The sequence below is a fragment of the Haliotis rufescens genome, unplaced genomic scaffold (assembly GCF_023055435.1).
Source record: "Haliotis rufescens isolate VD_foot unplaced genomic scaffold, xgHalRufe1.0.p SCAF_50, whole genome shotgun sequence".
Lineage (NCBI taxonomy): Eukaryota > Metazoa > Mollusca > Gastropoda > Lepetellida > Haliotidae > Haliotis > Haliotis rufescens.
In genome coordinates, this window is record NW_025964224.1 from 1508996 (window position 1) to 1581084 (window position 72089).

Below are 72089 nucleotides of genomic sequence, written 5' to 3' on the forward strand. Positions count from 1 at the left end.
CTATGTCACAAATTAGGTCATGATCACAGTTGCCGTAACTGCCTTCGAGTATATAATTTGACGCTTTTAAGCAATACACAATACACTTCATGTATAACATATGCTTACTTTGAAGCAATACACAATACATATGTATAACATGTGCTAACTTTGAAGCAATACACAATACATATGTATAACATGTGCTAACTTTTAAGCAATACACAATACATATGTATAACATGTACTAACTTTGAAGCAATACACAATACATATGTATAACATGTGCTAACTTTGAAGCAATACACAATACATATGTATAGCATGTGCTAACTTTTAAGCAATACACAATACATATGTATAACATATGCTAACTTTGAAGCAATACACAATACACATGTATAACATGTACTAACTTTTAAGCAATACACAATACATATGTATAACATATGCTAACTTTGAAGCAATACACAATACATATGTATAACATGTGCTAACTTTGAAGCAATACACAATACACATGTATAACATGTGCTAACTTTTAAGCAATACACAATACATATGTATAACATGTACTAACTTTTAAGCAATACACAATACACATGTATAGCATGTGCTAACTTTTAAGCAATACACAATACACATGCACAACGTATGCTAACTTGAGAACACAGACTGAGAAGCATAGTAAATTATTCCTCTATTGATTTTATCATAGCTTTGATATCTTAGATCAGCGATATTATATTCAAATGATGATCTGTACTGGCGCTTCGTCAGCACTCAGAGGATATTTTTAAAAATATAATTTGATTTAAAACATAAAAACTTCACAAAAATCGCATACCACACAACTGCTGATGAATATCTTAGACAGGAAATCAGAAAACTTGCTTTTTCGGCAGAAATTGACAACATTTCAAACATGGTACAGGGTCATGGGTTGCAGATTCATTTCTTACCCTAGAACTAATTTATTTTCACACGAAATTACCCAGCCCCAGATTATATTTTACGAACTGTTGCAGGAATGAGTGATGGTTAGATAGATATAATCAAACTGAGCAACACTTCGCTCAATTTTCAACTACATAAAAAGCTAAGTCGGTAAACATTTTTTGCCCCTCAGTTCAATTTTAGAGAAATAGAGTTCCGACTCATTACATTACTCCCTCAGAGACTACGCGCAGTTATGCACGTACAGCAGTCCGCCTGGACATCCACATGCGTGCATTATTAATTGATTATGACAATGACACATGAAGCACGACACGGGGAGTAATGACGCGCGCTTTATTCTTACAGTTTTAATGTCAGGGAAGGGTTATAAATATCATTTAACCTTTACTTTTAACTTGACCCTCGGGAAGTCCATGCATGTACACCGGAAGGTCAAGTTTCATGCATTGCGCACAGGTGGCGTAAACGAGAAGCCAGTCAAACACGGCCAGGTTACTTTAATGCATGCATTGAATGACATGGACAAACCGCTTGACAATACACAGTCATGCGTCCGTCCTCTATAAAATTTAGTTTACTTATTCCGAGTGACGGTGTTGAAGGCGTGGTCGATATCGCGTAGGGGGATTTAAGGCATGACTTGTCTCAGAGTATTGCTGGGTGCGGCGTTTGGCAAGAAATGCACTTTTTATGCATATGGCGGGTTCTGTCGGTGGAACGGGACGGGGTTACCCATTTTCGCGCACACTCGGTGTCATCACTGATTTTCCCTATTTTGACTTGTACCATATGTTCCCGTGTTTTGTCAGGGGACAAAATTGTCTTGCCTTTGCATGTCTTTGTGACGGGTACAACCGGTAGGCAGTATACGCTCACCTTTTCGCAAACACCTGGTATGATCGCTATTTGATAATGATTCTTAAAAACACATGTTCATGACATAGTCAGAATCGTACTATCGACTGGTGTACAGAGTTGTGTTGGGAAACCGAGGCGAGTTTGAATCCTAGATTCATCTCAATAGTATCCGTGGTATCTGAACTCAATACCACTGTCGCTACTCACAAAAAGGAACGGCCGGTAGTCTTGACAACAGGTTACTGGTTGCGGGATTCTGAAGTCCTTGTACACAACACTTACACATCCAGGCTAAATAACGAACACCTTTGTGAAACCAATTTACGCTGGAGTTAGCAATAGTCGAGTAGCCACAACAAGGCGGTAGATGGACAGATCGCACATTCATCTTTGATTAACGACTTTAGGTACTCGTTACGAGGACATGGGCATATGATTATTTACCCAACGTTCTGCTTTTATATATGTAGATTGATCGAACACGTACACTTAAACGAATCTCAATTCTATTACATCCAGTGAAATCGCATCATCTGTTACATATTTAGGTATAAGGATAGAGCCTTTAGTGACACTAGACTTTCGACAAGACTGTACGAAAAGAGGAATGGGGACGCCTTCTCCATAGTCAACTTTCTCTTTTTGTCCAGCAATATTCAAGGATCTCCAGCCTTGGGTGTCTACATTTCACAACTTTTGAAGTTTAATCGAGCATGCTCCTTCTTCGAAGACTATGAAGAGTGTCACTCTTGCTCATAGGTTGTTTGAGCAATGTTCCAGATATTGATACTCATCTTTTAGCGGGCATTTCTTATGATTTTGGAAAGGGTTTTGCAGTCTTTGTTCATGTGGTCGTGATATGACAAGTAGAACCCAATTGTAGGCTGTGTGTCGTTGGTTGCGTAGAGCCCTGATGTAGGCTGTGTGTCGTTGATTGCGTAGAACCCTGATGTAGGCTGTGTGTCGTTGGTTGCGTAGAACCCTGATGTAGGCTGTGTGTCGTTGATTGCGTAGAACCCTGATGTAGGCTGTGTGTCGTTGATTGCGTAGAACCCTGATGTAGGCTGTGTGTCGTTGGTTGCGTAGAACCCTGATGTAGGCTGTGTGTCGTTGATTGCGTAGAACCCTGATGTAGGCTGTGTGTCGTTGGTTGCGTAGAGCCCTGATGTAGGCTGTGTGTCGTTGGTTGCGTAGAGCCCTGATGTAGGATGTGTGTCGTTGGTTGCGTAGAACCCTGATGTAGGATGTGTGTCGTTGGTTGCGTAGAGCCCTGATGTAGGCTGTGTGTCGTTGATTGCGTAGAACCCTGATGTAGGCTGTGTGTCGTTGGTTGCGTAGAGCCCTGATGTAGGCTGTGTGTCGTTGGTTGCGTAGAACCCTGATGTAGGATGTGTGTCGTTGGTTGCGTAGAGCCCTGATGTAGGCTGTGTGTCGTTGATTGCGTAGAACCCTGATGTAGGCTGTGTGTCGTTGGTTGCGTAGAGCCCTGATGTAGGCTGTGTGTCGTTGGTTGCGTAGAGCCCTGATGTAGGATGTGTGTCGTTGGTTGCGTAGAACCCTGATGTAGGATGTGTGTCGTTGGTTGCGTAGAGCCCTGATGTAGGATGTGTGTCGTTGGTTGCGTAGAACCCTGATGTAGGATGTGTGTCGTTGGTTGCGTAGAATCCTATTGTAGGCAGTGTGTCGATTGATACGTAGAACCCAATTGTAGGCAGTGTGTCGTCGGATACGTAGTACCCAATTGTAGGCAGTGTGTCGATTGATACGTAGAACCCAATTGTAGGCAGTGTGTCGTCGGATACGTAGAACCCAATTGTAGGCAGTGTGTCATTTAATACGTAGTACCCAATTGTAGGCAGTGTTTCGTCGGATACGTAGTACCCAATTGTAGGCAGTGTGTCGATTGATACGTAACACCCAATTTTAGGCAGTGAGTCGATTGATACCTAGAACCAAATTGTAGGCAGTGTGCCGATTGATACTTAGAACCCAATTGTAGGCAGTGTGTCGATTGAAACGTAAAACCCAATTGTAGGCAGTGTGTCATTTGATACGTAGAACCCAATTGTAGGCAGTGTGTCGATGGATACGTAGTACCCAATTTTAGGCAGTGTGTAAATGGATACGTAGTACCCAATTGTAGGCGGAGTGTCGACTGATACGTAGAAACTAATTGTAGGCAGTGTGTCGTCGGATACGGAGAACCCTGATGTAGACAGTGTGTCATTGGATACGTAGGAGACTGATGTAGATGTGCCGGTGAACAAGCAGTTCTTATCATCATTGACGCAATTTTAATTAAATTGTCTTTCAAAATATTACAAGATCCCTTAAATGGCTGGATCAGATCAATCAATAGAGCCGTAGAGGCTAGATCTTGGATATATGTGTCATATTAAAAAACAATCATTATCTCAAATTTCTATGTTTTCATTATTGTCTGTTTAGAGTTTCTGTTCCAATAGGAAATATGCCTTGGATTCCTGATCCGCAATTATCACATTGTGACTTAACACAATCAATATCTTTTGTTCATAATTAACGAGATAACGCGACTGGTAATAAAAGTATAATATTGACATGCCCCCTACCTCATTAAACCATCCACCTACAGCAAGATCAATGCCACCGCACCAATCCTCATTACACAAAATATCATAAACGACACAAAAGGCATCTCAGCTTGTTAACCCTCTAACAAGTTACAGAGCAACAACTGTTACCGAGTCTCCAGTTGATGGCCCCACACACGCGACAACTGTTGTCTTCCAACACAAGCGATCGACAAATCATTCCGAGGACGAATTCCCCGGACAGCTGCCGTACCGCAACGCCGTGGACAAACCTGCTATGTTGTAGACTAATGAAAAACCATTACACCGACCGTTTCCATTGAAAGATCCTGAAAAACCAGTAACCCAACCCCGATTGTGTCCTAAACGAAACTGCAGTGAAAGAAAGCCCCGACAATTACATTCATTAATCGGTACCTGTTCTGTCTCACCAACCATCCAAACCAGTGCCATTATGTTCCGAAAATGAACACATTATTAAAGTATTATGAACCAATACACGATGCTTTCAGCCTCTCTGCTAGGCAGAGTCTATTATGACAGTGGCGTACTCGCTTTGAGTCGTCCAAAGAAGAGCTTGCTGAACATGGGACGGTGCCTTTCTCTATGACGCGCTGTCACGTGATCAGACCATTAGCATTTGTTTCCGAGTCTTACGCCTCCAAGGGTTGAGGAAAGTTTTATAAACCACGGGTAAGATCGTGCCTCGTCCATTCCCTCCTCAGACCGACACCAACACACATCAGGTAGGAGACGTTTCTTCCATGCAAAAGTCGCTTAGCTCCAGGGTAGCGCTGGCGCAGACATACCTTACTCTTGTTTGTTAGTATATCAAATGGCTTTTGCAGGATTTTATGTCTCAGGTGAAATCGGGTAGGTTTATTGTCAGCGATGTGTCTGAGTTAAGTCTAGTTAGAAATTGCCTCATTTTAGGATGTAAGGGTAAGGTCTTAATATGACAGTACTGAATATTTTTTTTCATATAATCTGAGAGCATTTCTAAGTATTTGAGGATAGTCAAACAAGAAGCGCATCAGGTTTCGTTTAGGATGTGGCAGAACCTCATTATTAATCTCTGTGCCATGATGAAGAACAATCTTTAAGTTCCGGAATATGGGTCACGGATTACGATTTGTGAAGGCTGATTTTCTAAAACTACAATGTATGATATATTAACGAAAGGTAAGTCTACGATTGATGGAAATATAAACTAATTTGGACTTTTCTATCATAACTTCGGGTTTTCGTTCATATTGTAAGGATTAAATATCAAAGGAAGACGATAGGGAACATGATATGTAAGTCTCTCTTCTGTGGTTCTACCGTCTGCGATTACAATTAGAATTTAATTTGAATATCATTTTTGATTGTTTCATGGTCGTTTATTTTCAAAAGAAAATGATTTATGCTCTTAATGGCCTCTGTATATCAAATTATATTTGAATGAAACTTTTTGGTTCAAACATTAATATTATTCTGTATTCAAAAGACGTTTATGTCTAATGGTAGCCTGTTAGTTTGCGTGAGTAGGGTCCAGGGATGGATTAGCTTGTTGGATTGGACTTAGTGGCCATGATGGGGGCTTTGCGACGGAAATCCACATTTCGTTTATACAGCCGCTTCGTGTTTTGATACTTTCCTCGAGAACGAGTGTAAATTGCCACAGTGACTTAAGTCCTGGTCCGCTGCATCCTCATAATGAGTACTTTAAAGGGGTTACAAACTTAAGTTAAGCCTTCAACATGATGTAAATATATTCAGTTCAGAACCTAGTCTACAAAACACGTAGCTGTCAGTATACGACAAGTTCAAAAGAACAGCACTATCAATTACGAGGGATGAGAGTTCTCTGTAGACCAACAATGCCCTGATACACATTTCCGTAGCTAACGTAACGACTATGGAAGGCCAAATTGGTCATGATCTTCGAATAATCGTGGGCATGTGAGACTGACAGAAATAATGTTCAGTGTCTGCAAGTGACTGGTGTGGATTACCGTGTTTCATTGTGTGGCATGAACTTCAATTTGAGAACACATATTGCTGGCTGCTTTTAGCACATGTACATTTGGGGCGTTTATGTTCAAGCATTCAGAATGACGCACGGCATATTCAACCCTTATGTCAGAACTGTAGCAAATAATAATTTAGTATTTCAGAGTTTGTAGTTGAGTATCTACCTAAGGAAACACGAAAATATGGCACTGGTGTAGGCCTGTTAGCTGTATCACTAAAGACACGAATCACGCTGGTTAAGTTGTTGCAGAAGCATTAAGGACAATGTAAATCATAGAGTATATGAATAATCGTTTAACTGTAAGAAATTTAAAGACTTTCCCCGTAGTTTGATGCCAGGAACGTTTGACGTCTATGTCCACTTCACGCCCGTTACATGCATCTTGCACTGCCACCATCACGCTTGGCCTGTAGGGACTGAAGTTGAGCAGTTGTCAGTGTCATATTGATTTCATTGTGTGAGACAATCACCCCAGTAGAGCCGAGGATTAGCGCGGTAAACTGTTAAACATGGTTACAGCAACTGAGCATGTTTCAAAATTATCTTCGATGGCAAGTCTTCGCGCACTTAATGAGCTGATTTTAATTTACCAACTGGCCGGCGGGCCACTGTTTGCCAGATGGTGTTTAAAACGGGAAGCGTACAGACCTACTGTCTTCGTTCTTCACACGCTACCCCATAAAACAAACAACTTATATGTACAAGCATTAGAAACTTATTATTCAAAGAAAGAAATGTCTATATCGTCGTATTTGAAAGAGCAATATATGTAACCTTTTTAAAAAAACTCACACATGCAATTAATTCTGTCATCAAACGCCCGACTCGTGAAGATCTTCAAAAGATGTTCTTTATTCTTAATAGTATTTCATGTAAAATGCCCAGTAAATCCCTCGATGGCCTTATTTCTATATATATAGGACATGGGGATTCGATAGAGGATCTCTAGTGATTATACACCATTCCTGTTTCTGATGTGTGTTTGATGTCCATGTGCTGGCGGTGTCTTCAAGACGCAGCATCACGCACGTCCTTACCAACTGGAACAATGCTGGAGATCCCATTGGTTTGCAACTCAATTTCTACATTTCAGCGACATTGTGCGTTCACGAGGGTAGCATTTTTTCAATTATTCATGCTGAGGTCTGAAGGCATGTCTCCTTTCATCCGTAAATGTAACGGTAATGCTTGCCGATGTTCATAAATAAGCTAGTTCGTGTGTGCTTATTGTGCAACATACTTTTGAAAACATACGATCTCGTGACAGTGAGTGACGTTCATTGATATTCCACTGACATGGGAAACAGAAACATGGATTTCATCGAGGAGGAAGGTGTCAGTATTGGTTTCGTTCCAATCTTGGAAGCTTTTATCACTGTCTACAAACATTTATATATTTTCACCCTACCCCCGCCAAACCAACCGACCTCTAACCGTCCCCCCAATGGTACATGTACCTTGGGTTCTTACTTTGTATGAGATTTCACAACCCTTATCTTCTCCTGCCCTGTATGGCGTTGGCTGATTTGGGCCTGGTTCTGACTGTTGCCTCCAAACAACGTCATTCTATTTCTCTTATCCAGATAGTTTCCAATGTGCTTATTTTTGCCCCTGTCGCTGTTCTTCATTGGAAAATACCCCCCCCCCCCCCCACCCACCCACACACACACACACACACCCATCCCTTGCGACTGTCTCTTGACCCTATTGTTTCCCTGTCCCTAACCCCGATTGCCCCTGTCTTTATTGTCGCCTCGTCCCCACCCCCGCGATTGTCCATGTTTTCTATTGTGCCTCGTCCCCACCCCCGCTATTGTGCATGACTCTATTGTGCCTCGTCCCCACCCCCGCGATTGTCCATGACTCTATTGTGTCTCGTTCCCACCCCCGCGATTGTCAATGACTCCGTTCTGCCTCGTCCCCACCCCATCGATTGACCATGACTCTATTGTGTCCGTCCCCACCCCCGCGATTGTCCATGACTCTATTGTGCCTCGTTCCCACCCCCGCGATTGTCAATGACTCTATTGTGCCTCGTCCCCACCCCCGCGATTGACCATGAGTCTATTGTGTTCGTCCCCACCCCCTCGATTGACTATGACTCTATTGTCGCCTTTTCCCACCCCCGCGATTTTCCACGTCTCTTTTGTGCCTTGTTCCCCCTCCCCCCCCCCCCCCCCCCCCCCACACACACACACACACACACACCCCACCCCACCCTTCACTGCGATTGTCCATGTCTCCATTGTCGCCTTTTTCCCACCCCACGATAACATTATGTCTCTGTAGATGTCTCTTCCCCACCCGGGTTTCATATCTTTATTGTCTCCCCGACCCTACACCTGCAATAGCGTCTCGTGTCTGTCGTTGTCCCGTGTCTCCCACCGCAGTCACTCTTATCATTATCGCCCGTGATTTCTTGCTGTTATTCTCTTACGACAAACACGTGTTGCCCGTAATCTTATTCTTCCTCTCATATTTGATGTCACAGACAATAACATTAATCACCCATTTCCCTTCCGCATCACGGTGGTACTCTTCACCACCCTCTTCCTCTTCTCCTTCTCCCTCTCCGAGACCGCCTCCGTCTTTACCGGAAGAGCGTAAGGTGGTTGGTTCCATCCAGTGGCCTGATCACACCAGAAGACGTTAGGAGCAGGTACTTGTTGTTTCCCAGCCTGATGCTCGGCATTAATGGAATGGATCAAGGACTGGTCGGCTAGGAGTCAGTATACTGTGTCTGAGTGGGGTTTTCATGATAAATCGTACGCTGTAAAAATAAAATCCTAAAAACAAACCTAAAGACGATATGTGGAAATGTGTTTAACACCTAAATGTGTTCAGGGTCTAAGTGTGGGAAAGATCCTTTATCCCACAAATCCCTCCCTCCCCTTGAAATTCATTGCAGATGATTTAAAAAAGCTCGCTTTTTATGTGTTTTAGCCTTTAATGGGGATGCAGAGGTAGGGGGAGGGGGTAACTAAAGAGGTTAAAGGTCTATCGTCACAATCAGATATACTTTATATGACAGCTTCCGTTTCCTGTATGAGAGAAGTACTTTTAGTCTTACAGCAACGTCCCATTTATGAATACAACGCTAATTAAAAAGTCGGCGGTACGAACCTGCAACCTCGTTATTTCTAGTCCTTCACGCTACCACCTGTGCTACGGAGACAATTATCCTAGTCATCATTAACTTAGCTTGGTTGATTTGTGAATGTGTACGTTGATATTGCACCAAGTTCGCTGTTAATCCCGGTGGTGTGTGTGTTATGCAAGTGCCTGTGAATCTGATTTGCGCATCTAATTTCAATATGTATTATACCTCTCATCCATATTTGACTTCATGCCTAATGATATGCACTTTCTTTAAAATCATGTTGAGATTATTAGGATAACAGACAGTGATATGCATTTTGTCGTTAACATGTTAGACACTAAACATGTGTAAATTCTAAACATGTTTAAACGGCAAAAATGTGCAATGGTCTTAAGGGGAGGTGAAATGGGTTTAACGCCGCGTTCGTGGCTTCTTGTACTAGTCCGGACTGATGCCGATTTATAGTGCTAGCTCACTGAGATACCATGCCGCAGTTTAACATGTATACAGTATACTGACTCCGAGCCGACCAGTCCTTGTTTTATCCCCTTAATGCCGAGCGCCAGACAGGGTAACAACAAGTACCATCTTTAAACGTCATTTGGTATGACGAGGCCGGGGATCGAACCTCGGACCTTCCGCTCGCAATGATCTAGAAAGCGAGGTTAAGCCCGAACTCGCTTCCCTGGAAGATAATGTAACCTAAAAGCACATTCTTCCTCCAAGCCTTGTCTCTGGTCTCCAAGTAGACTGCTTCACTACCCCTTCCTCTGACCCGCCCCCCTGAAGGCTGGGGCATGGCTAGCGTATAATGTACTGTTACAGTTCCTTTGTTCGCTTAAACACTTATTCCACTTATCAAACACAGACCAAACACAAGAAGGTCCGTACATTTATATCACAAAGATATCCCTACCACCTTCTGGACCTGACGTATTTCACGCGTAGAACAATTAGATCATTAAAAAAACTAAAACCCTAAAAACAAGCAAAAGGCAAGAATATCAAACCAACTTGTTAAAGACAACATTATGGTAGTCGGGTCAGGCTGTAAACCAACCACTGATCATGCAAACGAAAGAACAAAATATAGTCTTTTGTTTTTTATTTTTGTAAAGATTTCTAAGTGTAAGCACTTGCTTTATGTGTTACATAGTAGCTACTTATTTTCGCCATGCAGACACACGCCAAGGGACCCTTCCTGTAGATATTTTATCACATCACATTATCGGTCCATGAAAGCTTACCAATATATCAGTCCACCCTAACAAGCCGACCCATCAAGCACGGGGATTTTAAATGGCAGTACCATCCCTCTTGTCGGATCATTATATAGCTATAAGGAGATAAGTGCAACAGATGACATCATTAAGGGGATTTCAAAGATGCAGGCTTTACTGTGATCCCTCGTAACATTCACTCAACATCCAGTGTTCTAAGTAAGCAAGGTTCAACATTGAATAGTTTCGCTGTTATTTATAGAAGACACGAAACATTCTATACAACACCCTCTGTAAAGAGATGAAACTCCTAGAAGCGCATCTCGATGTTGTGCAGCCGTACGATTACTGTCCGCAGTTCCTGCGTCGGTATAAAACCAAACATTTGCGGAGGAGATTATATTGTACGAAACATTTGTGGGGGAGATTATATTGTACGAAACATTTGTGGAGGAGATTATATTGTACGAAACATTTTTGGAGGAGATTATATTGTACGAAACATTTGTGTAGGAGATTATATTATATGAAACATTTGTGGAGGAGATTATATTATATGAAACATTTGTGGAGGAGATTATATTATATGAAACATTTGTGGAGGAATTATATTTGTACGGAATATTTGTGGAGGAATTTTATTGTACGAATCATTTGTTGAGGAGATTATATTGTACGAATCATTTGTGGAGGAATTATATTGTACAAATCTTTTCTGGAGGAATTATATTGAACGAAGCATTTGTTGAGGAGATTATGTTGTACGAATCATTTGTGGAAGAGATTATATTGTACGAATCATTTGTGGAGGAGATTATATGTACGAAACATTTGTTGGGGAGATTATATTGTACGAAACATTTGTGGAGGAGGTTATATTGTACGAATCATTTGTAGGGGAGATTATATTGTACGAATCATTTGTGGAGGAGATTATATTGTATGCAACATTTTGGTGAGATTATATTGTACGAATCATTTGTGGAGGTAGAGTAACCAAGTAGTTAAAGCGTTCGCTCGTCGCGCCGAAGGCCCGGGTTCGATTCCCGACATATTCCGCCGTGATGTTGCTCGAATATTAAAAAAAAACCCGGCGCAAAACCCAGCTTACCATAGGTAAATGTTGTTTACTCGGTTGATATTTCCCATATTAAAAACATAAGTCGTGATGAATCATCTATGTGTGTATTATGGACTAAAGTATATTATACCTTGGAGATAGTATGTTATAACATGAAAATAGTATGTTATAACATGGAGATAGTAATGTTTATAACATGGTGATAGTGTGTTATAACATAGTATGTTATAGAAACCATTTGTCTGGCAAGTTGCTATGTTTTATCCTTAACCTGGAGCGAATGCGGATGATTCATCTCTGTAGGAGGTCGGCAGATGCACGACAGACTTACACTTGTCTCTGTTAACGGATACAAGGATTAGTTGAACTCACTACTGAATCATCGATTACTTATTCGAAACATACATGACACATTAAAACATTTCCATGAAATAGGAGTTTTGCAAAACATTACGAATGTAAGATGCTGCATATATTGTGCTGTGCATCTTTAGGAAATGAATACCTATATAATCCTTGGCCTTTTTCATTTCGGGTAACAGATCAATTAAGAACGTAGTCATTAAACATTTACCATTCACGTCTTCTGTCTTAATGTTATAGGTTGAGCTGGGTGGTTTTAGGGCGATTGAATACCACTGACTCTTATCTTATTCAGTAAGCGGTATGTTTCTGCATGATTAAATTGCTTTTAAATTTCTACAATGAACTCGACCTTTATTAAGTGAGGGAGTATGAGAACTTTCAGTAGGACGTACACATTATATATGACGTGTGCGGGTGTATGCATGTCCTAGCTAGTAAAAGGGCCTTGAGTAGCCTTGTGGTTATGCCGATAACTGATTTCAGCTCACATCTGCACCCCCCCCCCCCCCCCCCCCCCCCCCCCCCAAACCCCTAACCCCACCCCGACTTGGCCAGAATAATACTAAAAGCGACGTAGGACATTTGGGGTTCACATATCGCACTGATGTCGGCTGTCAGGGTTTCAGCGTGACGGGGATTTGACCTCAAGAACATTCATTAACTTGAAGATCGACGCGCATTATGCCAATCACTGGATCGTCTGGTTCAGACTCCATTATTTACATACCGCCGTCATATAACGACTATTGCCGAGAGCAGCGTTAAACAATAAACAAATAAATCATTGGAATCGTTTGACCTGAAACTACCCAAAGTTTGAGACAATCGTAATGCCGACCACTGTACCGTCATGACGCTGCAAAGACAATAATGTTGAACCATAAGACCATACGAGTTAAACACAGGAAGTTTCACTGTTTTATAATCCAATTTAAACTGGGATCATTTTACATCTCCTTTGTTCTTTGAAAGATTATCCCTTAGTTATCTACGGAGTTATCTACGGTGATCAAGTTTCAAACACAGACAGAGCCTGCTTGAATATTGAGGAGGTTAATTGATTTGATGGAGATATGTCTTCTAGCACTGATCTCAGGATATGCAGCGTTCCCCAAATCGATTTACATTTCGCTAGAGGTTCGTGTATTTTAATCTCCTAGGATCATACATTGATTCAACACCAAAACGATTCCATTTTATTGGCTCCACAATTGGATTATTACCCCACTCGTGCTTCACATTTGTTCCAACATTAAAAAATCAAAATGTTCTTTGATTGTTAACTGTTGAGCACGTGGTTCATAAAAAATGAAAACTTGAGACAATATATTTAAATATTGCAAAGCATGCCGGAAGAATATCACATGGAACACCTTGGAATAAACTGAGTGTAAATATCAGGAATTTAAAGTATTTACTGCATTAAAAATAGATATAACATTTGCGTTTCTCTTACGCAAAAACATTTTGTGCTGAATCAAAATATATGTTTGTACGTCACGTGTATTTTTACGTTGGAGTCAATTTTAAGGTTTAAAGGAACTTTTCCTTCTCAACCAATAACATTTAATTGAGCGGACGTGCTGAATAGTTCTTTTCCTGCAGAAAATATGCAGGTTGCATGAATGTTCACTTCATTCTCAAACTTTGTTTGTTTGTTGTTCAACGCCACACTCAGCAATATTTTAGCTTTATAACTGCAGTCTGTAAATAATCGAGACTGGACCAGACAGTCCAGTGATTGACATCATGAGGATTGATCCGAGCAATTGGGATACGATGACATGCATCAACCAAGTCAGCGAGCCTGACCACCCGATCCCGTTAGTCGCCTCTTACGATAAGCATAGTCGCCTTTTACGGCAAGTATGGGTTGCTGAAGACCTATTCTTCCCCGGATCTTCACGGGTCCAGTCACGAACTAACCCAGTTGGAGCACTAGATTATACGGACTGATTTCATAGACTCGGTGACATTTATTCATTTTTAATAAGTAGACATATTTCGCATACTAATATGAAGTTAGATTCGTTTTCACGGATTAAACGCTGGAGAAAATAGCAAGTTAAGCTGTATCTATTATTGACCTTATCTCCTTGCAAACTTAAATCAAAGCCGTGCACGCCTGTCTTTCATTGAATCGTTTGAGAGACTGTCAGTGTTTCCCCTGTTGCGACAGAGTAGCCTTCTGGTTAAAGCGTTCGCTCTGAACGCCCCTGACCCATGTTTGATTCCCTCAATGGTGACGATATGTATAGGTCTTGTTGATGTCCTCCGTCTGTCGTGATGTAGTAGGGATATCGCCATCGCGGAATACGTGGCCACTGAGTCACTCCTGTAATGAAGAACGTGTTGAAAGGGATCTTCACAGAAAGTATTTTTACAAAGTGCTAAGGTGACTCAATGTTTGTAAGGCGACGTATTTCGCTGGGGTTTGTTGCGTGTCGAGCAAGACTCCGCCAGTCGGGGTCAAATCCAGATTGGGCCATATAATGATCCTTGATTGGACTCCATCCGCGGAAAGAACCAGGGCCCCGTTCCACAAAGCGATATTAACTCTACGATTGTGGTAAGGGGGTTACGATCGACCTGGCGCTAAGATCACTTTGTGGAACGGGGCCCGGCACGGTAAGCGAATAAGACTTGCATCACTTTATACTTCCCTTCCACATCAAACTGACCCAATGAAATACTGATATAAATGAAATACTATTGAAAGCGGTGTTTAAATCTTCAACACAAGTAATTAGAGCTTTAAAACGCTTTAGCAATTTTTCAGCCATATCACGGTAGGCCACAACAAAGATGGGGTGTCTGAAGTTCGGATTCCAGCGTGACGAACCAGCACTTTACCTACTAGGCTTACCCGACGGTCGTTATTGATGGTAATAGACAGGTGGCCTTTGTACATCCCGCTGCGTTGTGAGATGCCCCGATTCACTCTGCGTATTTTGAGGGTGAGCCCTAGTGCGTTGTGAGATGCCCTGATTCACTCTGCGTATTTTGAGGGTAAGCCCTAGTGCGTTCTGAGATGGCCCGATTCAACCTGCGTATTTTGAGGGTAAGCTCTAGTGCGTTGTGAGATGCCCCGATTCACTCTGCGTATTTTGAGGGTGAGCCCTAGTGCGTTGTGAGATGCCCCGATTCACTCTGCGTATTTTGAGGGTAAGCCGTAGTACGTTGTGAGATGCCCCGATACACTCTGCGTATTTTGAGGGTAAGCTCTAGTGCGTTGTGAGATGCCCCGATTCAGGCTGCGTATTTTGAGGGTAAGCTCTAGCGCGTTGTGAGATGCCCCGATTCAGGCTGCGTATTTTGAGGGTAAGCCCTAGTGCGTTCTGAGATGCCCCGACTAGGCTGTGTATTTTGTGCAGGCCCACAGTCCCTACACAACTGCTTCGAGTAATCCGTCAACATCTATCAATAATTAACCACAATTGCAAGGGGAACAGTTGTATCTCGTGGCAAGTTTACGCTCACTGATTATTGCCCGGTTTGATTCAATTGATTAACACAATTGTGGAAATTCATATGGTCAGTGTGCAATGAGGAGCAGATAGCCGTCGGGTTCTGTCTCTGTTTTACCTCCACAACATTAATTGTCCCCCGTCCTGCTGCAGGGCAAGACTTAATTGTTTTACTGAATGGTATGATATTGATTACTATCATATTCATATTGGTTCTGGATTATGTGCTAACGAGATGTGTTCATATGTTGGCATTAATGTTACAGCACCCAAGGGTTGCCGCTTGATGCTTGTATCCCTGCATCAGAAGCAGCCATTTAACCCAAGCATTCTCAGCAAGCTCCAATGCGTCATGCACCTGAATGGAATCGTTGAAGCGATAATTGTAAAGTTGCACCACACGCATTTGAAATTGAATCATTTGCACAATAATAACTCTTGAACGCAAATATGTTCAACAATATGGCCTTACGTTACGTTTTTCAAGTCAGCTGGACATTATATTAAATAACTGGAGGGAATGAGAGGGACGTGGTCTATCAACCACAACCGGAAACAGCTGATGGGTTTCAAGAAACCTGCAGCAGTACATATAAGTTGAGATGTCTACCAGTAAATAGCAATATCAAGACAACCATCTCGGTTTTTTTCATACCACTGTGTGAGATGAGAACAATGGGAAATAGTGCGATCAGGAGAGATGGGGTTTAACGTCGCGTTTAAGATTGTTTCTCTAATATGGCAACGTGCATGTACGTGTGTGTGGCTGCTTGTACTAAGCCGAAGTTGCGGAGGTTTTATAGTGCTGAGACACAACGCCGAAATGTAACATGGATGCCCCACTAAGACACAGTATATTGGCTGACCAGTCCTTGTTTTATACCCATTATGCCGAGCGCCAGGCAGGGTAACAACATACCCATTATGCCGAGCGCCAGGCAGGGTAACAACAATTACTATCTTTTATATTCAATTAACGACACAGTAAGCGAATAGAACCGCCGACTTCCGTTCTCAAGGCAGACACTATCCACTAGACTCCGGAGGCGGTCAGTGGGGCATGGACTACATAGGATCGCCACGACTTCAGAGCGTCTTCATGAATAATAAACATGAGGATAAATATAACATGTGGGTTTCCATTTTATCAAAATCAGTGATTTGTATCTGCAATCCATATGACTAAATGATGTATGCCATCAATATATTTGTGACTATCTAGTGCTTACTGGTTTCCAAAATCTGGAACAGCTTCAACAGTTACACGTATTCGATATTGTTGCTAAGCAATGGTGTAGAGTAATAAAATATTTAAACATTATACGCAACTCGATACTTTCGGAAACGTGACATTTCGTTAATTTCTATTAAACTCGTCAGCACACACGGTGCGTGATATCACAGAAACAAAATAGGCACAAGTACCATTGCATAGTTGCATTGTGTGGAACACTTAGGGTAGATATTGGGACCATTGCACAGGTGCATTGTGTGAACACTTAGGGTAGACATTGGGACCATTGCATAGGTGCATTGTGTGGTACACTTAGGGTAGACATTGGGACCATTGCATAGGTACATTGTGTGGAACACTTAGGGTAAACATTTGGACCATTGCACAGGTGCATTGTGTGGAACACTTAGGGTAGACATTGGGACCATTGCATAGGTGCATTGTGTGGAACACTTAGGGTAGACATTGGGACCGTATTATAGTTGCATTGTGGTGGGTAGACTTAAAGTAGACATTGGGACCATTGTATCGTTGCATTGTGTGGTACACTCAAGTAGACATCCGGATCATTTGGTAGTTGCACAGTGAAGGTTCACACTGAAACACACATAACGGGAAAGGGCTTGTAGACACTTGATTCCTACATATTCAAAAGCCACATTGCAGTAGTGATCGAATGTTTAGATTGTCGTTCATCTCGTTATCATGTCGCCATTGGTCGCTCCTGGTTCCGAAGACGCCGCCAATACCTCACTCACGTACGTGTCGACTCACATGGGATCGGGTGATCCTGCGACTAGGCTGATTTTGGATAATCGTACTTATGTGACGTGGGCTAATTGTTGCACATTTTTTCAATGACTGGTTGCTTTGCCTGGTGAAGATTCGATTGCTTACAGGCCACTGTGACTTAGAATACTGCTGGCTGCGGCGTTAGACACAAGATATTCATTTACTCCTCCGATTAAACATGGTAACTGATTTTATAAAAAAAACACACTGAGAACTAATGATGTTGAAAACATGTCTCGTGAGAAAGAGAAATGGAGTTTTAGAAGTGTTAGATGATACAATGCATGGGCTAACAAAGGAAATTCGTACCGAACGCGATAAATCACTTAACGAAAACACTGCACATCAGTCTGCAAGTGACACTCTTGCAACACCTTCATCAGAATGAGCAAGGAACGCCACAAGAGTGGGAACTGCTACTGGGTATTTGCAAGGCTGTTGCTGCAATGTCTTAGAACATGCGTTCTAGAGAATACTCGATGTAATTCCCACACAAAAAAATGAATGAAATCAAGTTAATCAAAACTGTATTATAAGCAGAATCAGTAACAGTGACAGAAATAATGGTCCATTAATCGACCTTCCTTGAAAGTGACGAAATCGCGTGTTTAGCGCTACTGCGTGAGGCACGTGCAAACAATAGGATGTGTTTTGGTGTTAAGTTTTACTGACAACAACGTTCTTGCATAGGATGTTTGTCGTCGACACATTTATATTTCATGATCACTAACTATTGTTTAAGAGTATATAATCAGTCCTTGACTTAAGTGAACTGCAAGGAGCCCATGGCGGCTGTGATCACCCCCAGGATCGTGATGTGAGAGGAACAATTTCCTTTCATTTAAGTCACAATTAAACTGTTAATGTCCGTCGACTTAATAATTAATTAATGCCAAATACAAAATCTACATATTTGTCGAAATACTTTTGTAACGATTAATATGTTGGACTTAACCATCTGTTTATTCTCTTCTTTAGTTCTAGCTTGTAAAAAGGAACTTATTTTGATTACCTATATAGATCAGGGCTTTTATTTGATTATTAGGGTTTATTATTAGAATGTTTGTTTTCTTTGCACAGACAACTTATGGAATACTTGGCAACACAAAGGCCTAATTGGCGTTCTTCTGAAGGTTTTGATCAAATAAAATGCTATCGAACAAATGTAACAAGAAAGAAACTACCTGCTATTACAACAATCAACAAAGCATCATAAAAGCAGATGTTTTTTAAAAGCAGATATGCGTCTTTGAACCTCCTAGCCGTCTGTCTGTAGGCACAGCACGTGCAAAAAGTGCACGGTTGAGTTGGCGTGAACTGTTCAGGAAATGTTCGTGGACGTGGAACTTCCTGTCCCGCTGAAACACGCCTTGTGGTATAATGAGGCACGCGGGCCTTAGCAGGAAGCAATTATCAGCACATGGTGTTAATCATGCAATTCCTCCCCGTAGTCGTGCGTTACCCTCCACTCACAGGCTGTTGTTTTCTCATTACCTCAGTCTGGGTACTTATTCGCGTACCATTTATCATGTTCTTTTTCTCAATTTGTTTCTGTCCGGATTTTTTCGCTAACGACACTAATTACAGGCAGATGTATTTGATGTAGGACAACTCCTTGAGCAATGTAGGCAATCTAATTTGTGATTAAGGTTTGAGAAATAGCCTTATTCTCTGAAACCAAAACTATACTAGGTCTAGATTGACGGAGGCGGTAAATAAAACGTGGCCATGTACGTCGTCAATCTTAGAGATAAAATATATCGCCTGTAGTTATAACGCTCCCTCCATGCAAGCTGCACTGAAAGTTGGTGTCATTGTGAAACCATTTCGAACAAATGATACTCTTCATTGACTATGACTGTCTGATAAATACAAAATAAATACAGTATAAAACTGCGCGATCTGTAATATTGCAGAGTTGAAGATGAATAGGAACGTCAGATGAGGTGAGGTGAAATGGGGTTTAACGTCGCGTCCAAGATTTTTGCACTTGTATAGCGACGTGCATGTACATGTTTGTGTGGCTGCTTGTACTAGTCCGGATAAATGCCGATTTATAGTGCTAGCTCACTGAGATACCATGCTGCAGTTTAACATGAATATCCCACTCAGACACAGTATACTCCGAGCCGACCAGTCCTTGTTTAAGCCGCATAATGCCGAGCGCCAGACAGGATAACAACAAGTACCATCTTTTAACGTCTTTTGATATGACGCGGCCAGGGATCGAACCCCGGACCTTCCGCTCTCCGGGCGGACGCTCTACCATTAGACCACGGAGGCGGTCTAGGGAACGTCAGTAATAAGGTGAATTACCTGGATACAAATGGCAGATTTATAATATCATTGTCGTTGTAGTTTAGTCAGAATTTGTAACGTGAAACGTCATCATTTGCAAAGTTTTGCTTGAGGGTCACGTGACATGAGCTTGGTACAGATCAATGTAGCATCTGCTGAAGCAGCACATCACAGACGTCACATCTATGTACAAAGAGGTATACACGCAAAAACATAGAGACCGCTTCTTTGTAAATTGCAAATTACATTCCATACATGTTCATTTCGGATTGGATCTAGTTGAAACGTTTACTGTATTGCAGATTCTATTAACGCGTACATTCAAATCTTAAAGTGGATTATGTTACGTATCTAATCCACTACAGAATGAGATCCTGCGGTTTAAGACTTTAAGGACATATGGCAGCGTGTCATCATCATCTCCCAGGCCCATCCACACATAATGACTTCTCATGCTACATATGTATCATTACGAAAATCTCGTAAATGTACTATATGGGAAAAACTATCACCCTCCGTAATCACTCCTCGCCTTTAACAACGATATCTTTGAAGCTCATAGTTAAACTTTGCCTGGGCGCAGAGGAAAATGCCATTTGGCTGCCCCCAACTGATGCTGGTTGGTATGGCTTCATTAGACAGGGAACCACTGTTGTCAATTTCCGATAAAACCAGGAAGCGAGTCCAAGAAAACTATTGACTGGTGTGTTGAAATAGTTGCCAGTCGTTGTAATTATCACTGTGTGGATTGCATACTGAGTTCGACAGGACAATGACAAGGCTGATGCAAATCTCAAGGAGGATGCGTAATGGTAATTCCAACATCTCCCGAGACAGTGGTATTACCACAGTCATAGATTACGTTTAATCCAGTTGAAAAATATTGTTAACGTGATCAGGTGAAACTGTAATGTCACATCGACAGTATTTCAGATAGTAAAACTAATTTGTAATATACGTAGAAATTGTTTTAAGATTAGATATAATTCCAAAATGACACAACATTGACGGTTATTTGACGCGAGTTTGTTGTCGGTGTAAAGAATCAAACAGTGGCAAAGACGAATTCTAGGATCGCCATCTGCATACAGCAAAACTGACTGACGAAAACATTTTTTTTTTTGTAATTATTTTTTTATTCAGGGTTCAGAATACATTGTACACGATATAATGCATATTAATACATTAACTGTTTGCACATCATTTGTAATGTGATGATTGATATTACAAGTGATAATAAATGATTTAATACATAATATATATGTATCACATGATGGAATCCCCTTTTTTTATCATAAAAACAACAGCCATTCACACTTCTCATGCAAACACCATTTACACGCTTTCACACAGGGACGCCAAAAGCACTCTCATACACACACACACACACACACACATTATATTCTCAAAGAGAGATCTCAAATCTCGACGAAAACAAATTTGTGAACATGTCATAATCAGGGCATACCTAACCAGACCGTCGTCGTATTTGGTCTAATTCAGTTGTTTGAGTATAGTATGAAGTTTATACAATAGTGGAACGCAGCTCGCCTTATGCCAAATATTGCCGAGATTACAGAACGTACACATTAGCTATTTAGGGTTTTGGCTAAAAAATTCGCTAATCAGAGTTGCGTCACTCAGTTGTGCCTGGAACCGATGATCGTGGTTTCAAATCCCAAATGTCTGCAGATCCTGATCACTCGTTTGTCCACACCATGTGCCAATTCCTCCCATATTGTGCGGGGTTGCTGCGATAATAAAAACTACTGATCAAAGTGGCGCTACTCAGTCAGAACATCTCAAGCTTGTTGCCTGGACAGCAACATCTGTGTGATAAATTCTTGGAACAGGAAACAAAAGATAACGAGCGAGAGAAAAAAACAACAGGCGACAATTGGAAACATTTAATTCTCTTGATATTCTGGTGTGTGTGTGTGTGTGTGTGTGTGTGTGTGTGTGTGTGTGTGTGTGTGTGTGTGGTGTGTGTGTGTGTGTGTGTGTGTGTGTGTGTGTGTGTGTGTGTGTGAGAGAGAGAGAGGGAGGAAGAAATGACAGCATACACTTCACATTATGGTCTATAGATGTGTTTGCGAAGTTGGCATGCGTATTTTGATAACATAATTGTTTAAAGTAATAGATGCCTTCCCTAAGACCCTCCATCCAATTGTGAGGTAAAGAGAACACGCTTTTATACATACTTCCAGAGTGCATCACCATCTGGACAGTTGCTAAACCAGCCCAGCTTGTCGTCTCTAGTACTAAAAGCACAAAATCCCCAGTGCGTGATTATGATAATGATACAGACTTAACAACGATCAGATATTCACATTGGGCTATCCTTTTCCATAATCCCCAACAAGACATGTTCCTCTTGTGGTCTTTGTTTGGCCTCATTTTGCTATTTTGATTTCATTACGGCTTTATTACTGTCATTGAATCCAATCATGACCAACGAGTGACCATTCTGTCGCGGTAATTTCTACCAGACGGCATATCACGTTATTGGCTGCATCAGCTTCACTGACCAGGGGACATATATCTGTGTATGACACATATTGATGACAAGGCAAAGGTTCTGTCAAGCACCGTGGCAGATGTGACATCGCCAGCAATGGTCGTTTAGTATGTCAGGTGGTTTGCTGACCTGGGCTCAGATTGGATTGACAAGGGTCACTGTACACATTCCGGTCAATATTCTAAGTGGCCAAACACCAATCTGACCTTAAAAGCAATAAACGACAGAAATGGAAGGAATTGGATAAAAGTGTTCCCGATGTCAGTCTTGCACTCAGTTATGTATTAAATCATCTCCATAAACTCACACTCACCAGATTGTATTGAAGACTATAGGTGGTAGTTCCGCCACAAAACATGTTAATAATTAGAGAACATATGTCAGTTTTACTGTGTACATTAAGTGTTTCGTGTTTTACACACTCTATTCATTGTTTGACGACCAAAGTTATTTTCCTTTTACGAAAATACCAACTTTTTAAACTAGAGTTAATTATCAATTTAAATACGTCCACGCGCTCCAGCACTGTCAATGATATCTACGTGTGTGACAAAAGTGGGGGAATCCAAATGGCCGATGAATGTTTCACCGTCAACTGGATTTAGAACCGTGTTTACTGGACCATCTGTGGCTGAAATATGTGTTCATACTTGGGGTCAATGTTTCTGTAAACAACAACAGTTGTCGTCATCAACAATGTGTTGTTTCAGACACATGCATACCAATCAGAATCAACCACCATTGCACTTCATCATTTGATGCAGAACTTTTCCACAGTTGAAGACTACTCTCTACACAATATCGTCACGATATGGCTGAAATATTGCCGATGTGACGTAAAGCATTAACTCACTCACTCACTCTACACAATATCTTGCGGGTGGTCCAGTTGTCTAAGGCAATGCGAATTGCTGTGTAGACTTGCGTCCTTTAAGCGTCCCAGAATCCTATTTTCGTTTTTAATATTCGGATCCCAGTTATTCTTATTTGATTGTCATCACCGCACCCGTACATGTGGTAAACATCTTAGACCTACGTCACTTCCGGAGTTTATCTGTCAGTTCAGATACGCCGTTAACTGAGATACCTAGCGGGGTTTGAACCTATTTACGCACTCATTTTCAATATCTGACCAATAACCGCTAATATATGAGATCATCATGATCCACAACGACTTTGTTCCAACATTCTCACATCCCATGGCGTGATGATGATGGCTGTATACGCCTCTACTATTTAGGTGTCCTTTCACAAAGTTGGTCAACGAGCAAGTTTTTCCAAGGGCCAAGAAGCTGCGCTTTTAATTTTCTAATGTGTCAATATATATTGTAGAATATCAATACGTCAGCCCGTCAAAGACAATCTTGTATTTTATATGTTCTTTATTACACAAACGATGGCACGAGATTGCCTACTTTCCCAACGCATCCGAGATACCAGGAAGCTTTGTTGATAAACCACGACTTTACACTATTGATATCAGGTAACGCGACGTGATCTAAAGATATTTTTTCCCTTCCTTTTGATGAAACGTGGTGTATAAAATTGACTTTGTGTGTCAAAGTAGGGAAATTTAGCCTAAAGTACTGAAATCTTTCCAGCGCTAAAGATCAGTTAACAGAATCAAACTGAAATCTTTGTTTGACCTTTCTGTATTCTGTGATCGTAATCGCCTCCTGCGCAATGACTAAACGCACAACGAATCTCATTACACCAGACTCTTGGTATTCCGACGTTGTGTGGAAAATGGCACAACAATTATATCCCCCAGATGACACTATATTATCCTTTACAAGTTTAACTCTGATTAAACCGAACTTTGTCTAATCCAACATGAATGATTCTATTGAATGTTAGTCTAGCCGATGTTCATTGTATTTGGACTTATGATTTTCGGTCTTTTAAAAACTGTTTTACTGTACATTGAAATAACACAACATCAGAAACTTGTTATTGATGATCTCCACAATACAACAGATTATCTAAATGAGTCATTTGTGTTGGTGATTGCGATTGTTACACCTGTTTAACCATCTTCCCGAGGCTAGGGAATTACCTGACTGTAAACGTCCACTGAACTTATATAGTCAGTTAACTCCCTTGCCTCGGGAAGATGCTGTATAACTAGCTATAGCTGCCAACATTCATATGTCAACCTCTTTCGAGACTTTTTGATGATATAGAAACTACAAAATGATTTTTGAATATGATATTAATTACACGTTATATTGAACTACCCGCTAGCGTATCCAATTCAACAGTTTTAATATTATTTGCGCTGTGAAGGTGACGGCTGTTACACCGAAACATTCTTGATTTACGCTGATCAGTCACATATAGTTACGGGCGTATTTCTAAAACTCTTTTAATGAGTAAAGTGGCCCTGTTGCTGCAGTCGACGTTCCAAGCCCCAGGTGCACTGGGAGACATATTAACGATATAGTATTAGACCTTGTACCGACACCTGACCTCACGTCGTTCGTTGGGCTGAAATTGAAACATGGCTATCAGTAGCGTACGGTATAAAATGTCTCGTACAGACCTGTCATCTCCCATTGCTACTGCTTGTGCATGTTAGGGTATTAAACACGGCGTGATATAACACCGTCAGTTTGCAATGAAAACGTTGAAACAGTATCTGTTTACGGCAACGTAGCAGGCAACATGCTCCACGTTGCAATGTACACGCTGTGTATCGTGTTAATGACAGTGGGGACAGACATTGAAGTATTGGGGGGGTCCGTTACCGCCGGGTAAAGGACCTAACAGCTATAAAGGTTTATGATGAATGCAATGAACACTACTAATCGCACGTTTTATTGAACTCACCGAAATATCACACTACCGCCATTAAATCAGAAGACTCACATGTTGTATGAGAAAATTGCTCTATTTCTTAAGGGAACGGTAAAGTTTTATTTTTTTCGTTAGGGATCAAATTGCATTTTATCGGAATCTGTTTGGCTTCGATCTAAAAGAACACCATTAGAGCTGTCGACAGGCAGAGCAGTGATGGCCTACAAGCACTCGGTACGGCTGGCACGTCTCGCTTACGTATTGGTCTCCGATTCCCCTTACTGAAGTGCTGACTGGCGTCACACTACGTTCACTCACACTCTCTGTGTGAAACAGTTATGTTATAGAACTCTCCATCTCTAAGAATTACCCAAAGGCTATTGTATATTGGTACATTTTTTTTCTGTGAGGTGAGGTGAAATGGGGTTAATTTCGCGTCCACGATTATTGCACTTAAAAAGCGACGTGCATGCGCGCGTGCGTGCGTGCGTGCGTGTGTGTGTGTGTGTGTGTGTCTGATTGTACTAGTCCGGACTGATGCCGATTTATAGTGCTAGCCCACTGAAATAGTGCCGCAGTTTAACATGAATACCCCACTTAGACACAGTATACTGACTCCGAGCCGACCAGTCCTTGTTTTTATCCCCTTAATGCTGAGGGCCAGACAGGGTAACAACAATACCACCTTTTAACGTCTTTTGGTATGACGCGGCCGGGGATCGAACCCCGGACCTTCCGCTCCCCGGGCGGACGCTCAACCACGGAGTAGGTCGTTTTCTGTAGGTAAGGTACAGTGGACTGTGAAGTAATGGATAGTGGATTGTAGCAGTAACAAATATTGGATTGTGCAGTAACAGATGGTGGATTGTGTAGTGACCGATAGTGGATTGTGCAGTGACAGATAGTGGATTGTGTAGTAACAGATAGTGGACTGTGCGGTAACAGATAGTGGATTGTGCCGTAACAGAAAGTGAATTGTGCAGTAACAGATAGTGTTTAAACGGAGACATATCCTTGTAATTAATGTAAATAATTATAATAATAAAGAACCTAGTATAAAATAGAAATAGTGTTTTGTGTATGTGTCGAATTTCTGAACATACATATATTTGATGAAAAACAGAGAAGTGTAAATTTCATTTATCAGGACGAAAACAACGTTCTGATGTTAGACAGACAGTATAAGATGTTAACACTATACTGGGATAAGTGACAGTGAGTCACTGCGTTACAATATATAAGAAGACAAGCACACAGTACAAGGACAAGACATTTCAACACTTTAGCATAGAATAGCAAGATACATACATTGTGTTTCAGTGGAAATCATTCTTTGTGGTTCAAATTAACCACATTTATTTATCGTATCATTGAAATTTATTAATGAGAAAAATAGGCCTAAATGAAGATAATCCAATAACGTTCCCCCATTTTGAAAACCACTTTCAAAACGCCAACTCGAATTGTTCGTTAATTCTGCAAAAGATGGCAGACAGTTGTCATGGTGATAATAAACTCATGGAGTGAAGGACCTTTTCCCTGTCAAACTAAAGATTGATACAATAGCATGCCGTTTGTTGGTCTAACCTTTACACGGGTTTGTTCTTTATTGTCGATACTGTGTGTACGGTACATCATATCATTTAGTGAAGCCTGTCTTCGAGGGGGTATACATTCCATATGCACGATATGCACTTTGGTTGCCATGGCCGATATTTCCAGATAGGTTACCAATTAATTAAGTACAAAGACCGATTCTTGAAACTACATGTTTGGTTATATCTACTACTGCATGTTTGGTTATATCTATCTACTACTCAATGGTTGGTTATATCTATCTACTACTCCATGTTTGGTTATATCTATCTACTACTCCATGTTTGGTTATATCTATCTACTACTGCATGTCTGGTTATATCTATCTACTACTTCATGTTTGGTTATATCTATCTACTACTGCATGTCTGGTTATATCTATCTACTACTTCATGTTTGGTTATATCTATCTACTACTGCATGTCTGGTTATATCTATCTACTGCTCCATGTTTGGTTATCTCTATCTACTACTCCATGTTTGGTTATATCTTTCTACTACTCCATGTTTGGTTATATCTATCTACTACTGCATGTTTGGTTATATCTTTCTACTACTCCATGTTTGGTTATATCTATCTACTACTCCATGTTTGGTTATATCTATCTACTACTCCATGTTTGGTTATATCTATCTACTACTACATGTTTGGTTACATCTATCTACTACTCCATGTTTGGTTATATCTATCTACTACTGCATGTTTGGTTATATCTATCTACTACTGCATGTTTGGTTATATCTATCTACTACTCCATGTTTATTTATATCTATCTACTACTGCATGTTTGGTTATATCTATCTACTACTACATGTTTGGTTATATCTATTTACTACTGCATGTTTGGTTATATCGGACCGACCTTATGCTTTTTCACACGTATAAATTCTGACAACGGCTTCAATATATTGCATGTACATGATCTGACCCTGACCATATTCTATATATACACCGTCGTCATTATATCGCAAGTCCATTGCAAACGCTGCTTACAAGGGACACAAGTCGTGGACTTCCAAGCTTGTGGTTAATTAGTGGCGATATCATATTGCGAACGGACGTATACGCTGTATAACGGGACAATAGGTGACACTGTATTTGATATCCCCGTCCATCTTCACTGTAAGGCTCCCAACACACCTCAGGGAATCACACGCATTGATAACCTAAGCATGAAAACTCAATTATCTCGTTTCATTAACAGAGGTCACATATATGTCAGATTTCGAACAAAGCCATCAGTTAACACATTTCCTAGGGGACGGCCATGATATACCAATTGTCACATACACATTCACGTTAAAGTGTTGATACCTCTGAATAAAGGCTGATTCGCTTTAACCCTTTATTCAGAGATCATGTAGCAATGAGAGGAAATCTAATCGAGTTGGCACCTGGACCTAACACCGCGCTCTTGCTACAGCAGTAGATCAAGTGTAAGTGTGGACGGTGATTGCAACCGGACGGAAGCTGGACAAAGTGTGTGATTAACGTGTATGCAATACGTTTCATTAGTGTGTCGCAAACATTGGTAATGGCTGCTGACGCAAATTGTCAGGCGATAACTGTTTATGCGCACTAAATTAGAAGATACATCCGTCGGTTACTAGGTTGAGATATACCAACTTGTTACTGTTTTTGAAGGTCCTTGATGCATAGTAAGGCAAGAGAAATATTCGCCTGTTATTCTGTCAGATGAAGATTTATGTATTAGACTGTTGTTATGTTGGATTCATTGGACTGTTGTTATGTTAGGACACGTTAGTCCGTTGTTATGTTAGGACACGTTAGCCCGTTGTTATCTTATGATACATAAGCCTACTGTTGCGTAAGAATACGTTCGTCCGTTTCTATCTTGGGATACATTAGCCTGTTGTTATGCTGGGATACATTAGCCTGTTGTTATGCTGGGATACATTAGCCTGTTGTTATGCTGGGATACATTAGCCTGTTGTTATGCTTGGATACATTAGCCTGTTGTTATGCTGGGATACATTAGCCTGTTGTTATGCCGGAATACATTAGCCTGTTGTTATGCTGGGATACATTAGCCTGTTGTTATGCTGGGATACATTAGCCTGTTGTTATGCTGCAATACATTAGCCTTTTGCTATGCTGGGATACATTAGCCTGTTGTTATGCTGGGATACATGAGCCTGTTATTGTGTTTTGTCACCCTGTCTGCGACTAGGCATTATGGGGCTAAAACAAGGACTGGTCGGCTCGGAATCAGTATACTGTGTTTGAGTGGTACATTCATGTTAAACTGCGGCATGGTATCTCAGTGAGCTAGCACTATAAATCGGCATCAGTCCGGACTAGTACCTGCAGCCACACACACACGAGCACACACGTCGCTATATAGGTATAACAATCTTGGACGCGACGTTAAACCCCATTTCACCTCACCTATTGTGTTTTGTGAAGACTGTTGATGCATACCAGATATAGATATGCTGGTTATTTTAAAGTATGTAGTTTCACATTTACCTTTTAATTACAGACAGGTTATCGGGTTCAGTGGCATTTAACCCACGATGTGAAAATAATTAATGACTTACTTAGTTTAAGCATAACTGTACGTTTTGTTTCCACACAATCTATTTCAACAATACCAAAGGTAAAATTCAATTTAAATTAGGATGGGTTAAAATAAGATGGCTGGTTTAATCCATAATGTAACGGTTTCGATTGTCAGCGATTGGCAGGTTGCCATGGAGAATTATTTATTGGTGGAGTTACACAATGAACATTTTTGAAGTCTTTGGAGTTTAATAGTGGCATTCAAAAACAGTATTGGAATAATGTGGTATGTTGTCCCTTGAGAAGAACGGACGTAGAATGTGTTTCGTGTTGAGAATCACTGCACAACAAATCACTGTTTGAATGCCCTTCGAATTATGTCAAACTTTTACAAAAAACAAGAGTGTTACTTTTTATATAGTCAGTTGAACTTAAAACAAAAAAGCCACTTTTATGATGGAGAACTCTGGGCGAAATATGTTCAATTAAGCACATTAGAGAAGAATGGATTTCAACAAGAAACACCCTCAGGAGGGTAATGATATCAGAATGGGAAATCACCGCATAACAAGGGATAGTGCAACCGCTGAGTGTTCTTATATGAAGGAGAACATAACCCTTACTCAGATTGTCAGTCAACACCGAATCCGATTTCGTGTTATTTATCCTTTGGGAGAAGTTGATTCAATTCAGACTGAATTGTTTTACTGCCAAATTAGTCGCCAGTTAACTCGCGAGAGTCTGTCGAGACCAGAACGAGAACGCGCTTGTGCCCAGCAAGGCTCTTTGTCGTCATAGGCACAGCACAGCTCCTTGTCCAAACGTATGTCGAATTTGCCGTTGACGACTTTGAATTTCCCTACTTGTTGGGGGAAATACCCCTGTGAAAACTCATCACACTATCACGCGAAGTAGCGTGCTTCGGTTAGAGCTGTCTTGATTTAGAGTGTGAACGGGATATGGGAATCTCAACGACTTCAGCGTTGATTTGTTGCTGAAAGAAGCACTGATTAATACCAAGTATAAATGTCTTCTTTTTCTGTTTCGAATTCATGTTCCGGTTAAAAAGGAAAAGAGCCTCGTTCAACAGAGCATTGAATAATTATGATTTGGGGTTAACGAGCGTGACGCCTTATTGAATAAATTCTTAAATAATGTCGATCTTTTCTCACACATAATGATTTTAGAATTTACATTATGAAATATTAACAGACAGCACGCCGACTGGTTCGATTTGCCAGCGTATTAAAATGACCCCTTGCACAAGACGATTCATAGTCGCATAGTTTATTGCAACGCCTATAACTTTAAGCAGTTTATTGCTGATCATTCGGATATCTCGGCACGTTAATATCTTTAAAGAGATTCATTGACACTTGAGTTCTATAACTGAGATCCTGTCTGTGACATTGATTTAATCCCAGACACAAGCTGAATATTATATCTTCATAAAGAAAATTTATTTTGTGCCCTTAAGTTTGTCTGGATGATTATGATAAAACCAAGGATATAGTATAAACCATTACATTAGAAAACAGGTTGAATAAACGTAGTATATCAAACAGTGTGTCTGTCCCGTGAATGCATAAAGGATTTCGTGAGTGAGTGAGTGTGGTTCTACGCCACTTTAAGCAATATTTCAGCAATATCACGTCTGGGGACATTGAACCTAAGTGAGGAATCGAACCAGGACATTCGGCGTGATGAGCGTACACGTTAACCACTCGGCTACCACACCACTCCATATGATTTAGAGACAACACACCCAGGCAAAACCATAGGTCGTGCAACCAGCTTAAACTGGTGTTGTAAAATGGCATCATACAGAAGGTTTATTAAATCAATCGACGTTATGTGGATCCCATATTATTGATGTAAAGTACTTCCCAATATAACACCTAATTTTAAGAAGAACGGACCAAAGTGGCACAACTGGACTGCAAATCCTGATTTTAAGGAACCATTATGTGTGAAATGTCAATTGCTACGGCATCATGATTTTGCATTACGGGACATTGGAAAGATTAAGCAGAACATCAGTTTACGGATAGAACATGTTTATTTCCATAACTCCTACATCGACATATTGTACTGTCAACACAACTTCATTTGTATTGACACGGCCGCTGCTGACGCACTCGGGCTGAAACAAGCTACACAAGTTGCTCTTTGGAGTCGATGTTTCTTGTTCGCGACAAACAGATCAGTAAATATCAACACAGGGAGTAAGTGATGTGTAAACGCATTAAGAAGATCTCAAGTAGACATCGCTGACCCATAAACGCCATTATAGTACACAAGTGCAGACAACTATTGATTGTTAAATCAGACAACGACACAATACTTCAGAGACAAATGTACGGACGCTTACGTATCACAGAGACATCACGTCCTGAAGAAAGCTTGGGTGATGTTAAGGAAATAGATTTTACCTTTCAAGTGCTAAAATGCTTTTCCTTGCGAAAAAAATACAGACTGTGTGTTGATATTTCAAGTGATGGGATAGTAGATTTTTCAACGTCACTATTGATTCTTACGTGTAAAATATATCTTATTGGACTTAAAAAACCCAAGTTTTTTAGCCCTCTGTTCGCTTCTGGCTATTTATTACAATCCTACTTCACACAGATTGTGTTCTGCAATCTTTTGTTTACGCCGTATAACCCAGGGACATGTAACGTCAAGTACACTGCAAACACGTTTAAATTTGTTTTTCATTAATATGACTAGTTGTTAAACAGCATGCCGATCAATTATTGACACTACATATCATGTGCATACAGAGTAGCATTACATTAGAAGAAAAAATATTATTCTTCTGACTGCTTTGCTGGAAATGCAAGTGTATTTGTAATAGAAACAATGGACACGCTCCTGAAACGCCGAGAACGGGACATTAAGCAAACACAACTGAGCAATGGGACAAATCACATGAAGTAAGAAATCACATGCTGAATAGAAAAAAGTATGAAATGTTTTAACGATTTGACGAAAACGTTCAAAAAATAATAAAATGCCTTTATAAATTCAGAATGCGATTCATATCTAATGTTTGTCTTCACACACATAGTACAACGTTTGACTTTAAAACCTTAAGACATGTCCATTCCACGTTTGTACTGGATTACAAAGATCCATAAAAATCCATACAAAGAGATGTACTGGTGGTCCAGCAAATGTATCACGGAATCCCTGTCTCAAAGATTAAACCTAATCATTAATACAACAAAGAAATGACCTTCTTTATATTATATGAAACAAGTGGAATTAATGTATGTGAATTATCAAAAACTCAAACGATTTATTTGTATCTTTGCAATCTTAGACAAGAACAAAGTTCAGTTATGTCAAACCATTTCTTTTAAACTTGGAACGTGACTATCCCACATGAAAAACTATAGGAACTATTTTAATTCCTTCAACCATGGGGCATTTGACACTAAACCACAAGTGTAGTTACATTTGTATCTTCAAAGGTTCAGGACAATTTGTTAAAAATGAAAGAAAGTAAATGTTATCTGAAGTTTACTGAGAAAACAATATGTGTAATGCTGGATTATGGATTTGGGGATAGTCCATTCAGAGAAAAAGTAGGCATCCTCATGGGCACCAATTGTGCTCTCCTTTCTTTTCATCTGTTTCTTTACGCAGAATTTATGCTCGAATTGGCAAAATTAAAACAAGGGAATTTATGCAAGAAATTTAACTTAAACTTTGAGTATTTGATGATCTCATATCGTTCAATAATGGTCAAATAGCTAATTCCTTTTTCTTGATTCAGACTGACAAATATTTCCCACAGGACCGTACGAAAGTGATGACTTAAGCTTTCCATAAGTCAGCGTTTCGTTCATGTCGAACAATAGTCCAGTAGTTTAGACTGAAGTAGGTTTCGTCGCTGTTATTTTGGAATGTCAACTCTCTGTTTTCAGACCACCGATTGACAGAGCCGAATCACCACACTATGTCGCCCATCGTGGAGTATCTATGGAAAGTCAGCCTCGCCATATTATTTATACACACTGTTTTCGTCACAGGTAAGCTTGGATCTCTTTGATAATTAAGCGAGTTAGTTAGTTGTATGTCTTTCTTTTTCTACCTTATCTAAGACGTAGAACATGTCTGTTTTGTTTTAAATCCATGTTGACAGATGAAAATTGAATCAAAAATAAAACCTAGGCCTCTCCAAGAGCAATTTTCGTACACCTGTGTTCGTTTTCACATGAATTACTTAACATGACAAATGGAACCGAGGTGGGTGTCTCTATGTCTAGTGTTGTTTGCACTTTTAGATTCAGGTTTAGAAATACAAGAATTATAACCATTCAGAGATCTTCATTTTCACCTTTCAATTACTTCATTTTCAAAAAGGTCCGCATGGTCCCGAATACGATGGGCAATTCCAGATCCACATTTGGTAGATGGGAATCATAGGGGGAAATAAAAGTAAATACTTTTCGGCCGCTTCCTACATTCCAGCTCATATTGTATCGATACTCTGGGTCGAACTGAAGTCATCGGCAAAACGATTGAACACTCTATCCACTGGGCTAGAACTGGAACTGAAACGTTCGTGAGCACCCCTTTACACAACAGGTGCACCTCCACAGCAGGAAAGGTCCACAGAGCCTCCTGTTTAGCGTGCCTTTGTGATTGTGTCTCAGGTCGCTGCTCATGCTGTGGTCTAAACTAACATTCATTTACTCACTTGACGTTGGAAAGACAGTGATAATGAAGAGATTCGATTAAAAAATGGTGTAGTCAACAAAAGACCCGTGAAGATCCGGGGTAGAATAGGTCTTCAGCAACCCATGTTTGCTGTAAAAGGCGACTCTACTCGTCGTAAGAGGCAACAAACTGGATCGGGTGGTCAGGCTCGCTGACTTGGTTGATGCATGTCATCGATCCCAATTGCGAGGATCGATACGCATGAGGTAAATCAATGGATTGTCTGGTCCAGACTCGAATATTTACAGACCTCCGTCATATAGCTGGAATATTCCTGAGTGCGGCGTTAAACAACAAACAAAACTAATCAATAAAATATGTAGACAAACAAAACCAGGATAAAGAAGGTAGACGATTTGAAACGTGAATGGTGCCAAGCTTGACAGCAATATTGAGACACGTCTCTTGTCGACACGTCTGACCATGCAATCTCCTACTATGACCTTTACATGAATTGTTAAGTCCTCCATGCTCGCTGACACCTCCTTTCTGTCATGACAAACGTGTGAGTGGCGGACGCTACTGGCACAGCACGAAATGCTAACCATTTTCGCGAACATTTGGTGTGATCACTGATTTCAGTGTTCCATTCATATAATTTTCATCGCTGTTTTGCCTTCACGCCCCGTGGGATCTGTTTCGGGAGGTATTCGAGTCTGTTTATTCTCTGATCCTTTTCTACCGGGATGAAGACATTTATCACTGTTCTATATGACCCTGCATTAGAAACCATAGTCAAGACATATATAAATATAGCACCAGTAGGTAGCATCTCTAAAACCCGATTATCGATAAACCAGAAACACAGTTGCCAAGGTAATGAGAATGCATGTGCTAATGCGTCTTGGGGGATGTTATGTTATCAAGGGTAAATTAATGAAATCGGCCGCGATGACGTCACCACGACGTAACTAATAGCAGTGGGATCCGGATGAGCAGCTGTATTTAACCGAATTATGTCGCCTACATCTTCCGTAATAACGTTACCGGATTGCCTTCAATTTACGTGTCCAATAACCCGTAGACAGAGTCTATGACTGGGCCGTATACATGTCATTAAGGCTGCGTAAGTGGTGATCATGGTGTGTCTCGTTATTCCATGTCACAGAGCGTTCCCCAACACTTTCATCTCATCAAGTCTTGGCGAATATTCTATTTCTCTCAATTAATGTTAACGAAACATACAAAACATATACAGTAAAGTACGGTTATAACGAACTCAAGGGGACTACTAATTTTAGTTCGTTATAACAGTAGTTCGTTATATGCATATATACAGCATAACTACAGCTAATAGTCGGGATAAAAAAAGTAAGTTCGTTATATCCGCCAGTTCGTTATAAGCGTGTTCGTTATAACCGTAGTTGACTGTAGTTGAATCAAATCTAAGTTTTCACAGATATGTTTTCCATTTCGAATATATTTTTAAGCAGTAAACATTTTAGACAACAAAACGAAATAAAAACACCCAGTCGACTCTATGTATATTAAACGGAGATATGTTTCCAACTTGCTATGTTACAATTTGACAGCTATTCGCAAACAGATGCTTACAAAATAGTCGATATCAATGGATTTTTCTCTCAGTAAATATTTCCTATGATTATTGAAATTCTTTGTGTCGCTATCTATTTATTTGATGCGGATATATCACTGCTGTCGGAGGGTTTGTATTCTATTGAAACGGCTTGCGTTGTTTTTTTCTTAACCGAAATCACCACGACGATCCTCCGTGTCCATAGTGAACGTGGCCAGGACTATATCCTTACATTAAGACCATGCTCCTTGGGGCCTTGACCGCATCACGTTGTGGCCAAACTACCAGGAATCTTCCTGACATACTCGCCCTCTTCATGACCCGGGGAAGTGGATCTATGATGCGTAAATGGAGGACAATTTGGTATATTAGCGAACATAATTGCACTGATTTGTTTCCGACGTTGATCAGACAGTCTGTACGGACAATATTGAGCCGCTTCGCCCAAAGTGTTTGGTGATCATTACACAATCCAGACATACTACAAATCAATTTATTCATTTTACCCGCGAATTATCCATGATCACAAGATTTGTCACGATATTTGACTATTCGACTTGCCGTCCTTGCACGTGTTTCTTGCATCAACTGCAGAATTTCTGCTTAGCTTACGTCGGCGAAGTTACAATATCTGCCTCTCCAGCAACAGCGAACGTTGACACAGCTCCATCTCAACTCCTGGCAGATTGCCTCGTGAGTTTCTTTGAAATGGATGCAAGTGGTATGCTGGTTTCGTAGTTCATAATGGCGTAATTTGAGTGAAGTACGCAAGTGTTACATGGGGTCGTATCTGTTTTCGTGAAGTCAAGAGTTTTTTTAAAGAGTCGTGAAATCACGCCCGCTAATAGAACATACCACTACATCTCCATGTCGACATGAACACCATGCTCTGGAAAGTACATATCTAAAGGAATTATCTTGTGCATCCGGTTGATATGGGACATGACTCATCCAGCAACAATAACGCGGAAGCGGGGATACATATTGACCTATTCTGTCAGCATAAACTGTTGAGAATATTAATAAAGTAATCATGAAATGGACCGAATCATATCCTGAGGACATTGGTGGCAAAGTAATAAGAGGTACAAAAATAATTAGATCATGCTATTTTCTGTGTTGCTATTGTTCCCACGCACTACCCTAATTGAAGACTGATAATTCATCATGATGATTTAATTATTGATATTGTACGTTAGTAGGTACTCAAAGATAATACTAAATGTACATTGTGTATCTTAATGACTTTCTATTTGAACCTAAGAACATATTCGTCCCTTTGATAGAACGTCTATCTCAAATACATATTTAATAATCTGTTTTGGAGAAAATAGTTCTTTGATATGGTCATTAGGCGTGTTTCAACAGAACCAGACTGACAGATGCATTCGTGCCTTCAAGGCTAAACCGTGTTGGAGTCCTTGTGGATGAGTTTTTCGGTATCTCAAGAAAGTTTTGTGTTTTAAAACGTATAATACCAGATTGCATCTGAAGCCTTGGGGACTGGCGACAGTCACTTGTTCAATACAATCAGTCATGTTTTGCAGTTATTACCTGTCCAAGTCATTCAAATTCCCATTTTGGCATATTCTCTATCTAATATAATATTCTTTTTTTATTGACGTCACGTGGATATGATACAGGTTAACGAGTTTATCCTCCGACAGAAAAAAATGTGTAATTTTGCCCACAGACTTATGTGTTTTTTTCTGATTTTAATACCAAAGTTTAATATTGACCCAACCGGGAACGGGGAATAACAAGAGTTATATGAATAGATGTATGCCTTCAGGGACGTGTCAAAATATTGGAGTTTTTAGATTATACAATATCCCCTTTTCATCTCTGGCGTGAACGTTTCATTGACAGTGTTTTTGTTAGTGATAGGGAGGAAATTAACGTCAATAAAAACTGGGACAAATACAGTTGAAAACCAAACACTGTTTTTACTTCATCGCGGGGTTTTCGACAGCTTGTTAAAGCTGCACGTAGTGAAATGAGGGGAAAAAATGCATGATGTCTATTTGATGGAGAACGTGATTATTGCCAGCGTTTTTATGAAAACTGAATTGTATACACATGACAAGGGTCGCGGTGAAAATCCGTGACATGTTTGTTTTCAAATTAACGTTCTATCTGAAGTGTTGTTTATCGTTGACATTAAACGTCAACACCAGAGAATACCCAGTCTCGATTATCTGCCGAAATTGATTCCATTGAGCGAAAGAGGCAAAATAGTGGTGGTAATTATATGAATGGACCACTGAAAAATCAGTGATGACACAGTCGCCATGTGACCAACGTGAACGTGAATAACAATAATGTGAATGTCATGTGAATAGGGGCTTAGGGTGATGCCAGGAGACAAGGCAATGTCAATTCCCTTATGACCTCCGCCTCATCTCTTCTTCACAGTTTCTGTTGACTTTACAATAATTGGAACTGCGTCTCTACACCGCCATGTCTCAAACAGTCAATTGTACAGGCGTCTCAAGCCGAAGATGAACCGAATCCTTAGGACACATTTCTGAAGTATTTGCACATACTAATTTCTTGTAATGATTCAGATGCAAGTTTGCCATGGGTTAAAATAGTCCAACAAAAGAACTTAATCATTTCGACTGTGAAAATGCGGAGAAGCTATCCCTTCTGACACGTGTGTTATTGCGAATCCCCAAACATTGTCAGCTGGTTTGATTTGTCTAGTGATTGGAGAGAACTGGTAAGAGGGGCAAACAGCTACAGCTTTCCTTAAGTCTACTTTCGCCAGTCATCCCGAAAAATATTTACGTTAAATTTGCTCCGTTTGACAGAAATCATTCATGAAGATCCTTTTTGTTAGAGGTGCTGACCCAGTGGAGTCCGTCGGGATTTGAACCCAGACATTCAACCTCCGCCCAAGATTGTTATCCCGAGTATAGCATTGTGCGGAATCTGCATATTAACAAAACCCGCTCAAGGGCATACAAGACTATTTTTATCTCAAACAATAGCAAATGCAATGAATTATTCAAATCTATGATAGGCCAAGTTCTCGTGTTTCGCAGCGAACTAAACTGGACTCATTGTTTGAAACATTAAACACCATATGGTATTTTTAGAACTGTGTTCTGTATTTTATTAAACATTCCCATTTGAGTAACTTTGTATGGTATCAACTTTATGTTATTATTCCAATTTGGTCGGCAATAAGAATTTGAGATCGATTTCGACAAATGGACAATAGAGCTCTAATGCATATACTTACATAGCGTTACAACAACTGAAGACGAGTAGACGCAAAATGGATGGCCGCCAATCATGTACAGATATATGGTTTTATATTATCAGAGCACATAGAAATATTGACTCGCTTGTTATGTTGTGTGGTTACGTAAACAATGGTTCGAAGCAGCTACCTCTTATCATCAGTGGTTTGTTTTGTAAAAGTGTTCACTGGTGTGAGAAATAGACGAGAATCCGACTGCTGTTTTTCCACATGAAATATTCGTTTGTTAAATGTAGCTGGCAATTTCCCTGTCAACTATGCTGGGTACAAAACAGAACTTGTACTGCGAACGGAACTTGACAACAGTCGATGCTTGTGTTTTAAAGTTCAAGGTGTCTTCTACTTTAAAAAGATATGAAAGTGGTTAGTATACATCGATATGTTAAATATACTCATCACCAAAAGAAACGCGAACCATAGAAACATATAGAGAAGTATGTACGCTAAGAGGAGACGTTTCCAATGTGTACCAATTAATGACAAAACTAACAAACTGTCGAGTGTGACCACATAGTGTCTTTATTCTTATCACGATATGCTGCACGTGTTTTCCAAACTTTACACGCTAATCCTATACAAGCCAAATGGTGCATCTCGAGTGATGGATCTTTGACGTCACCTGTGATGGGTTCATGAGCGTCGGTTCACACCATTACAGAATGTTCGTTGAGTATTTCTATATAAAATATTCATCACTTTCCGACTATTTTCATATTATCCTACCTCGCCTAAACAAGTTTTCTCGGTGTCTCGTCCCTGGAGGTTTGGTCATTTTTGTCTCTGTAACACTGCTGATGTTAAACTCCTTTTAATGACGAATGCAGAGATCATAACAAGAGACGGCTAACAACATCAGCATGGAGCCGTAGGGACCTGTGTATAAGTCATTACTTCTTAATTAATGCCAATACCAAGATCTCCCTCGGAGCCATCAGTGTAATCACTTATGTTTGTAAGTACGTCACGCTGAGGAGTCTGTCTTTTATGCACACAATACTAAATACACGAATGTAAGGCAAGAGCCGTATATCCATCATTCATCCAAAGCCGCTTCGGAGCTACAAGACAATTGGAACCATCTTTGTATGAAACCAGATTATTCTTTGGTGGTTTTGGGACTACTCTGAGGCTGTAGATATTGATTTATCAAACATATCCAAGGAAAGCTATATTATTATTCAGCAAACAATCCGTATTAACTAAACAATTCCTGTTGCTGACGGTAGGTATATTCATATATTCACAAAGCACGAACCAAATATCAACCATTGCAGGACGAGCTCACAATAAGGTTAATATTTTAGTTCTGAGGAAAGATGTTCTTTTATATTGGAATAACACCCAAACATGTCTGAGTCAACAAATAACAAAAGGGTATATACGAGGTTTTATGGCGCTCTGGTTTTCAATATGAAAATAATAATAATAATAAAAATAATAATAATAATAATAATAATAATGCGACAAAAACCTTTCCTTATCCAATAGAAATATCAGCACGAGGGAGAGTCGACTGTACGATTCCGACTATATCATGAAAATGTGTTTATGAATCACTAACAAATAGTAATAATACCAGGTGTCCGCGAAAAGCCGAGCGTATCCTGCCCCACCCGTGGCACACGTCACAAATACATGCAAAGGCAAGTCAATTGTTAACCCGAAAACCCACGGGAACATATGGTACAAGTCAAAATAGGGAAATGTATCGGACATCATTTTTGTCACTGATGCGTCAAATTTGGAAATGTCCTCGACATGTCTATAAACGTTTCTTACGTGTATCCTAAATCGTGACAGAAGTGTCACATATGCCGATCTCCTTATCCGCTGAGAAATAATCTGGTTTCCTTCATTATTTTGCCATCGTTTTCTAATTAGTTTCAACGTTACTCCTTTGAAATAAAATGAAATCCCCTTAAGTGAAAGTCCAATGCACAGAACGTCCTTGTAAGGCCATTTGGTCTCGATAGATAATGCAAATGGCATGAATACAATCTCTTGGAATGACTTACTTGGATAGTGTAGCACTCAATCTTAACTATCTCCGCCGTGAACGCAAGACAAACGACAAACTGATTAGCTTCTCTGCCACAGACGCAGACCTTGATGGTAATTGTCTTAGTAAAAGCCATGAAAAGACATCACTATTTGATGTTTGTAATCAGGGGGAAAACGCGCAATTTGACATGTGTCATTTAGATGCCAATTTCCTGACTTAAGGGACTCCGAACAGCTCGAAAGATCATATAACTTGTCAAATACAACGGACTAGGGTGGTATAGGATGAAAGCGAGAAGTAACATACACCTTGCCTCGTTGCTCCAACGAGACATCGTTGACAGATCTCACAAAAAACACTGCCTCACTCGATCACGGAATAATTGTATTATTCTAAACATATTCGGCAGGATGATAGTAAACACTTGACACCTTGCTTATATGATGTGCTTAAAATGTGTACAGAGGAATGGTTTTTCTGGAAGCTAACATGAAGTCGAAACGTTTCATCTACATGGAGCCTACAACCAACGTAGGTTGTTAAATCAATGACGTTGTTACGAGGTTCCTCGTTTCAATGCTAATATCCTTTTGAGTTTTTTGGAATGAGCATGTTTTAGTTTAATACACCAGAGGCTGGCTCCATTTCAGTGACTGACGTTATTAATTGTTTGAAAATATGCTCACATATATCGGTCAAACTGACGTTTGCTATTGTGATGTGCATGTAGTTTAACAAGACGGTAAATGGCTCACAATGTTCATTGCACGCAAGGGAATAATATTGTGGGTGATATGCTCGCTACTGCCACTCACCCACGTGGACGGGTAACAGGGAAACACGATATTCACAGTGCAGAAACCCATTACGATGTCTGCTATCGTTACCTCTTGTCCATGTTTATTCAAGTGAGACAATGATTGCTGAGAGCTAAGAGGTTGAGAACCGTCAAAATGACGTTGATGTATGTGTCCAGTTGTCAACGTGGCGGCCAGCATGACATGTTCTGCTCTGTGTGTTTACATAATCAACTGTCATGGGAGACTGCCTTTGGCACCGACATGAGCTGTGCTCCAGTCACAGCATAGCGTGTTGGCCTCATGGGGGTGCACGGAAAGGTAATACCAGTGAACAGACACCGTGCTCATAAACGAAGGATAAAGGAGTCTAAGAGTTAAACCATGGTCCGCGGTTCTAAATGGTCGCAACTCTTGCGCATAAAATCTGGGTTAAGCATGTTGGTTCATCTAAAGGAGGCAAAATAATTCTTACACAACGTCAGGATTTTTGATTATTGTAATTATCCGAGAAAAGAGTATTCCAATTCCTAAACGTACCTATACGGGTTCACATTGGTAAATTTTAGTCAGGTATCTTGTTGACAAAGCCATCGAAATTGAAACCACTTTTGTTAATCTTAAGTCGTAGGATATAACTATTTCCGTTCTATTCCTGACCCACTGTCGGCACTCCTAGATTCCACACTCTCCTACCACTAGCTCATCTGCCACCCATGTCCATCAAATCAAGATTGGGTCTTAGATACAACCAGCTTGGTATTGAGTGAACTATTTCAATCACAAGTGTAATCAGTTCTAATCACCCCGACAGTTATCTAGTATCATGTCAGGGCCTTCGAAGTACATATCTACAGAGGTCAGACGTGGTCCGTCTCTTCAATTTGAAAGTAATTTGAAATAGAAAATGTATTTTTCAATCTTTATGTACGTGATGGACAGCAGGTATTGCATGTTCCCTTTTGAAAGAAACACCCATATAGAAATATACTCCGGAAACAAAGATTACGTCGTCCTCGTCGGTAACTACAATAGCCAGAGCTATAATGCAACATTGGAAATAATTTCATCAATCGGTTCTAAAGGATGTGACCTCTTTGAATGGGAATGAGTGAAGAGTTAGCAACACTCCAGCAATGTGAAAGTGGAAGAACCTAAGAATTGGTTCATACACTGAACATTGAATCAGACACGGATGTGATGTTCCTCTTTATGTTGCATAAGTCTTGAAACCGTCGACAGGAAAATACAAGAGAAGATGAAAAAATGGCCAGGCAACAAACTAACTTTTATTCTGCAAAGTATGGTGGGTTCTATGTAGACCATGCAAACCGTTTTCGCGAAAACCCGGTGTGATCATTAAAATTCAGTGATTTATTCATTGGAATCCGTTTCTGCAGATAATCGAGACTGATTATTCTCAGGCGTTGACATTTCATATTAATAAGTGTAATAATTATTCAGTATCGATGGCATATTGTTTTAAATAAATGACACGTCAATAAAACTTGAATTGATTTAAGAAACCAATACAAACTTACCTATTCAAATAGCGCTATGTTTTACCTCAGGATTAGCACGGTGTTTTTTGTCAGCAGTACAAAAACGGTCAGGCGATGACAAACATGAATATAAGGAACGCTGCAAATATGATCCTACATTGACGTTCACCTCCTTTAATAAAGAAGATTTAATCACTAAAATCCAAAATAATATAGCGTGTTGCGATTCGCTTGTCAACTTTAAGAATGGCATTGAAAGTTACTTTAAATATTCATGAACCTTTCGTGTAGACAGATTAATGCCACATTATCAAGTACCCACCCATCATGAAACATAAACATTAAACGCATGAGATGGTGCAAGACGGTAGACAGGTAGTTTCCAACATAAATCGAAACAAAGGCCAACCAGTTACCATAACATGCGCCAAGTCTCTTGATAGAAGGACTGTTATCCTACGGTAAAATGTCTGCACAACTCGTAAGACTGCAATTCATAGAAGAAATGTCACTACAATTAGAAAACCTCTGTTACTAGAGCCGCACGCAATTGGTGCTACAAGCATGACCAAACAATAGTCGTCTTATTTGAAGGAAAGGACGAATACTTAAATTGGTCTGAAAGCATTCCCGCCATAATGACAGGGCGGTTTCCACCACACAGCGGACGCTGACCACTCAAGCCTTCTCTGTGTTATATTTGCTCACCATTATCTGACCAAAAGAAGTCGACTTTGTGTAATTGCCGGTCTGACTTGATCACTGAAAGGAAGGATGAAGAGTCCATTCTAAATTGCAAGGCTAAAGGGTCTCCTAACTTCGTCAAGAATGCATTAAGGCGAACAGAAGTAGACGCTTCGGCATACCTAAAACGTCCCTTTTTGACACATTATGAGATATTAACCTAGTAACTCTGAAAAGACACAAAAGACTGTACTATTTTTGATACACGTTTTCCAATACATCCTCTGAACACATGGATTCAGCTTCGTCGGCATCATTCCTACGTCATCATATAATGAAAATACATCCAGACAGCTGATGTCGTTCATAAGGATCTATTAATGCAGTTCTAGTACTTCCGTTATCTGAAAATAGAAGCTTATGGGTAAAGCCCGTGGAAAATCCTTTACATATCCGATTCCCCATCGATTCGTGGTAAATTCAATATTAATTCTGAAACCAAAGATTTATAATATATGCCTTGTATGAAGGAAGAAGAATACCGGTGTATGGCCTTGTCATTTGCTGGCTCAGTTTAAACTTTATACTGTTTGCATGATTTGCCGAGGAAGACCCTGTCTGCTCTTCAATCACGCTACTCTCTGGTTGCGGGAAACCTGGTAACAGTCATTAGCCGTTCTGATTTTGGTCTGTTAATACCACAGTGGAGGCGAGATGTGCTGCTCTGCTTGGTCTACTGCAATCTCTGACATTTCCAAAAACTAACTCTTTTAGCTTCAGGGTAGCATGGTGCAACAAAGGCCTACAATGTCTACAATGTATGTCATGTATTGGCTTATGCCAATACGTTCACTTAATTAGGATTTGCAAGTCGTTATGCGATATTTTGAGTACACGTGGGAGGCAAAGAACATGACATTGGCATTTACGTTTTTGCGTTGACTTTGAATTTACCCTTTTCTTGTGTGGAATATTAGGGAGCTCATTATTACAGGACTGGTGTTAAAGGATACAATGACAGTGACTTTTTAGATACCATTCCTTGTCGTCACAATGACAGTGTTCAATTCTCTTTATGTTTTTACCCATAGTTATATAAGTAAGTGTCTTATTTTCTTAGTTACATATTTAATGTGATATATTTTCTTTTTTCATATTTTAGTGCTAATGAACTGTGCATCATGGATTTTCCTTGGGATAATAAAGTCTTATCTTATCTTATTTTAAAACATTTATAGTGATGTTTGTAATCAGCAGTGCTATCACCTCAAGAGTCTGGGGTCCCTCTGCTGGAATATTGCTAAAAACTGCGTAAAAACATACTCACTCACTCACTCGCTCACTTTCACCCCAAACAATATTTTTAAACGATCGTGTTTGTTTCAGGAAATGACCAAACAAGTGACGACACTGCCGCTGAGAAACGGAGAAGTCCAGGCTTCACCCACATGTTCGTTGGGAAGCGATTGCCGATCGAGCTTGAGTCCAGGAGTCCAAAGTACGGCTACTACTTCGTCGGCAAACGCATGCCTACGGCCTTTCAAACACGCCTCAGCCCCAAAGTCGGACGGTGGTTCGTTGGCAAGAGGCCCTACGCCCACCGAATGTTCGTCGGCAAACGTGACATGGAAATGAACGACGCCAACGCCCTGGACAACGGTGAAGACTGGGAAAACAACGTCCCCTACGGTGACTCTGATCTCGCGGATGGATACTATGAAAACAACAGGCTGGTTAACCCCTTTGTTTACTACGCCTTGGGAAAGAACAAGAACAGTGGAAGTGCTCCCTAAAACGGGTGCAGTTGACGCTGTGCATCGTTTCGGAAGTGACGTAATAGGCTCCTCTTCATATGTGAAGTGGACGTGGACAGGCTTAAGATTCGGCAAAACTAAAAAACACGTCCATCTCTTACTCTCTCATTGAAACTGAATGCGTGCTATTTTCTGACTATATTCATGCTATCTCTCATGTGCGAACAAACATTAAGAGAACTATTCACCGACAATTAAGACAGTAATGGATATTTTTCGAATAAAACATCATAAAAATGTCTGTGTTGAACCCTACTTTGTGAAATCCTAGAAGCGTTTGACTACAAAGAAACACCCTGTTTACTTGGACAAGATGTCTACTCTGAGAGCTCAACAGTAAAACATGAAATATATAAACACAAAGGAGTGTGAAGCATAAACGATAGTGTTTACCATGGCATCTGCGGTACAATACTTTTGTTTCTTGTCTCAAGTCCCATCGTTCGCTGACTGTATATGGTTCATCGCTGAATATTGTCATCATTCAAATCGCCATTAGCCAGGAGAGCATGTCACAAAAAGGTTTCGTGTGGACAATAAAATAGTTGAGTGTTACAACGTGACTACTTGTCGTCATATTTTCAATAGCTACCGATACAAACGCTTGCATTTGTAAACACAATTTGAAGTCCAGCATTGATTGTTATTGACCAATCAGCGGGAAACAACCTTAGATAATACTGCCATATTGGCACTTGAGATGGTGCCCCAGTATAAAATATAGGAAAATCCCGTATCTAAGTGATCAAACAAAGATCGCATTTCCAAAAATGGTTTGTTTTGGGGATAATGGACTACAAAAGTTAAATTAGAAAGGAGGCGAAAATGGCTCAGAGAACCTTTAAACTCAGGGATGCTGTTGAAAGAAATATAAACTAATATCTAAAGATGAAGGCAATGACATCGGGAGGTTAAAATTCAGTACTGCCCAGGGTCAAGGAAGGATTCTGCTGTAAATTGCTTCACCAAGTGAGAAGGTCATTCTAAGCTTAAAGTCATATTTTTCTTTTCAATATGTTTTCATGAATTTGTAAATTTGCTTTATAATGCTTAAGCTTAACATTGATTTGTGACTGTTATGATAGATGTTGAATTTATGTTTTAAAATATATATATTTATTTATTTAACTTTTGGTAAACGTAAACAGAATGAATATTTTGATTACATCCATAAAAATTAGAGGAAGACAACATAAGAATACAGATATTGAGAACTTCTATTTTGGAATACATGTTCTCTTATTAGTCATAAATATTTAGAAATTCAAACCGGAGAAACCGTACACGTGATTTTTATGGATGAAAAGTTTTGACGGTGTTTCACGATAGTATTTTGTGCAATAAACTTACATTTTATCAAATGTTAATCATTAAACCTGTGATATTGTACAACATTGTATCTCATGTTATCACAAGTTCATTTGTAGAAAATAAAACGACTTTCCGATAATCACAAAAGGAGTTATGTTATTTGCTAGGCATTACTTAGAAGTTGACGGATGACAAGGTAGACATAATTTATGGATAACAACTTCATTAATCCTATAAAGGCGACGTTTCGGTAAAGATCCTTATACTGTTGTCTTGCCTCACAACGGTATGAGGATCTATACCGAAACGTCGCCTTTACAGTATTAAAGAAGTTGTTATCCATAAATTGTGTCTACTTTGGCGGAGTTATGTTCTGTCATTTTCATCTATTAACTCAAAGTCTTTCGTGAGACAATATTACCGTTAGATTATGTGTGTAAGTATATAGTATATCACACGCAGGAGGATTGGATGAGGAAGACTAAGGAAAAAGAAAATGGTAACTAAACAATTGTCATTCCAAATTCAAGAGGTAGTTCACATGATGTCATCGCCTCTCAAATATGTTTTATTTCTCCGATGTTAGTTCTAACAACCTTTTTGACCTTTTCCTGAAACAAAGCAAGACACAAAGAAGTAGTTGCCATTGATATTCATATGAACCTAGTCGTCTTAAATTTAATTCTCCATAAATTCAGGTATTTAGTTCAAATGGCTGACGCAGTCGCTCTATTAACAGAAACGCACGAGTACCACTCAATCACTAATGATGGCTTTAGTTGTAAATGCAAAGCATGTACAGCCTTGTAATATCTCCAGCGGTTCGACCATATAGGTTTTTGTTTTGATACATGACATCAAGTATTCATTGAGACAAGGATTAACAGTATCGTTTTTGTACACAATCAGTAATGGTCAAATTGTATTCAAAAGCAGGAATAAATAATATAATCCTTGTTGTTCCGTTACACAGGTATATTTCTATCGTAAATAGTATAATTTGACCACAGATTATCATATTCAAATATTGATAATCTAGGCCCGAGTGAAGGAACATTAATGTCGGTACTGTGGAACTGTGGAGAAATTGGAGAATAATTTAAAAAGATTTAAATGATGTCGATATCTTATTAAGTCTTTTTGCAAACTCATAGACACAAGACATTGCTGATTGTTGATATAAAGATGGTTCTTTCTTTATTAGGGGGTACGGGTTACCAAGTCGTCTACAACGCCACAATTCGCTGTGCAAAATAGTCATCTTTTATCACTCTGGGATCCAATGATAGAAGGTTCGAATCCTCGATGCACCTTAAAAGGCATCCTTGATTTGTCACCACCGTGACCACGTCATGATATAACTGAAATATTTACTAAGAACTCACTGACTCGCCTTACCTAAAACAATCAAAGCATTATTTTATTTGTAGGTTTTCTTGTAACTTTACATTTCCCCACGTTATACAGTTCTCTAATACCCAATACCTCCCTCTGTATGCCAGAATCCTATGGTCGTGCTATTGAGGCCCGGGTTCGCCTTGACTAGAACACTTTATCAGCTCCATTCCCGTGCTCATATGTAAAAAGGTGGTGGAAGTAAATAAAATCGGGAAATAAAATCAGCAATCTCACTGAAAGCAGAGTCGACTATACGATTCCGACTATATCATGAACATGTGTTTATGAAGATACATCAAATAGTGATGACACAAAGTATTCGCAAAAAGGTGAACTTATCCTTCCCCGCTGTGGCACCTAAACAAACACATGCAAAGGCAAGTCAATTGGTCAACTGAAAATTCACGGAAACATGGAACAAGTCAAAATAGGGAATTGCATCGGACACTGATGCGTCAAATTTGGAAATGCCCTACACATGTCTGCATAAATCGTTTTGAAAGTTTTTTGAGGCCTTGACTGTAACCCTGATGAAACATTTTGTGAACAAGACTCCCACAATAGTTCTCACATTGAGATCATACGCCGTGATATACTGTTGAAACTCCCTTCTGTGAAGATCAGGTCCTATGACATATGTTTTTTTGAGGATCTCAAAGCTCGTAAAATTTCATATAAGGATCCCCCCATCCTCTTCCATTGATCATGCGCACCACTGTTGGAGCTACTGTTCATCATCCGCATAAATTGCAAACCACACATGGCGATACAACACCCATTCTTAAAGCATATATTATGATCTGAGATGATATTGATGACAGACCGTTTTTTAAGATATATATAATATATATATATATATATATATATATATGTGTGTGTGTGTGTGTGTGTGTGTGTGTGTGTGTGTGTGTGTGTGTGTGTGTGTGTGTGTGTATGTATGTATGTATGTATGCCTTTAACAAGTAATATGTTGCAGCTGATTTCCCTAAGAAAAGCTTTTGAAACAATCATCCCCGAGCACCAGTGGAAAGTGTAGCGGTAGTGATAGCGGTACAGACAACTGGTACATAAGACGTGTTTATATACGTGCACGTTAAAATTATGATACGATATGTACTTAGAGTTTCGCTAAATTAGGTTCAATAAAAGGAGATCCGTGGGTTTCTGCAAAACTCTCCATTTCTTGAACATTATTGATTAAATCTTCTAAGGGGTAATTGTCTTGACGTAGTGGACAGATTTGAACTTCAGCAGTGTCAACAACCACTTCATCAATTTAATTGATCATCACAGTCCTCAGCAGGATGTAACAACACCTGTGTCAACACAAAAATATTCAATCGGGAAATAATCGCTCAAACACAATAAGATTGATACGATCCAGGGATTTCGCTGATAAATATATTGTTCAATTAAAGTCCGCGGAAGAGGTAGCATTAGCTACGTGCATTCCATTTAATGTCGTCTTTGGTTTCTCAGGCAAATCCTGACTTTCATTAAAAATGTATGTTCTGTAGAAGGAAGTAAGAAACTTAAAGAAATCTCCGAATAAATCCTTCCTGAAACAGTTGATTAAAAGTAGATCTGGTTCAGCAACAAAGCTTTGAGGTATCATCTTCTATCAATCAAGTTTAATGGTTAACTCAGGTCTCATTTCATACAATATACTTGCTCTTAAGCACCCTTATCAAAACAATCGATCGCAAATATCAACTTAAAGACAAATGAGATTGTCAATGAACATTTACTTTCAAATATTGCATTTGTCAAATTGTAAAGCTGTACAATTATGAGCCACATCAGTTGTTACCAATGAATAATTGGAACTATGTGCTAGGTCTCTATTTTTAAATGATTGATACATAAGGGCGTATTTGTTTCGGGTGGGGCGAGCTGTTTTAGTGTTAGTGAAGCCACGTGGGACCACGTTCTCCTATCTGGTGTTCGAAGGTTCTGAGATTAGCTCCGACTGTGGTCCGACTAGCGCTACGAGTATACATTCGTAGATGGACATTCGAGCTTCTATTATTATCATAATCATTATATGACCATGCTGGTAAAACTCGGGAGATTCAACGAAATTGGCTAACTGTGTTTTTGTCCCACATTATTATGCCACGTGGTAATGTAGCTGAAATGGTGGTCAATTAAACTTAACCCGTTAACTACCTTTTTCATAGATCACAACTTTCAAATGGAAATTGCATCTTTTAAATCCGTACCTTCACATATATAGTTTCTACAGTTGAACTTTGTATATGTGGACTTTCAAATGCAAATTGAATTTTTTAAATCCTTACCTTCACATATATGGTTTCTAAAGTTGAACTTTGTATATGTGGACTTTCAAATACACAAAAAAACATCTTGTAGATCCAAACTATACATAAACTCAAGATCACGCCCGAATTGGATCATTTTGAGAAAATAGGAACATTAAGTCGATTCCTGCAACTCTGAAAAGATGTTGTTAGTTGAGCTACTAATCCCTAACTTCTCATGTGATAACCATTTCTCTCACGGTTCCGTAATCACCGTTATCTGAAATGCGTCACCATAATTAGATGACATATATCATTTCATATGAAAGTATGCTTATACAGGATACCAATATAGAACACTGATAACAGAACGTAGATTAAAAACTCAGTTTGTAATTGTTGCATGAAGGTCAGAGGAATAATGTTTCTTGAAAACAGAACTGTCATTTCTATTTACTTCATGATTAGTGTTCTCTTCCAATTCATAAATTTCCATTCATAACACGTTATTTCCACAATGGTATTTCGATTCCAGTCATGGTGTTGTTTGGGATGGCCTTTGCACTTGATAAATGTTTTGTTGGAAAATGCCACAATCGTAACGGCGGCCCGAAGAACTAAATTGATAATGAGGTGCACCATCATTCATTTCCTGACTTCGCGACTTAAGCATAAAACGCGAAAGCTTTCAAAGAAACATAAACCACCAAACAGAATACATTAATTCTAACGTGCAATAAGGAGGGCATCAAACAGTAATCCTACTTAAAACCCTGCAATGTGACATTTAAGTAACGTATATAGAAAGGCTTATTTGTTGAATAAACCAAACCAGAAGAGGATCCTATATTTTGGTCATCAAATTCATCCTAAAAACATACGAAGAGTCGTGTGACTGAACTGACTAAGTATTTTGGTCAGATACATTGTTCTAGTTTGACTTGAACCATATATTCCCGTGTTTGTTTCGGGTGAACAACTGACTTGCCTCTGCATGTGTTTTGGACGGGTGCGCTCATCTTTACGCGAACCCCTCGTTACATTACTAGTTGATAGTGCATAGACATTGTATGTTTTCTTGAAATGTGCGAATTATTATATTACATCACAAGGTCATTGATCTCTCAAAACAGTTACAATGGCAACGTGTTTCTTAAGCATTGGCGTAGACAATTGTCTACATTCAATGTCAGTTTTTCTCGGCTAGCCATCGGTCCAACCGCTCGAGTTTTGCCCTGTGCAGAAGGAAGCTACTCAAGTCAATGAGACGACACGTATAAGACACGTATGAGACACGTATGAATTAAAATTTTAGAGGTGTAGATAGTCGCTCTCGCTGTTTGGCTCATATCGGGCTAGCTTTCAGAATTCAGTATTTTAATAATGTAAGGTAAGGCTAAATTAAGATCAGCATAAAATATTGGCCCTATTTTCATACTTTTCTTTGCTTGGTGAAGTGTTGTTGCATGAAATTCTTTCCCCACGTGTCAGGTGTCCATTTTCGCTGGTTGTGTTATGGCGAACTCGTCGTTGGTGGTAGATAGTGATATAGGCGGGATTTGGGATGTTGATGTGTTAAACATCTACAGATACAGAATTGATCAAAATATGAGTGAGTGAGTGAGTATGGTTTTACGCCGCTTTTAGCAATATTCCAGCAATATTACGGCGGGGAAACCAGAAATGGGCTTCACACATTGTACGCATGTCGGGAATCGAACCCGGGTCTTCGGCTTGACGAGCGAACGCTTTAACCACCAGGCTACCCGACCGCCCCCAGGTGTCACAGAACTAGCCTAACCAAATTGAGCCCTCTTTCTGTGGCTCGTGACATTCAAAAACCTATTGGTGATGATGAATTAGAGGAAAAATCGAAAAATGCGACATGGTGATTCACTGCAAATCTATTAAAACTGTTAAAGGAGGCCTTCTCCTAAAGATCACTTTATGACGTCCTTGTCAGGGGTATAGTGCCGAAGAGCCTGAGTGAAAGCAAGGGAGTCGTTTACAATGTTGACTATGATGTGAACATGGGGCAAATATACTGAACCGCAAAATGAAACGTCACTGTGGATAGATATATATTGGAAACCTTATTTGTCCAAACACTGTGAACATACTTTGAGACATTTTAAAAAGATGAAACTTGGCAAAACTGATCATCAAGGTTGAAATTAAAGTGTCAAATGTTCTTGTGAAACACAACACTAGTCTCTGAGAAAATGGCATCACAAGTCAGTATTTCGTGTGTCCGCCATGTGCATTGATGACTGCCGTGCAACGTCGATACATGGAATGGATGAGGCGGTTGATGAAGGCCATAGGCACTTGAGCCCACAGTCTGAGGAACGCCTGACGCAGTTCAGCTGCAGTTGTCTGCCTTGGTGGGACGTCATTCAGCCGTCTTTGAATCTCGTCCCACAGGGGCTCAATGGGATTTAAATCAGTACTGAGGGCAGGCCACTGCATGGTTCTGATGCCATTCTGCTGGAGGAAGTCTCTTGTTGCTCTCGCAGTGTGGGCGCGGGCGTTATCATGCTGAAACTCGTTGTTGCGGCGACGTGCCAAATAAGGTATGGCGTGTGGTCGCAAGACTTGATCAATGTACCAAGCTGCTGTGACACCATTGCCTCTCCCTGGACCGATGTTCTGGAAGACCACAGGGCCGACCCTCTATGCATGACCAATTCCACCCCACACCATGATGCTCGGACCACCCCACGAGTCTCTCTCAACAACACAAGCATCCGAATAACGTTATCTACGGCGTCGCCAGACTCTCTCTCTGCCATATGCTGTTGAGATACAGTAACGGCTCTTGTCTGGGAAGAGGACTCTCCACTGCTGGTTGCGCCAATGCTGGTGCTGTGTTGCCCACTGAAGACGGTCCCGGCGATGACGTGGTGTCAGAATGGGTCCTAAGTGTGGCCTGTGACAGTGGAGGTGTCTGCTCGCCAATCATCGACGCAAGGTGTCCGCATTGATGTGTCGCTGGTGTGTCGAGCAGTTTCCACAGCAGTAACAAACCGATCTTTAAGATGCTGTCGTACAATCTGACGATCATGACGTCGGATGGTGACCCTTGGTCTTCCACTACGTGGTCGGTCATCTGTAGTGTTGGTGGTCTGGTACCGTTGCTGGAGCCTGTATTTGGTCCTTACGTGGACTTGAAATGCATTGGCTACTTACTGGGCCGTTTGTCCAGCTTGCAATCGTCCAAGGGCTTGGTGTCGCTGATTTCTTGTCTATCTTGGCACGTGGTAGCAATTCAATAACGAATCAATGTTATCCGATCCGGATGGATCTTTATAGGGCAAGACATGGGGGAACGCATGTGCATATCAATTTGCACGGAACTCACGTGCATCGGGTTACCGTGGCCGTTGCCCTGATTCGTTTGGGCGATCGGTTTTATTGTCATCTGCTTTGTTTTTTATCATCACATTTCATTTTTCCGGACAAGGTAGTGTTAAATTTTAGAAACTTTGACACAAAATACCCAGATATTTAAATGACAACTTTTCATGCAGTGTTACTTGGGGTGACTTTTTTTCTGCGGTTCAGTGTAGTTGATCAACTTAAAGGTAAACATGTCAGAAGGGCCCGCGTTTCATGTGTGGGAAGGAAAATGAAGTTACCACTTCTGTTTGGATTTCATTCCGGTTTCGTCTTTTTGTTTTTCAACTAATTCAGCCCACACTGATACCCCCTCAATATTTTGTGACCTTTTTCTTTCAAGTCATTGACGGTTGTTTCAACATAACTTGCAAAGAAGAGCAAACAGATTGAATGGTATTTGCTGCAAAAAAATACATTATTTCAAGAGAAATCTTGAATAATTTGCATGTTGATAACGAATAATTGATAAAGCTCTTGTCTACCTTATAATTACTATCTTGCAAAGTCTTGTGGGCCATGGAGGTGACAATAACATATTTATTCACAACTGCCAGATATTATTTGCTTTAAGCATACTTTCGTGTTGCCTGAATTCTTTTTCACAATTAATGCCAATACCAGTCAGGACGGAATACATAGCAATTCTTATGTAAAGAAATCCCGAAGAAGAGGTCGCACTCTTTTTAATAAGTCTGATGTATATTTCAAGAAACACACATTACTAAGAAGTAATGCGGTAGAAGGGAAATCCTAGTCATGTATACACCGGAACACCAAGTGTGAATGAGTATACGAAAATTGTTGAGGCTGCTGAAGGCCCATATTTCACTTGTGGTGATTTCGGCAGTCTCGGTGAATAGTGGGGCAGTGATAAATCAGATTTCAGCGGAACAGCCGTTGAAGCGTTTTTGTTATCCTGAAAAAAGAAAAAAACTTACCAAAATGGATCTTTTCGACCTTTGGAAGATGGGCCTTCCTTCAGACCTAGCTCCTCTCACTGGGCAAATAAGTGCAACTGGGATGTTTACTTACAATACTATAAATACTTTTTATACAAATTTTGTGAATGTCGGGTGCTACCAGTAGGGCTCGACATGCCTACCCGTTTTGCGAACACCTTGTGTCACCACTGATATTTAGGGTACCATTCATATAATATTCACAGACTTTTTGATCTTTACCCCAAATGGAATGGATCCTCTTAGTAGTGATCATTTCCCAGTGTTTGCCTACATTCAGGTGCGTCCATGTCGGTCATGTGGTTGTCATGTACTTACATGGAAGGCCGATTGAGTTCGATTTCCCCCTCTGTGATGAACATATCACTCTTGACTTGATCAATCATTATGTTGATATCTCCAATGAAATTATTACTAAACAGATTGTTGAAATAGAATAGGCATTCATGGGAATGTCGTCTGCTATTGTATCAAATAAACGTCCAGCCTAAGTCCCCAAACCCTGGTGGAGTTCTTACACTAAGGTATGCCATACCTCACTCTGATGTGATTTGGCTGTGTTCCTGAAAAATGCTCATGCACTGATCCATATGTAAGACTACAGACAGAAATCCAGAAATGGTTCAATTCAAAGGACACAACAGCAGTCTGTGACTGCGTCAGGCAAGTATGATGCAGTCTAATAATACATCATCTGCCGGAAATATACTTTATAACAAAACATATGTATCGCTTTTAAATAGTTTATTATTTCATTTTTATTAGATTCTCTGTTTTTTCAATTGAAGGAGCATCGTATTTTTCTAAACAAACTTGTGTTTATTCCATGTTTTAATCCATTCATCAAGCAGAGTATCGTGTACAATGTCATACATATTTGTACATATTAATTCCGATGTGCAGTAAATGAATTTGTATTTCTGTTCCAAGTCGCCTTTAAGCTTTACCCGGGGTTCGACCCCGGCCGCGTTATACCAAAACACGTTTATAGATGGTATTTGTTGTTACCCCGTCTGGCGCTCGACTTTAAGGGGCTAAAACAAGGACTGGTCGACTCGGAGTGAGAATACTGTGTCTGAGTGGGGTATTTATGTTAAACTGCGGCATGGTATCTCAGTGGGCTAGCACTACAAATCGTCACCAGTCCGGAATAGTACAAGCAGCCACACTCACACGTGCATGCACATCGCTATATACGTGCAATAATCTTGGACGCGACGTTTAACCCAGTTTCACCCTCACCCTTAAGCTATTCCACCACCACGGCACTACATGTTATTACAGAGTCTACATGGACTTTCATAAAGATAACAAAAGCGACAGAACCTCTACAATTGTTATAAGAAATCCACCATTCACAAACCCTTTTCATATTCACAAGAAAGTCCTTAAGAAATGCAGTCAGATGTCCCACACAGTGACAATAGAGAACCAGGTAAAATATTTTGCAACGCCAACTGTTTTAAATTCTGCAAAAAACCAAGCCGCAGAGGTCGCTCAACATAGACATGAACACAGGTCATTGATAGCGCAATCTTCCTGGCTAATATATGTTTCCAAGTTTCCTACATTATTTGAACCCATCAGCTACGCCCTTCTTAGACACTGATTTTCGGTAATTTCGACTTTTAGTTTGATAATAAACACAGTTTTCCCCAGTAATTTTTTCAAGAACCCTAATGGTCAGTTGTGCCTCGATCGGTGTATACACTAAACGTAGTACCCAACTGACCTTTTCTATTTACATTCTTAGCCTTAAATGCCCCCAACGCAAAACGTTTTGATCCGTTTGCGCTATCCTGCCAAGAACCCTATCATTTATATGATAGATGTATATTTTTTGGACCTATGGACGGTACCTGATCTATCTGCAAAAGATCACAGTTTTATCAATGAAATTCAAAGAAAATAAGATTCGTACAATGGACACTATGAATATGGAACCGGTTTTGGTGCTTTCATCTGGTTCTATACTATCATAATGTTTGTAACTTCAAGCACCATAGGACGTTTTCACCAACCGAATTGTCGTTTTCATCAGTCGAATGGTGACGCCGTCGTTTGGCGGTTTCACTTATCAAAATACCAAAGTAGCATTCCCAATGGAGATATCAGAAACGTGTAACTACAAACATGAATACTGTTTGTCATATTCTAAATATGTGTACTTGATGTATGTCTGGGGAGAAACGGAAAGTATACGCTTGAAAATTAGATTTTACCAGAACATTACAAACGTTATCAAAACGTTACTAGGCTTAAAAAAGTCGCCGAAAAATGCACACCTAAGGTCCAAAACACAAGTATGATCACCATCGCATAATCATTTCTTGTTTATTTCATTTTTGCCACCAATAAACATGGATGTATTCTTTCTTTAGTCGGGCAGTTTATATGTATCAGACAGAGGCAACGTCCCGTTGTCGGACTGTTAGGATGCTGTCGACAATGTTTCACTGCTTTTGAGTTGGCAGTGTGTTTAAACCCTGACGATGTATCCCTGAATGGCCCGGAAAAATGGACAAAAGAACAATTGTTCTAATAATCTGTGCGTCCAATCGAAAAGGGATGATCGATACACGTAGAAACATGTTCCAAATGATGCCTCCCACAGCAGGTGGGCATTGTGTCCCAATCGTGGAGCAGCGAGATCCTTTAAAAAGTGACACGGCAAAGGCATAATTGATTTCCCTGTGTTCCTTAAAGTGTTGTGCCATGGAACAGCAAATCATCCAAAGCCTTCAGCCAGAAGCTCCTATGTATTCCTACTCTTGCCAGGAAGGCGTAGCTAGCCAACGTGTAGGGCGCGATGTCCTCTTTCTTCTAACTCCGCGTTCTGAGGAAATGTTAGAAGCCCATATTCATGTCCTCTGAGGTGGCACTTTGAATGATTAAGATGTGTACCATTGCAATGAAATGCCCTCAAAATGTTTTTCTCGGGCCTTTAGGACTAGGAACACGTTAAACGACACCTATAGCATCGGAAACAAAACGCCTGCCATTCGGTGATAACTAAATGTAGAAAACACAACTCTATCATGATAAATTTCAAAGATGTTCAAAGTACCATGCAAACACTTGTAGACTTCCCAATGGTGTGAAATGTTTTGACAAATAAACGCAATCGCTGGATTGAAACAACTCCAGGCAGAAAACGATAGATGGCTTTGCTGGAAAGCCACACATGATGCCATGGTGGTGTTAACTGAATCGATGATATGTTATTATAATTCACCAACGAAAGAGTTGGTGGGTTTCAATGTTATGCTTAAGGGTTGTTTCGTTAGAAGAGAAAATTGAACTAAAGGATACCACAAATCGATCGTGTCTTTTTCTAATTGGTTTTCAAACAGTCTCTGGAATATTAATGACAGACTTCAAATCCGTAATCGGAATTGACAGGTTAACATTGTTCCCGATCAATTATAAAGATACATATATTGGGAGTGCTGTACCTGAAGCTGTACACTGAAGACAGCCATTCGATGCTCATACAGTACGGTTTACAATATGAATCCCGCGATAGTTAGCCCTGTGAACGACACTCTGAGCAATGTGAGGAATGCCTGTCAGTCGCTTGCCTTGTTGATTCCCCTCATAGTTGAGGCCATGCTTGATGCCCCTCGCTGGACTATTGCTAACGGACTCGCACACTCAAAACGGTGCTCTTTTACCAGGTTCAGGAGTATGGCCTTTGCTCACGTTTACCTAAAAGGGAGCGAGGGGCCATCCCGGCTAATTTGATTCAAGTCATTCCAAACCCAAATTTATTTTATGATGTTGATAATTGTGTCACTTATCGAATACATTCGTCGTAAGAGGCGTCTAACAGGATCGGGTGGTCAGGCACGCTGATTTGGTTGATGCGTGTCATCGTATCCCAATTGCATAGATTGATGCTCATGATGTCAGTCTTGATTGTCTGGTCCAGGCTCGATTTTTTACAGACCACCGTCATACAGCTGGAATATTGTTGAGTGCGGCGTTACATAAACAAACAAACAAACAAACAAACGCATATTTATTTTCATGGGTATGGTTTTCAGTTTCTCAAACTACAACGTCTTGACCTAGATTGGAATGAAGACCATCAGCAACCATTTTGACCATCCGTTCCACAGAGTAGTAAATTGTGACATGCATGATAACTTTCTGCCATCCCAAGCTAGAAAGGACCCAAATTGACATTTTCAATATTATCATTCAAAATATTGTCTTCTGTTACGCATTCAAGTGCATATCAAAAGTTTGCGTGCTCCAGTAGGAGGAACAAATACTACCACTTTCACATAACTCCTTCATTTCGTGACGGAGACCACTAATTATTAAAGTAATGAAGCTAATTTATTGTTGTGATTCTAAAATGTAAACCCATTGAACAAACGGCTTAGTAATCAATCTGGATAATGAGTTGATCATCCTTCTAAATCAAACAGGGAGATTGTCAATTTTATAATAATCTTTGAATTTTTTTAAAAAATGTATGCTGCTCGATACCGGAAACAACGAGGTGTTTTGAATAAAAATGTCCTTCTATTCGTGACTGAACTGAATCTTAGATGGGCTATTGAAAAGGAAACAAACATAGTTGACGTAAAAAGTAACTCTCCTTATTACGACCTGATGCTCCATACAAAGGGACACGATTGCCCGATTGCGATTGCCATTGCACTTAGAGCAGAAGGAGATGCCAGAAAGATCACGCGTATTAAATAGAAATAAAGTGATGTATGATTATAATTAGTGGAATTAAGGCGATTATTGAAAACCTAATGCTTCAGTAACGACAGGACAGTGTCACAACAGCGGTACATCAGCGTTGGCGCTTGTTTCTGTAGAGGAAGCTATGATTATTTGCACAAATTGTATTTTAGGACAAGGGCAGGATGAGGTATAAATGTGTCGCTTCCGTTTACACTTTGGTTCATATGACCGAAACACGAATACCAATAGTCCTAAGGCATAAACGCTTTTTTACCAAAATGATCTGCTGATATGACTAAGTTAAACATTTAACCCTAATACAATAAGAGTTAGATTTGGCGTCGCTTTGAGAAATAATACGGTTCGGAACGGAGACATCTCACCGTCATTGAGGAGCGGCACACCCTCATTATTAGGTTTCTAAGATCACCGAGAAGAAGTAAATATATTGCAGAATATCTTGTTCAGCCAATATGAGTTTGCATCTCCTTAGGCAGTGCCGACATGTCAGTGTGACAGGTTAACGTGGGAGTGAAGCCGAAGTAGGTTCACTAATGGACATCAGACAACAACGTGATGAACGTGCAGTACAGTTCGCTGGCATAGTGTTAAAAGCGCCGTAAATCACTCCCTCCGTACCCGGGGTTCCTCTGGTGAGGCTTCCTGAGTATTTATAGTGAGTGAGTGAGTATGTTTTTACGCCGCTTTTAGCAATATTCCAGCAATATCACGGTGGGGGACTCCAGAAATGGGCTTCACACATTGTACCCATGTCGGGAAACGAGCCCGGGTTTTCGGCGTGACGAGCGAACGCTTTAACCACTGGGCTACCCGACCGACCCCTGAGTATTTATAATATGACGTGTAACCTGGATGTTAATAATACTTATTAATGATGACGAATCAAAAGAAAATATTAACGAATATGGATTAACAAAGTTGACACAATTGATGGAAAACAACTGCTTTAATGCTGTATAAGGATCTGTACAGAAACGTCGCGTTTACAGTATCAAAGAAGTTGTTATCCATAAAGTGTGTCCACTTTGTCATCCGTCAACTACTAAGTAATGCCTATCAAACAAGAATATTGATTAAATGCTTCATTTCAACCAAATATCATAATAAAAACAATACAAAATTTAACTTCAAACCCCAGATTTGCCCCTATTATGATCTGGCTTGTCAGTAAACAACCGCGGTCTGTGGGCTGACATTGAACCGACACTCCGTGGTATGTGCCGTTCGAAGGGCCATTCCCCAATTCAGACACTGATTATTGTCATTGTCGTATTGATTTCAAACAACACAGTTTCCTTTGGAAACCTTTATATCCAAAACGATATTTGACATTTATCTATGTATACCCCACGGTCAATGCAGCTGAATCTAGATATGCACAAGGTAAGCTTAACGAACCACTATTGGGGTACCCGGTGCATTTAGCATGGTGTTGACACCACTACCATCAATGTGAATTTGTCAGCGTTTCCTCGTAGGATTAAATGAGATTCATTTTCTCGAGACCCTACATCTGTGAAACTATCAACTGCTAGAGTTCAATGTTGTATCAGTTGCATATGCCTATGAAATCTACTAAATTATATATATATATATATATACGTATCTCTCTCTCATTATACAAACACACACACACAAACACACACACACACACACACACACACACATATATATATATATATATACTAATATTACGGACAGTAGGGCAATTTTAATTCATATTAATGTTCAGACAATTTAATTGCGTATCTAGTATTATTCAGTTCTTGTGTCTAGCGATCATGTGTCAGTATGAGATTACCTCTGGCACTGGATGAAGAATCCCCATCACAAACACAGGGATAACGTTTGATAAAACCTCAGTTTATACAATGACAGCCGTTTTGTGGTCCACTGGAAATGTCAAATATTTAAGCTGTGAAAAAGTGTGAGACTGGTATAAAATAGACATCAAACTGTTGACAAGAAGCTTGGTATCTGATCAAATGAGAAGGAAATGCTGTGTTTCAAACTTAAAGAAGAGTGTCTAACAGTGAGCAAGTGAGTGTCACGCTGTTCCTGCTGTTTGCATCGAGATCTGATAGAAACAGCTGGGGTTCAAACATTACACATCCTGAGAACCCCTGGAATCAATCAGCACTTGATTCACAATTTAGCATCACCTACACATTTAGTGTCGTCTAAGTCCGAAACATGCAAGGATTGGAATGAACAATGTCCAGTTTAATGCTAATTCTAGTTCATTTGAACACAAGTTTCTTAAAGTATGCAGAGCGCGTGTGCCAAAAAGGGTCCTTATCCATCAGTGTACTTCAGAGAAGACCATATAAAACAGGGACAACAATACAGTCAACTACGGTTATAACGAACTTAAATGGACTACTAATTTTAGTTCGTTATAACCGTAGTTCGTTATAAGCATATATACAGTGAGTGAGTGAGTTGGGTTTAACGCCGCTTTTAACAGTATTCCAGTTATATCACGGCGTGTCAGCTTAATGTGGGAGGAAAGCCCGAAGTGATGCAGGTCTCAGACGTTTACCACTTCGGTGAAACCTATGGGCACGGTTATGGTGCTGACAAACCTAGAAACATAATCGGGGCGAACCGGGATTCGAACCCACAATCATAGGTTTCTGGCGTGCCCACGGGACGCAACTCTTCACAGCGATTCGCGGCGCCTTAGACGACTGGGCCACCCGTGCCCCCGCATATAAACAGAATAACTACAGCAAATAGTCGGGACCAAAAAAGTAAGTTCGTTATAACTGCCAGTTCGTTATAAGCGTGTTCGTTATAACCGTAGTTTACTGTATACTCATCATGATCATCATGTCATGATGATATTAATGATGATAATGTAAAACATTTATAACACAATTAAGTCCAGTTAATGGATCAGTGTTTATTCAAATTGCATTATCAGCTTTGGTGTCAGCTCGATTCCGTTACCATCGCATTCTACCTGGTACCATCGGCTGGGTAAACATTTAGTCCATTGCCTATGGAAACACCACTTGCTATTATCAACTGACAGGATGATACAGCGTCAGAGCCATCTAGAAAAATCTTATATGTATGTGAAGAGCACCGCCTACCAATACCCACCTATTCTCCACAAACAGCGATTTTGACCTTTACCTCAATCGTGATCCATGCACAAGAACGTACACATTTTATGACAACTTGACCAACATTTCAATTTTTTGCGATGTCGTTGGCTTTATGATGTCACGAAGTCAGTGATCTCGAAGCCAGGATGCTTTAAATGAAGATGATGGGTTTAGTTGAGATATCCGCGCTGTACTTCTGAAGGAAAGTATATATGTGAAGAAGGTCAAGGGCAGACTTTGAATGGCCAGTGAATGGCAACTGGATTGCAACTGGATGACAACCAGCTCTTTTTCAAATTGATTGATGAGCATTAAAACGATTGTGTTTCCATTTCGTTCATGGTAGATTTTAGATGAGAACGCTATGCCGCAGCTGTGAGGTACGAGTGTACGTAAAGCGAGTTAAGACTATAAGGGCATGTAACAGCCATACTACGCCATGTCTGAATATGAGGACATGCATCTGCGTTGACGACAAAGTACACATGAACCACACATAAACAAATAATAGGCGTCTCTTCTAAATATCTAGCGAGACCGTTAAAACTAAAATCCAGAAAATTATCGTTGTATATATACAAATGTCTTCCTTTTCAGTGTTAAATATCTTAATCTAAAATCTATGAATTCTAAACATTTGTAATGAGCTTTAGATTATTCTTTTAAAGGCATTTAGAAGTGATACACATAAGGAAGAGAATATATAGATGTCAACTTCTTTATTATCAGGAACACAACGTTTCAGAGTATATGTTTACTCCTTCATCAGGTGACTGAATGCCATGAGGCAGAGAGCATGTATTGTACATGCAAGGACAACACAATTAATACGATAACAAAAGGTGGACAGTAACAAAGGGTAAAGACTAACAAGCAATGAAGGAGTAAACATATCCTCCGAAACGTTGTGTTCCTCATAATATAGAAGTTGACATCCATATATGCTCTTCCTTATGAGCTTTAGATTGTTATTCAAGTCAGAATGAAAACCATGAGTTTCCAAGTGATGTGTAAATATGTGCTGCCCTCGGCATATATTTGAGTTGAAAGTAATAAATATATGAATGTTCACTCCTCTTGGGCCAGCGGCCTTTATTCGAGTACATGTTTGAATTCAGCACGGCTTTGACCATTGTGTCAGTAACACAAAGACATCAGCTTAAGTTGGAGAAAAGCCCAAATAGACGCGCATTAAAATTGATGCAGGCAAACCACGGATCTTAATCGGGGCTAGCATGACAACCTACGACAGTTCTGTTCACTAACCGATAATCCAGAGTCCATAATACCAATAATCTGTTGTTTGATACAGATATTGCACTAAACAGATCTATGTGTAAATACTTACAGTTGTATCAAAGGGCAGACAGGTTACACACATCGACTTTATCCCCTTTTAAAAACACATTGTCCTTTTCTGCATATATTGTGACGAATAGTTTTGCATAATTAAGCTAATTTAGCATTTATGAAATGTGCCTACACTAATGCTAAGTCATGGAGATACCTTTTATATCCTGAATGTCCGTTCATGTAATCTTGTGATTCATTAACAACTTTCCCGTTTCATCAACATAATTCTGATGCATTTCACCAAACCAATATACAATAAATATGACATAATGACAGTTGAAAACATATGCTGTTAATATTATAAGTTTAGGTATTAAACCCTCCTTGTTCCAAGATACAACCGCTTGGACTGGCCGAGCATCGTGGGTGACGTCACTGTTACAAGACTGACATTCTACGTTTACTTGGAGCCATGTCTTCTACAGTGCAAAACATGTTAATGAACAGTATAGATACTTTGATTTAGTTATTATAATTGTGATGCTCCTACAGAAAATGTTGATGGTACAGTGGTATTAAAATGTTAAATCAAACGTGAAGCTCTGTACAGTGAAAAGTCTGGACACTCCGTCCAGCGGACGAATACTGTGAGATCGTCTTTTTCAGATAAAAAGGACGTGAATGCGGAAATGTAGTCATCTACACGAATCAGCAATGACGGTGCTATGTTGACTAATGGGGTCTCAATGCAAATTGAAGTTAACTTTTTTCCATGGTCATACAGTCAATGTTATTCTGAAGATTGCACAGCAACCTCGGACGATATCGATGTAACTGTACACAAGATGTGTTACAATGTTGCCTTTGTTCAAAATGTATTGTTGGATCATAAACATTAGCATGTCTCAGTAACATGTATTTTAGCAGCATTGTTGTACAAACAACACTATTGTCAAAACACTCCATGGTGTTTCGTTCTAGCACCGTTTCCCTGCATCTCGAGCAATATTCCTGCCACTCCTGCCTTTGGTGTAAACATTTCACCTATTTTTAGATACAACCGGGCAATTTCTTTCTAGGAAGATTTCAAAGAGCATCATGTGACTCTGGCTCAAAGTTGTTTGATCAAGGTTACATGCTTCAAGGCCTCAGTAAAGTTTATGGTAGACATGTTGATGACATTTCCAGTGTGATGGTGCCACCGGTTGGGCAGGATACATTAACAATTTAGTGAAAATCTAGTAAACTCATTATTTGATTGTGATTCATGGACGCATGCACATGATGTAGTCGAAACTGCACAATAGACTCTGCTCTAGGCAGAGATTTATATAGAAAGGGTTTTGTCGTTATATTCAAGACATAATCACACCATTGTACAAACATGTCCACGAGTTATAAATTTGTAATTTAACTGAGATACTGGGATACTTACTTAAAATCGTGATGACAACTTCGTCAACATACTCATCTATGATAATAAAATCCCTCCTACATCTCCCTAATCAGAATTGTTTTTGCTCCCGAGATACTTTTTATTGGTTTACCTCCACCACAATGATCTTCTTGTCAGCAGATGAGAGCAATTTCTCCCTGATATAAGTAAGCTGGATTTCACGCAACTATTTCATGCAACTGTATTACGTAAGAGGATCTTCTATTCTGGAAGTATTAAACACAACGTTCAGAGTAATGACGCGGCTTATGTGTCGCGTAGATTGATGCCTACTAGACATGCGATGCTCAGTACACTCAACCATCTGAATCCTGCTCGAGGGGCTACTCCTTGTGGGCGGATTCTTAATCAAAATACTCAAGTGAAGGAAAGAAGTCTCATTTTGATTTAGTGCGGAACGAGCTGAGGCGTATGTTGGTCAGCGTTTTGACCATGCACACGTTGAAAAAAATTGATAGTCTCAAGACTATCAGTGTTTTAGTTTCATAGACAATACACATCATCCTTTCTCTGCTGAATTTGTTTTGTCATTCTATATCTCGCTATCCGTGTGAACAAGTAAATTTTTGAGCCATCAGAACGTCAAGTTTTACAGTACCATAATCAATGTATATACTTGAAATAAGCAATGGGAATGTTGATTATGTCGAGGAATAAGATCCCGATAAACGATTTTAATATAACATTTTATTTCAATAATTTACATGGCAACGTTTTTCATGAATGAGTGATAATATTTCAGTAATTGATATCAATCGAAAATTATACGCAAACACATTTGAACAATAAACCGACACATTCCAGTAATATATCAGTCACATATATACATTCAGTGTATAAATCTGAAACATTGTCCAGTTCAACTATACGTCAAGATGCAGTCGATGTTAATAGGTTTTGTATTATCCTAATAAAATTACACAAGTAGACAGAATTAATTTCACAAGTGTCTGTGATTTCCCGCGTCAGGAAGATCCCGAGAGTGTGAGCATTTTATTTGAATTCTCTATAGTTGTGTTTGGACGGCGTTATACACACTCCTAGAAGTCTAGGAGCATGTGACATTTGTATCAAGCGCCTCAGGTATCTAGTAATTGAGGCGGATTGCCATAATGGTCAGCTACCGACTTTTGAAAGTTACTTTCTCGCAAATCAAAGGTGCCCAAACAGCAGAAACCCTCCGAACGTATTCAAATACTGATTATTGAGTTAGTGCAAGGAGAGAGTCGAGCCAGGGTCTCTCTTAGAATTGACTCTTTGTGTGAAGTCCGTGCCCTATCCCAACTCCAAGGTTGGAGTCGAACGGCAAGGTGGGAGAAAGACAAATATGAACACTGAAGACCTAAAATGGTTCTAAACGAACGAGACGCACTTGAAACCCCCCAAGGGCTGCTGGGTCAGAAACAGCCCTATCTGATAATGGTGCCAGTGCCAGAGCGGATCATGATTTGGCTTTTTACAGAACTAAAAAGCAGGTATCACCTTAAAGCCTCACGTGGGGAAGTTAAAGTTTTTTGCCACATCTATGGTATATTTAGTCCATTGACGTCTTTGAGTCTTATTGAGATTGTAGTTGTATGGATTATTCTGCTTCGAACGAGAGGTTTTCATAATGTGAAAGCAGGGATTGACCACTTATGACATTTTAATGTGACCCTTTGTAACTTACAAGATACGATAATGCGTCTATTACTGACTCTGTAAGACTATCAATTACTTGTTCATTCAGATAGAGAGATGGTTAGTGGATGTCGGAGCATAATGCCCTGCCACGTGTCAGGAATGCCAGAAAGTGAAACCCACCAATAACCCGTTTTTGGCATAAATGGAATTATAGAAATGTTTGTTGGGGATTCGCCACTGAATAGTCTAAATTGCCACGCATATGGAGGCTTTTAGGAGAAACTGATATTTATTTGATAAGTGAAGCTGTTAAAAATATTTTCATGATGTTCACGCATCTCACTCTTAACAGCTTTCATACAATAAAACTGTCAGGTCTGATACAGTAGTCGATAGTTTTAAAAGTTTTCTGTATGGTCTTGATTATTTGAAAAACATGTACATGCATATGAGGACAGAGGACCATGTCCTGAAGGGCGCTGACATGTCGCTATGCGTTGCAGAAGCCGCTCATTGTGGGTTCAGCTTCGACATCTCTAAGTAGAGAATTCTGTAAAAGCGAGAATTCTGTTTGCTAAATTGGAATGAAAACGGAGGCAAATTTATCTGTAGCTATGTCTATGTAGGCAAGAAAGGATATTAAATAATTTATATTAATAATAAAAGCGACAACACCATTGCCATTATCATCTGTTATCTGATCATAATCAATAAGAAATCATAAGAAATATGATGGATGTTCTAACAAAGTGTGTGTGTGTTATTTATAAGAAATGTGGTGGATGTCCTAACAAAGTCTGTGTTATTGATAAGACATGTGATGGATGTCCTTACAAAGTGTGTGTTATTTATATGAAATGTGGTGGATGTCCTAACAAAGTGTGTGTTATTTATATGAAATGTGATGGATGTCCTTACAAAGTGTATGTTTTTTATAAGAAATGTGATGGATGTCCTAACAAAGTGTGTGTTATTTATAAGAAATGTGATGGATGTCCTAACAAAGTGTGTGTTATTGATAAGAAATGTGATGGATGTCCCAACAAAGTGTGTGTTATTCATAAGAAATATGATGGATGTTCTTACAAAGTGTGTGTGTGTTATTCATAAGAAAAATGGTGAATGTTCTAACGACGTGTATATGTTATTTATCAGAAATGTTATGGATGTCCTAACAAAGTGTGTGTTATTTATAAGAAATGTGATGGATGTCCTAACGACGTGTGTGTTATTCATAAGAAATGTGGTGAATGTTCTAACAACGTGTACATTGTATATGTTATTCATAAGAAATGTGGTGGATGTTCTAACAAAGTGTGTGTTATTTATAAGAAATGTGATGGATGTCCTAACAAAGTGTGTGTTATTTATAAGAAATGTGGTGGATGTCCTAACAAAGTGTGTGTTATTTATAAGAAATATGATGGATGTTCTTACAAAGTGTGTGTTATTTATAGGAAATATGATGGATATCCTAACGACGTGCGTGTTTTTCATAAGAAAAGTGATGGATGTCCTAACAAAGTGTGTGTTATTTATAAGAAATGTGATGGATGTCCTAACAAAGTGTGTGTTATTTATAAGAAATATGATGGATGTTCTAACAAAGTGTGTGTGTGTTATTTATAAGAAATATGATGGATGTTCTAACAAAGTGTGTGTTATTTATAAGAAATATGATGGATGTTCTAACAAAGTGTGTGTTATTTATAAGAAAAATGGTGAATGTTCTAACAAAGTGTGTGTTATTTATAAGAAATGTGGTGGATGTTCTTACAAAGTGTGTGTGTGTTATTCATAAGAAAAATGGTGAATGTTCTAACAAAGTGTGTGTTATTTATAAGAAATATGATGGATATCCTAACGACGTGCGTGTTATTCATAAGAAATGTGGTGGATATCCTAACAAAGTGTGTGTTATTTATAAGAAATATGATGGATATCCTAACAAAGTGTGTGTTATTCATAAGAAATGTGATGGATATCCTAACAAAGTGTGTGTTATTTATAAGAAATATGATGGATGTTCTAACAAAGTGTGTGTGTGTTATTTATAAGAAATATGATGGATGTTTTAACAAAGTGTGTGTTATTTATAAGAAATATGATGGATGTTCTAACAAAGTGTGTGTTATTTATAAGAAAAATGGTGAATGTTCTAACAAAGTGTGTGTTATTTATAAGAAATGTGGTGGATGTTCTTACAAAGTGTGTGTGTGTTATTCATAAGAAAAATGGTGAATGTTCTAACAAAGTGTGTGTTATTTATAAGAAATATGATGGATATCCTAACGACGTGCGTGTTATTCATAAGAAATGTGGTGGATATCCTAACAAAGTGTGTGTTATTTATAAGAAATATGATGGATATCCTAACAAAGTGTGTGTTATTCATAAGAAATGTGATGGATATCCTAACAAAGTGTGTGTTATTTATAAGAAATATGATGGATGTTCTAACAAAGTGTGTGTGTGTTATTTATAAGAAATATGATGGATGTTCTAACAAAGTGTGTGTTATTTATAAGAAATATGATGGATGTTCTAACAAAGTGTGTGTTATTTATAAGAAAAATGGTGAATGTTCTAACAAAGTGTGTGTTATTTATAAGAAATGTGGTGGATGTTCTTACAAAGTGTGTGTGTGTTATTCATAAGAAAAATGGTGAATGTTCTAACAAAGTGTGTGTTATTTATCAGAAATGTTATGGATGTTCTAACGACGTGTGTGTTATTTATAATAAATGTGATGGATATCCTAACGACGTGCGTGTTATACATAAGAAATGTGGTGGATGTTCTTACAAAGTGTGTGTGTGCTATTCATAAGAAAAATGGTGAATGTTCTAACAAAGTGTGTGTTATTTATAAGAAATGTGGTGGATGTTCTAACAAAGTGTGTGTTATTTATAAGAAATGTGATGGATGTCCTAACAAAGTGTGTGTTATTTATAAGAAATATGATGGATGTTCTAACAAAGTGTGTGTTATTTATAAGAAATATGATGGATATCCTAACAAAGTGTGTGTTATTTATAAGTAATATGAGGATGTTCTAACAAAGTGTGTGTTATTCATAAGAAAAGTGATGGATCTCCTAACAAAGTGTGTGTTTTTTATCAGAAATGTTATGGATGTTCTAACGACGTGTGTGTTATTTATAAGAAATGTGATGGATATCCTATCGACGTGCGTGTTATTCATAAGAAATGTGTAGGATGTTCTAACAAAGTGTGTGTCATTTATAAGAAATATGATGGATGTTCTAACAAAGTGTGTGTTATTTATAAGATATGTGATGGATGTTCTAACAAAGTATGTGTTTTTTATGAGAAATGTGGTTGATGTCCTAACGACGTGCGTGTTATTTATAAGAAATATGATGGATGTCCTAACGGCGTGTGTTTTATCATAAGAAATGAGGAGGATTGTATATTCTCTTTATAAGAAATGTGGTGGATGTTCTAAGAACGTATTTATGACATTATTAAGGAATGGAGCGTGTTCTTACTATGGATATTCTATTTATGTATATATAAGAATATTATGTCTTATATGCGACAAAACCCTTTTAATATTCATAAGAAATCTCTGTCAAAATCAAAGTCGATTGTACGATTCCCACTGAATCATTAGCATTTGTTTATTCATCAAATGATGATAATCTTGATGATACCACGTGCTGGCAAAAAAATCAATACAATTTCGCACTGAGATATTCATAAGTGATGTCGTGCTATGTGAAGACATGCCCATAGAGATAAACATAATTGATATATTTCTAGATTAACGATGTCCAGATGATGTGGAGACATCGTTTTACACTATGTACTGGCTATTAAGTCAAAGGGTATAAATGCGTCTCAGACGTTTACCACTTCGGTGAAACCCACGAGCACGGGTATGGTGCTGACAAACCTAGAAACATAATTGGGGCGAACCGGGATTCGAACCCACAATCATAGGTTTCTGGCGTGTCCAAGGGACGCAACTCTGCACAGCGAATCGCGGCGCCTTAGACGACTGGGCCACCCGTGCCCCCTGTCCCACTTTGAATAATAGTTGCAAAAACAAACATACAGAATTACAGAAATGTATAAACTAATTGATGGTAACAAATAAATTAAAGTTATATTGTTTGCGGACACATATTCAAAAATGTGATATTCATTACTCAAGATTCCTGGCCGTTAATAACACTCACATTATTTAGATTTTGTCCAATAATACAATTGTAAACAGAAGTAGTAGAAAATAAAAACTGCTTCATGTTGGTTGAAGCCTTTTCGTATAAACCGAATCTGTTGTCCTCTTCCAAGAAAGCAGAGTTGCGTCCCTTAGGCGTGGTAGAAACGTATGGTCGTGGGTTTGAAGCCCTGATTAGCCCTTATGAAACATTTTGGTTTGCCAGCACCATACCCGTGGTTTTCACCGAAGTCGAAACGTCTAAGACCTGCATCAATTCGGGTTTTCCACCAGCACGCTGTGACAGAACAGAAGTGAGTTTCTATTGCGGCGTTAAAGACAAACTCACTGAACAGATCAGTGTGTTTGTATTTTACAATCTCAACTGCTTGGGGAGTATATGACCCTTGTAAAATTAGGGTGCTTCGTGAAGGAATTCCAAATGACTTCACATTTGCTTAAATGTGATACAACAGCTGATAACTAACAATTGGCTGTTAAACCTTTACCGGGGAAAGAGAAGACTCCGAAACCGGCTCTACTCCCAAGACATATAAAGAGGCTTAGCAGACTCAGGCAAGGACGTATAGTCGATCCACTATATTAGGATATGCTACATGCATCAACCAAGCCACCGAGCCTGAGCACCGATCCA

The 72089-nt window shown here is 39.5% G+C and overlaps 1 protein-coding gene across 1 annotated transcript; it reads left to right on the forward strand.

Moving 5' to 3' along the window:
* The first annotated feature begins 4978 nt into the window (after positions 1-4978).
* On the forward strand, positions 4979-46266 carry LOC124151361 (enterin neuropeptides-like). Its single transcript, XM_046523769.1, has 3 exons — positions 4979-5116; positions 33312-33416; positions 45284-46266. The coding sequence occupies exons 2-3, from the start codon at positions 33344-33346 to the stop codon at positions 45688-45690; spliced, it is 480 nt and encodes a 159-aa protein (XP_046379725.1). The 5' UTR covers positions 4979-5116; positions 33312-33343; the 3' UTR covers positions 45691-46266.
* Positions 46267-72089: the final 25823 nt, after the last annotated feature.

What these genes read in the sequence shown, in the direction of transcription:
- LOC124151361 (XM_046523769.1), top strand. Translation starts at nt 33,344, where the DNA reads ATGTCGCCCATCGTGGAGTATCTATGGAAAGTCAGCCTCGCCATATTA. An exon ending in ACACACTGTTTTCGTCACAG is followed by an intron (nt 33,417 to 45,283) that starts GTAAGCTTGGAT and finishes TGTTTGTTTCAG; the next exon opens with GAAATGACCAAACAAGTGAC.